Source organism: Pongo abelii, chromosome 14 (assembly GCF_028885655.2).
Source record: "Pongo abelii isolate AG06213 chromosome 14, NHGRI_mPonAbe1-v2.0_pri, whole genome shotgun sequence".
NCBI classification, from domain to species: domain Eukaryota; kingdom Metazoa; phylum Chordata; class Mammalia; order Primates; family Hominidae; genus Pongo; species Pongo abelii.
Genome location: NC_071999.2, coordinates 24,131,749 through 24,203,837, shown reverse-complemented (window position 1 = coordinate 24,203,837; position 72,089 = coordinate 24,131,749). Strand labels below are relative to the sequence as shown.

Here is a 72,089-nt window from a genome sequence, read left to right as displayed (position 1 = left end):
ACCTCCTAAAACCTGGGAGTCCTGTAGGGATGTGGATTCTTCCTCTAGATATTTCCAGGAGAGGCCAGCCCTGGAAATGCATACATTATAATTGCCCACATTTCACTGGTCAGAACTCAGTTACGTGGTCCCAGTTAACCACAATGAGACTAGAAATGTAGTTTGGCTATGTGTCCAGGAAGAAAAGAAAGGATCTGGTGAGCACATGGCTTGGATTTTAGCACTAGTAATTTAATACTGTTCTACGACAAATGAAAAGATTTTCAGTGCTGCTTTTCTAAATAGGTGCTGTTTTTATCAGCTTCTTATGTGTTCATCTACTTGGTGTTCTTTCTAAAACTTAATTAAGCTTAAAAGAAGAATGGAGTTAGTTTATTAGTGCTATATCCATGAGCTTTAAAAGCAAAGGGAAATTACTTTGGAATGTAAAAGTGAGTCACAAAATATTACCTACTGGCCCCCAAAAAGTTGTTTGATATGAAAAAATAATTTGTGTGAGGACTAGTTCTACGCATGTCTCCCCATGTCATTTCAATATCAACATATTCCTGATATTGGAATGCTCCCCTGTAGGGTTAAATTTGCAACTCCTTTCTGGCCACTTTGTGTGTTAATTCAGATTTCTCCTATTTTTTAAATATGCTCACTTACTTTTGTTTCCTAATATAAACAAGTAAGAGCAATATAAAATATTATTTAATAATTTAAAAATACTTAGAAAATTAAACATTTTCATAATAAACTGGCAACTCTGCTTACATATTATTTTAGGCATTACATTTGACACAGTTTGGCTGTGTCCCACCCAAATCTCATCTTGAATTGTAGATCCCATAATTCCCACGTTGTGGGAGGGATCTGTGGGAGATAATTGAATCATGGGGGTGGTTTCCCCCATACTGTTCTTGTGGTAGTGAATAAGTCTCATGAGATCTGATGGTTTTATAAGGGAAAACCCCTTTCACTTGGTTCTCATTATCTCTTGTCTGCCAACATGTAAGATGTGCCTTTCACCTTCTGCCATGATTCTGAGACCTCCCCAGCCACATGGAACTGTGAGTTCATTAAACCTCTTCTTCTTTATAAATTACCTAGTCTCAGGTATGTCTTTATCAGCAGACTAATACAGTAAACTGAAAACAGACTAATACAGTAAATTGGTACCAGTAGGGAAGGGTGCTGCTGTAAAGATACCCAAAAATGTGGAAGTGACTTTGGAACTGGATAACAGGCAGAGGTTGGAACAGTTTGGAGGGCTCTGAAGAAGTCAGGAAAATGTAGGAAACTTTGGAACTTCCTAGAGACCTGTTGAATGGCTTTGACCAAAATGCTGATAATGATATAGACAATGAAATCCAGGCTAAGGTGGTCTCAGATGGAGATGAGGAACTTGTTGAGAACTGGAGTAAAGGTGATACTTGCTGTGTCTTAGCAAAGAGACTGGTGGCATTTTGCCCCCGCCCTAAAGATTTATGGGACTACAGACTTGAGGGAGATGATTTAGGGTATCTGGTGGAAGAAATTTCTAAGCAGCAAAGCACTCAAGAGGTGACTTGGGCACTGTTAAAAGCACTCAGTTTTAAAAGGGAGACACAGCATAAAAATGCAGAAAATTTTCAGCCTGACAATGCAATAGAAAAGAAAAACTCATTTTCTGGTAAGAAATTCAAGCTGGCTGCTGAAATCGGCATAAGTAATGAGGAGCCAAATGTTAATCGCCAAGACAATGGAGAACATGTCTCCAGGGCATGTCAGAGACCTTTGCGGTAGACCCTCCCATAACAGGCCTGGAGGCCTAGGAGGAAAAAATGGTTTCATGGTCCAGGCCCAAGGACCCAGCACTGTGTGCTGCCTAGAAACATGGTGCCCTGTGTCCCAGCCACTCTAGCCATGGCTAAAAGGGGCCAAGGTACAGCTTGGGCCGTGGCTGCAGAGGATGCAAGCCCCAGGCCTTGGCAGCTTCCATATGGTGTTGAGCCTGCGGGTGTACAGAAGTCACGAATTGAGGTTTGGGAACCTCCACCTAGATTTCAGAGGATGTACGGAAACACCTGGATGTTCAGGCAGAAGTTTGCTGCAGGGGTGGGACCCTCATAGAGAACCTCTGCTAGGGCAGTGAAGATGGGAAATGTGGGGGTAGAAACCCTCAAACAGTCCCATTAGGGCACTGCCTAGTGAAGCTGTGAGAAGAGGGTCATCATCCTCCAGACCTCAGAATGGTAGATCCACTGAAAGCTTGCACCATGTGCCTGAGAAAGCTGCATACTCAATGCCACCCCATGAAAGCAGCTGGGAGGGAGGCTGTACCCTGCAAAGCCACAGGGGCGGAGCTGCCCAAGACCATGGGAACCCACCTCTTGCATCAGCATGACCTGGATGCGAGACAAGGAGTCAAAGGAGATCATTTTGAAGCTTTAAGATTCAGCTGCCCAGCTGGATTTGAGACTTGCATGGGCCTGTAGTCCCTTCATTTTGGCCAATTTCTCCCATTTGGAATGGTTGTATTCATCCAATGCCTGTACCCCCATTGTATCTAGGAAGTAACTAACTTGCTTTTGATTTTGTAGGCTTATAGGGGGAAGGGACTTGCTTCTCTCGACTGTAGACTTAACACTGAAATGAGGTAAGAATTTGAGGTACCATTGGGAAGGCATGATTGGTTTTGAAATGTGAGGACATGAGAACTGGGAGCAGCCAGTGGCAGAATGGTATGGTTTAGCTGTGTCCCCACCCAAGTCTCATTTTGAACTGTAGCTCCCATAATTCCCACATGTTGTGGAAAAGACCTGGCAGGACATAATTGAATCATGGGTGCAGTTTGCCCCATACTGTTTTTGTGGTAGTGAATAAGTCTACCACAGATCTGATGGCTTTATAAGAGGAAATCCCTTTAGCTTAGTTCTCATTATCTTTTATCTGCCACCATGTAAGACGTGCCTTTCACCTTCTACCATGATTGTGAGGCCTCCCCAGCCACATGGAACTGTGAGTCCATTAAACATTTTTTTTCTGATAAAGTACCCAGTCTTGGGAATGTATTTATCAGCAGCATGAAAATGGACTAATACAGCATTTATCTCACTTGGATTCAAGAGAGAGATCCTTTTTCTGATGACTGCTTTTGAGATGAGAATATCTGTGTGTATGTGAAAGCCAGACCAAAGACATTCCCTGGAGAAACTACCTTTTTTTTACTGTTCCTCTTCTTTTAAATTTCTTTTTGAGAACTCCTAAATGGTAGAACTTATGCAAGCATAAGTGAAAATGTGACTATTATTTTCTGTATTATTAATTTTCCTTCCTAATTTTCCTACCAAGAAGTGTCAGCATCTTTTGTTTACAAAGTACTTTGTGTGTCATCAATTTTGGTAGTCATCTTCAACAGCTACATATGCTCATACCCAAAAACCTACTTCCAAGTCACATATTTAAAGAGAAGTACAAAAATATTTTCTGGAATTAAAACTGTCTTGTATCCAGTGAATCCTGGTCAAAACAAACAAAAAATGCAAAGATTGCAAACAGATCATATCAAAGAATGAACGGAAGAGATATTATATACCTGTCTATTTAATATAATAGCTATCTTAGGCTATATATTGTCAGCCACTGGCTATTAAATCATCAAAAAAAAGTGCTCTTATTTACAATGCAGGTGTTAAAAAAATCTGGATTTAAACCCAAGAGGTGTCAAAAAGCTTTGTCAAGCAAGGAAGTATTCAGCTGGTTAAAATGAGCAGTTCTAGGCTGCTCTGATGAAATGCCCCAGGGAGCTTTGTGTAGAGAGTGTTTAAAAAGCAAACAGTTTTCCTAATTTTCAGAGCAATGCTATTTGGATTTAAAAGGCACTCTTCCTTGTGGAAAACACACATAAGATATACAAACCTGTTCTGACCACCAATCTGGCAGGACACAACTATGCATTCTGGGAAAGCTTTCATGGATACGTAGGGGGAAAGGGAATTTCCTTCACCCATTTGAATGTTTAATAAATTGACTCTATAAAATCACCCAACAATAGACAGATTAACAGGAGAAAAGGTATACAAGTTTATTATATATGCATGTGTAGATTACACAAAATATGAGACTCAAAGAAGGGCCAGATGACTAAGTTGTATACCATACAGAGAAGAATAAGGACTTGGGGCCCCTGGGGAGGGTGGGGACGGGTTGTGGGAGGGTGGGGGGAGGAAACACATGGAGAGCAAAGGCTGTCTTGTTATGCAGATGAAGTCTCACAGGTAGCAGTCCTCAGAGTGAATAGAAGGCAGCTTGTGATTAACAGTTTCTCTGTCAGAACTTCAAAATGTCAGACTTAAGTCTCCTTTTTCTGTGAGTTCATCTGTCCTAGATCTGGATAAGGTGACCTCAGAGAAAGCCTCTGTTTGTATCTCCTGTTTGCTTTACTAATGTAGATAAACATATATATATATATTTTTTTTTTTTTACAAAGCAATAGGTTTTCAAAGCTATTCAGCTTCTCTGAATAAACAACTTGAAATGTACCAAAAAAGTATATTTTGGAGAGGCATATTTTGGATTCCAACAAATACAATAGCAAGGAAGTATTTTTCTGACCTAGAACTTGTTTTTGTCCTTCTTAGGTCGACCATTCAGAGCGTTGGGGCTCAGAAAACAATACCCCAAAATGAAGACCTCTGCAATACCTTCAGAAGCAAAAGGTTTTTCTCCGACCTCTTCCTGCCCTCCTTTCTCCCCATCTCATTCTTCCCCAAGGCTAGCCATAGAAATGAGAAACACTCTTCTCCAAGGCAGGTCACAGAAACCAGAACTCCTTTTCTCCAAAGACAGCCATAAAACTAAAAATATTAATCTAACCTTCCCTTAGCCCTATCCATGTAAAAATGGCCAGAAAGAAATTCTCTGACCTACCTTGTTTGATGATAGGTTATAAGACTCCCATTCCAGAAAGGTTCCTGCCCCATACCCAGAGGGAAGGAATGCTGCTCAGAGAAGCCAACAGGAATCTAGATGGACACGGCTTGCTGGGTTCCCCCACGCAGACTACTAGCATTAGATCACACACTTTTTGTCCAATCATATTTCTACATGGCTGTCCATACTTGGTTGAACCAAAGCAAAAAATAGACAATTTCCCCTGTGTCTTTGAGTCTTCATTCTGAGGGCTCCTGTGTACACATGTTAAATACATTTGTATGTCTTTTCTTCTATTAATCTGCCTTTTGTGAATTTATTTTTCAGCAAACCTTCAGAGGGCCAGGAGGAAAGCTCTCCTGTGGCCCTTGCAAAGGGAAAAATGGTGATAAGGAGTAAATTTTACTGAATCCTCCTGTTTTATTTTGTTTGGCACCTATCAGATGATTTGCAGGGGGCAAGTAGAGTTTTCATGATAATGGTATGATTTCTCTCCAGAGTTCTTGAAAGTCACTCTTTCCAGCCTAATATGCTGCCTTCACCATCTCAAAATGAATAAAAGAAATGAAACAAAACAAAACAAAACGCAAACATCATGCGCAAAGCTCTGAGCTCCAGCTCCTTTAAAGACCCTACGGGTTTGTACACACAGCAGCAGACCTTTGGAAATCACTTCACGGACTTACTCCAATTAGTTTAAACATGGGAATCAGGACTGTGTTTTTCTCTTTCCTTGAATGTCGCCTTCACTAATAATGTCTACATTATCAGTCAAAGGGAGTTATTCATTACATATTTTTTAGACATGTCTTTTATCTCTCATCACTATTCATGGTCTCTTTTTGACATGCTGATTCTACTCCCTTTTTTTCTGGTTCTTTGGTCTTTCTAAAAACATTTTTTCTCCATTATTTCTTATAAAGAGATCTGGATTTCACCTGATGTTAGAGCAGCTTCTGCTACTCAAACATTTGAATGAACCTAACTCTAACATGAAAAGCTGTATTGGGAATAAGATGGGATTTTGTGAAGAAATCTATGGAGATAGGGGAGGCAGCATATTTTTATATTTTCATCTACTTTATAGATGTTTTCTTGACATTTTTGTGAATAAAAATGAGAAGGATGAAATATAATACCTTCAAGATAAAATTGCACTGAGGTTAACAAGAGCTCATTCTTCTTTTGGCTTTGGCTATAATATTTGAAGTAAGCTGGAATTTTAACAGTGGCTTATCTCATACTATTTCTATTGCGAGACCTCACCAGTGATTTTTCATTTACTAACTAGAAGAAGAATGTAGTCTTTTAAGTATTTATCAGACAGTAACTAGATAAGAAGTTGATATTATTTTCTCAATAGGATTCATTCTACATTAGTTATTTTCTGCTTTAAATAAAGCATTACATGAAAAGATAATTTGTTTTATTTAGACACTTGCAATTTTGATTACATACACACATACACACACACACACAGACAATATAATATGCAATGAGATAGTTATTTGACGTTTCCGAGAAACTAAGGTACAAATATATAAAATTACAGACCAGTTCACAAACTTGCCAAAGTACAAGTCCTATAAATGAAAGAGGAATATTTTTTGAGAGGATTTATTAGAAAAGAGGTATTTTCCTCCTGCAACTTAAATCAAGAGAAAACAGCTTCAGTGGGACCTTGCAGGAAGATTTTCTGTGGTCCTTACAGCTATGAGACAGGGTGATCCCCACCTGGCCCTGACTGGAAACTCCAGATACAAAGAACTAGGTGAACCCAGGTGTAGGCAACAGAGCAGAGCCTGGCCTCAGCTGCACTTGGTTAGGTTGAGAAAAGAACACATTTCCTTGTGGACTGTCTTAAGTCCCTCCCAAAAAACATCTGGAAAAGAGATGTAATCTCAAAAGAAGCTGGAGGTGGACTTCAAGATTCCCAAGATCTTCATGTAAACGAGCCCAGCCAGAAGAAGCACTCGCTGAAATCAGGAGATTGCATACCACAGATCAGGGGTCCTCAAAGAACACATGAGGGAGTCCATGACCTCCTTCAAACTTTGCTGGCTCTGAAGGCACAAAACCAGACACAACAGTTCTAGACAAAGCCAAGACAAGGCAGAGATGCTCCCTATGGACTTCTGCCCCCCATTCCCTAGGAGAGCTGCAAACAGCAGCCAGGCAGGAGAGAAGGAAATGAGAAAGAAAGACAGGCAAAACCAATACTCCTGCCTCAAGGCAGTTTCCCCTAAAGAATGAGAGAATAATCTTAACTTTAAATGGAGTGGTAAGCTTAATTATTATATAAAATATGTAATAATATATGCCCTACATATATATAGATCTTACATGTGATGTACGATTATATAAGACAACGAAGTAGATATTGCGACAATGTGACAATATTACTAACAATATTACCTTAGGAAAGAAAAGAAAAGTCACAGACTAGGGATTGAAGGAGAAGTTCTCTTACCTGATATATTTTTTATCTAATATATTACATAAATGTAATATTTATGGGATACTGTGTAATATTTCAATACAATATGAAATGATGAAATCAGGGTAATTACCACATCCATCACCTCAAACATTTATCATTTCTTTGTGTTAAAAACCATTCAAAATCTCTCTTCCAGCTATTTGAACATATACAATAAATTATTGTAACTGTAGTTACCCTACAGTGCTACACAACCAATCTATTTCCATCTTTTCCTCCCCCTACCCTCTCCCGCCTCTGGTACCTAGTATTCTACTTTCTACTTCTGTGATCAGATTTTATTAGGTGCCACATATGACTGAGAACATGTGGTATTTATCTTTCTGTGTCTGATTTATTTCACTTAATATAACATCCTCTAGGCTTACTCATGTTGCTACAAATGACAGGATTTCATTTTTTAATAGCTGAAAAGTATTCCATTGTGTATATATACCACATTTTCTTTATTCATCCATTGACAGAATAGGCTGATTACATACCTTAGTTATTGTGAATAGTGCTGCAATAAACATAGGACTACAAATATTCCTTTGATATACTGATTTCCTTTTCTGTGGATTTGTATCCAGTAGTGGGATTGCTGAATCATATGATAGTTCTACTTTTGATTTTTTAAGGAAACACCATCCTGTTTTCCACAATGGTTGTACTAATTTATGTCTCCACCAACACTATATAAGAGTTCCTTTTTCTTTGCCTCATTGCCAGCATTTGTTATTTTTTATCATTTTGATAATAGCCCTTCTAACTAGGGTGACATGATATCTCACTGTAGTTTTGATCTGCATTTTCTTGGTGGTCAGCGATGTTGAGCATTTTTTAATATATTTGTTGGCCATTGTGTCTTCTTTTGAAAAATGTCTATTCAGAGCATCTGCACATCTTTTAACTAGATTATTTCTTTTTTTTTCATTTTTGTTGAGTTGCTTGAGGTCCTTGTGTATTCTCAGTATTAATCGCTTGCCAGATAAATAGTTTGAAAATATTTTCTCCCTTTTGTGAGGTGTCTCTTTACTCTGTTGATTTTTTTTCTTTCTTTTGCATTGCTATACAGAAGCTTTTTAGTTTGGTGTAATCCCATTTGTGTATTTTTGCTTTGGTTGCCTAAGCTTCTGAGGTCTTATTCATAAAATCTTTGCCCAGATTAATGTCCTGAAGTGTTTCTCATATATATTCTTCTAGTTGTTTAATAGTTTTAGATTTACATTTAAGTCTTTAACCCATTTTGAGTTGATTTTTGTATACGGCTAGAGATATGAGTTTAGTTTCATTCTTATGCATATGAATATCAATTTTCCTAGCGCTATTTATTGAAGAGGCTTGTCTTTTTCCCAGTTTATGTTCTGGGCATCTTTATCAAAAATCAGTTAGCTGTAAATACAGTAAGTCCTCACAATGTTGTCAATGGGGTCTCAAAAACTGTGACTTTAAGTGAAACAACATACTGCAGGTCCTTGGATAATGTTGTTTGATTCAACGTCATTTTGTTGTAACATTAATGAGAAAAAATGATTTTCTTACACATCATTTTTCTTACAGTCACAGTTTCCAAGAATAAATTATCGATGTTAAGTGAGGACTTATTGTACACAGATTTATTTATGGGTTCTCTATTCTGTTCCACTGGTTTATCTGTCAGTCTTTACGAAAATATCATACTGTTTTAGTTTAGTTTAGTTTAGTTGCTATAGCTTTTGTAGTATAATTTAAAGGTAAGTAATGTGATTCCTCCAGTTCTGTTTTTTTTTTTTTTTTTGGAGGGGGGTTGTTTATGGCTATTTGGGGCCTTCTGTGGTTCCACACAAATTTTAGGATTTTTTTCTATATCTGTAAAGAATGTCATTGGCATTTTGGCAGGATTGTATTGAATCTACACATTGTGGGGGGTAGTACGGTAATTTTAACAATATTTATTCTTCCAAAGCATGAACATAGGGTGTCTTTCCATATTTGTGTGGGTCTACACAATTTCTTTTATCAATATTTTAATAGTTTTCATTATAGAGATTTTTTACCTTCTTTGTTGAATTTATTCCTAGGTGTCTTTTGTAGCTATTGTAAATTGGATTGTTTTCTTTATTTCTTTTTCAGATAGTACAGTATTAGCATATAGAAACACTATTGATTTTTTTTAACTTTTAAATTCAGAGGTACATGTGTAGGTTTGTGATACAGGTAAATTTGTGTCATGGAGATTTTTGTACAGATTATTTCAGCACCCAGGTATTAGGCCTAGTACCTGCTAGTTATTTTTTCTGATGCTCTTCCTCCCACCCCTCCACAGTCCAGTAGGCTCCAGTGTCTGTTGTTCCCTTCTATGTATCCATGTGTTCTCATCTTTTAGCTCCTGCTTATAAATGAGAGCACGTGGTATTTGGTTTTCTGTTCTTGCATTAGTTGACTATGGAAAATGGCCTCCAGCTCCACCCATGTTCCTGCAAAAGACATGATCTTGTTCTTTTTTATGGCTGCATAGTATTCCATGGTATATATGTACCACATTTTCTTTATCCAGTCTACCACTGATGGGCATTTAGCTTGATTCCGTGTCTTTGCTATTGTGAATAGTGTTGCAGTGAACATACATGTGCATGTGTCTTTGTGACAGAACAATTTATATTCCTTTGGGTACATACCCAGTAATGAGATGACTGGTTCAAATGGTATTTCTGTCTTTAGGTCTTTGAGGAACTGCCACACTGTTTCCCACAATGGTTGAACTAATTTACATGCCCAAGTGTGGGAATGTAAATTTCTACAAAACCTCACCAGCTTCTGTTATTTTTTTGACTTTTTAGTAATAGCCATTCTGACTGGTGTGAGATGGTATCTCATTGTAATTTTGATTTGCATTTCTCTAATGATAAGTAATGTTGAGCTTTTTTTCAGCAGCCTGTTGGCCACACACATGTCTTCTTTTGAAAAGTGTCCATTCATGTCTTTTCCCAACTTTTTAATGGGGTTATTTGTATTTTCTTTTAAAATTGTTTAAGTTCCTTACAGATGCTGAATATCAGAACTTTGTCATATGCATAGTTTTCAAAAATTGTCTCCTGTTCTGTAGGATGTCTGTTTACTCTGTTGATAGTTTCTTTTGCTGTGCAGAAGTGCTTTAGTTTAGTTAGATCCCATGTGTCAATTTTTGCTTTTGTTGCAATTGCTTTTGGCATTTTTGTCAGGAAATCTCTGCTCAGTCCTATGTTCAGAATGTAATTGGCTAGGTTGTCCTCTAGAGTTTTCATAGTTTTGGGTTTTACATTTAAGTTTTTAATCCATCTTGAGTTATTTTTTGTATATGGTGTAAGGAAGGTTCAGTTTTAATCTTCTGCATATGGCTAGCTAGTTGTGCCAGCACCATTTATTCTATAGAGACTTATTTCTCTATTGCTTGGTTTGGCAAGCTTTGTGGAAGATCAGATAGTTGTAGATTTGTGGTCTTATTTCTGGGCTCTTTATTCTGTTCCATTGGTCTATGTGTCTGTTTTTGTACCAGTACCATGCTGTTTTGATTACTATAGTTTTGTAGTATAGATTGAAGTTGGGTAGCATGATATCTCCAGCTTTGTTCTTTTTGCTTAGGATTATCATGGCTATTCAGGCTCTTCTTTGGCTCCATATGAATTTTAAAATATTTTTTTCTAGTTTTGTGAAGAATGTCATTGGTAATTTTACAGGAATAACACTGAACCTATTAATTGCTTTGGGCAGTATGACCATTTTAACGATATTGATTCTTCCTATCTAGGAGCATGGAATGCTTTTCCATTTGTTTGTGTCATCTCTGATTTCTTTGAGCAGTATTTTGTAGTTCTCTTTGTAGAGAACTTTTAAACCCCTATTTAGCTGTATTCCTAGGTAATTTATTCTTTTTTGTGGCAATTGTGAATGGGACTGCATTTCTGATTTGGCCCTCAGCATGACTGTTGTTGGTGTATGGTAATGCTAGTGATTTTTGTATGTTGATTTTTTTTTTTATCCTGAGACTTTGCTGAAGTTGTCTATCAGCTTAAGGAGCTTTTGGGCTGAGACTATGGGGTTTTCCAGATAGGATTATGTAATCTGCAAACAGGGATAATTTGACTTCCTCTCTTCCAATTTGAACACCTTTTGTTTCTTTCTCTTGCCTGATTGCTCTGGCCAGGACTTCCAATACTATGTTGAATAACAGTGACAGAGTGCATCCTTGTCTTGTGATAGTTTTCAAGGGGAATGCTTCCAACTTTTGCCCAGTCAGTATGATGGTTTTCTGTGGGTTTGTCATAGATGGCTCCTATTATTTTAACTTACATTCTTTCAATACCTAGTTTATTGAGAGTTTTTAACATGAAAGGGTATGAAATTTTATCAAAGCCTTTTCTGCATCTGTTGAGATAATCATATGGTTTTTGTCTTTAGTTTGGTTAATGTGATGAATCACATTTATTGATTTGCATATGTTGAATCAGCACTGCATCCCAGGAATAAAGTCTACTTGATCATGGTGAATAAGGTTTTGATGTGCAGCTAATTTCAATTTGCCAGTATTTTGTTGATAATTTTTGAATCAATGTTCATCAAGGGTATTAACCTAAAGTTTTCTTTTTTTACTGTGTCTCTGCCAGGTTTTGGTATCAGGAGGATGCAGGCCTCATAGAATGAGTTAAGAAGGAGTCCCTCCTCCTCAATTTTTTGGAGTAGTTTCAGTGGGAATGCTACCAGCTCTTCTTTGTATATCTGGTAGAATTCAACTGTGAATCCGTCTGTTCCTCAGCTTTTTTTGATTGGTAGGCTATTTATTACTGATTGAATTTCAGAGCTCTTTAATGGTCCATTCAGGGATTCAATTTCTTCCTGGATCAGTTCAGGAATTTATCTACCTATATTTAAAGAACGCTAATTCTATTCAATTATTCCAAAAAATCAAGGATAAAGAAATACTTTCAAACTTATTCTACAAGGCTAATGTTATCTTGCTATCAAAACCAGGCAAAGACACACCAAACAAAAAAAAAAAAGAAGAAGAAAGAAAACTACAGGCCAATGTATCTGATGAATACAGATGCAAAAATCCTCAACAACAACAACAAAAAATAGCAAACCAGATTCAACTATACACCAAAAAGATCATTCATCATGGTCAAGATGCAAGTATGGTTCAACATACACAAATCCATAAATGTAATACATCATATCAACAAAATGAAGGACAAAAATCATATCATAACTTCAGTTGATGCTGAAAAAATATTCCATAAAATTTAACATATCTTCATGATAAAAACTCTCTAAAAAACTGTATAGAAGGAACACTCCTCAACACAATAAAAACCATATACAATAAACCCACAGCTAGTATCATACTGAACAGGGAAAACCTGAAGCCTTTTCTCTATGATCTGGAAGAATAAAAGGATGCTCACTTTCATGACTTTTCTTCAACATGTACTGGCCAGAGCAACTAGACAAGAGAAAGAAATAAAGGGCATCCAGATTAGAAAGGAAGAAGCCAAATTATCCTTGTTTGGAGATGATATGGCCTTATATTTTAAAAAACCTAAAGACTCCACTAAAAGACTTTTAAAACTTACAAAGAAATTCAGTAAAGTTGCAGCATACAGAATCAATATACAAAAATCAGTAGCATTTTATATATCAACAGCAAACAATTTGAAGAAAACAAGAAACTAATTCCATTTACAATAGCTACAAATAAAATAAAATACATAGGAATAGACTTAACTAAAGAAATGAAAGATTTCTAAAATGAAAACTCTAAAATGATCTCTAAAATAAAACATTACAGAAAGCAATTGAAGCAACGACAGAAGAATGGAAAGATAGTCCATATTTATTAATGGAAAGAATCAGTATTGTTAAAATGACCATACTGCCCAAAACAATCTACAGATTCAATGCAATCCCTATCAAAATACCCATGACATTTCTCACAAAAACAGAAAAAATAATCGTAAAATTTATATAAAACCAGAAAGAAAACCCAGAATAACCAATGCCATGCTGAACATTTTGAAGAAAACTGGAGAAACCACATTAATTGACTCGAAATTATACTACAGAGCTATAGTAACCAAAACAGCATGATACTGGCATAAAAACAGACAAATAGACCAACTGGACAGAATAGAGAACCCAGAAATAAATCCACACATTTATAGTCAACATATTTTGATGAAGGTGCCAACAACATACGGTAAGAAAAGGACAGTCTCTTCAATAAATGGTACTGGCTGTGGAAACTAGATATCCATATCCAGAAGAACAAAACTAGCTTCCTTTCTCTTATCATATACAAAAATCAAATCAAAATGGATTAAAGACTTAAATCCATGACCTCAATCTATGCAACTACTAGAAAAAAACTGTAAAGAAACATTCTAGTTACATTGGTCTTCGCAATGATTTTTTGAGTAAGATCTCAAAAACACATGCAACCAAAGCAAAAACGGACAAATGGGATAATATCAAACTAAAAAGTTTCTGCGCCACAATGAAAAAAAATCAACAGAGTGAAGAGGCAACCCAAAGAATGGGAGAAAATATTTGCAAACTACTCATCTCACAGGATATTAATAACCAGAATATATAAGGAGCTCAAACAACTCAATGCAGAATTTTGAAAGTAAACACACAAATAATCCAATTAAAAAAGGACAAGTGAGCCGAATAGACCTTTTTCAAAAGAAGACATACAAATGGTCAACAGGTATAAGTAAAACAGATGAACATCACTAATCTTCAGAGAAATGCAAATTAAAACTATGATGAGATACCTTCTCACCTCAGTTAAAATAGTTTTTATCCAAAAGACAGACAATAATGAGTATTAGCTAGGATGTGAAGAAAGGAAACTTGTTCTTTGTTTGTAGGAATATAAGCTAGTAAAGCCACTATGGAGAACAGTATAAAGGTTCCTCAAAAAACAAAAAAATACTATACTACTATATGATCCAGCAATCCCCTTGCTGAGTATATACTCAAATGAAAGGAAATAAGTTTATTGAAGAGATATTTGCATTCCCACATTTATTGCAGCACTATTCATAACAGCAAAGATATGGGATCAACCTATGTGTCTATCAATGAATAAATTGATTTAAAAATGTGACACACACACACACACATATACAGCTGAATATCATTCATCTATAAAAAGAATAAAATCCTGTCATTTGCAACATCATGGATGGAACTGGAGGCCGTTATGTTGAATGAAATAAGCCAGAGACAGAAAGGCAAATATCCCATGTTCTCACTCACACGTGGGAGCTTTAATTTAAAAAGAACTCTTGGAGATAGAGAATGGAATGATGGCTGCCAGAGTGTGGAAATGGCAGCAGGGTGGGGAGTGGGGGAGGTGGGATAAAGTGGGGATGGTTAATGGGTAAAAAGTACAGTTAGACAGAAGGAATTGGTAGCACAATAATGTGACTATAGTTAACAATAATTTATTACATATTTTAAAATAAGTCAAAGTAGAACAGTGAAATTGGGATATTCCAAACACAAAGAAAGAATAAAGGCTTGAAGTGATAATGGGTGCTCCAATTACTCTGACTGGATGCTCCAATTATCTTGATTATTACACATTGTACGCTTGTATCAAAACATCACATGTTCCTCTTAAATATATGCAACCATTATGTACCATAATAAACAACTTTTTTTTTTGAGACGGAGTTTCACTCTTGTTGCCTAGGCTGGAGAGATATGGCATGATCTCAGCTCACCGCAACCTCTACCTCCCGGGTTCAAGCGATTCTCCTGTCTCAGCCTCCCGAGTAGCTGGGATTACAGGCATGTGCCACCATGCCCTGCTAACTTTATATTTTTAGTAGAGACGGGGTTTCTCCATGTTGGTCAGGCTGGTCTGGAACTCCCGACCTCAAGTGATTCGCCTGCCTTGGCCTCCCAAAGTGCTGGGATTACAGGTGTGAGCCACCGCGCCCAGCCAATAAATAAAAATTATTTGAGAAAAAAAGTAAAACTTTTAAAGACAAAAAGTGACATAAAAATGACATTCTTATAGTCATAAACTGGTAAACACCTTGCTCCCTGCACAATATATATAGTCTTTAGCCGGAGAAAATGTGTTTCAAAAATGACTCTGATATCTTAATAAGGCTTAGGGTTTACCATTATTTTACATTTTACAATGTGTTATTCTTTGTATGAAAGAACATAGGCCACTGATGATATCTCTTGTTTTCTCTATCTGAATTGAAATGGTAAAATCTAGATGATCCCAGGTATGCTCAGGAAATGCTTTACCACCAGGGCCTCATGAAATTTAGTAACATATTTAGTCATCATTCAAATATTCAATGAATTATCCAAATTTATCAAAAGTTTACCTTAAAGCTACAGCTCTGATAACCTCAGCCCTAGTGAGGAAAAAATTTACCAAGCTTTTATATCATGTTTTAAAATTATTTTCTACATTTGAAATAAATTATATAACACTTCTATGAAAAGTTAATTTAGGATGCTTAAAGCAGCTATTCTTAATCTTGGCTGCAATGCTCCCACTCCCAGAGATTCTGATGAGTGGATCTGGTGGTAGTTATTTTATGCAGCCAAGGTCAAGAACCATTTATGTAAAAAAGGAACTTAGCAATAATTTTACCTCTTCTTCAGGCAAATGGAATGCCTTGGGAATTAAAGCCAAGCTCTGTCTTCTCTCTAGAATTTTGAAAGTTCTCTTTTTCAATAAATCTATTCTAAAAGTTACATGCAGTGCATTTTTAAAAAATTTTTCCCAAAAGTGGTCACGTGATTATACTTAACAAGACTTCAAACATTATTATATCTACTTTATCTCATTCATCTTAGCTATGTGATACCTACGATTTCTAGAGTCAAACCATACTTTAGGTAAACATTGTTTTTCTCTGACCTATTCCAGAAAACATTTCTTAAATTCTTCTTTAAAATTTATTCTATCAGGAAACAAATCATCACTTTAATTTTTCCAACAACTTTTAGCTTTGGGTTGAGCTACAGCTACCCAAATATTTCTTGGAGTTAGGGGGATATGTCACTAGCCCATTTCAACAGAATAAACTGAAAACTCATATAATTTTTAAAAATATTATTATTCCAAAAGCAGTACTACAAAACAGTATTTTCCCATAGAGCGTTTAAAAAACAAAAAAGGATAAAATCTCCCTACCCACATCCTACAGTTTAAAGACTCTTCCTAATTAATCGAGTTGAGTCACTGTCACACTGGTTCTGCGGTTCAAAGTTTCTGGAACACTCCTGACTCACAGGCCCAATATAGCCACACTTCATCAACAGATACCATTTTCTGTGCTCTTGTTGCCTGCATCCGAAACAAACCACAGTAGTTTCCCCAGCCACCTCCTTTATACAGAAGAAGAGAAAGAACTGACGACGCCCCTTGAGTGCCTTCTTCTCCTGCAGGCCCTTGACTGTTGAGGATACCCAGTTGTTTCAGCTTCAGCAGACACCCTCCTTTACCCCTTCCTGATGGTTATTCTGCCTCAGATATTTTAGAAGAACAAAATTATTAAGCCTGACCCATTAGTTAAAAGGTAATGCTAAAATAACTTCCTAGAATGAAAACTGTATAGGCAGAGAAATGAAGAGATGTTGGTCAAAGGGTGCAAAATACAGGTAAATGATGAATATGTTCTGGGGATCTAATACACAGCATGACTGTAGTTAACAACACTGTATTGTATACTTCAAATTTGCTAAGACAGTAGATCTGGAATGTTCTCACCACACACACAAGTAACTCACACACACAAGTAACTATATGAGGTGATGGATGTGTTAACTAACCTGATAGTGCTAATCATTCCTATATATATATATATACATATGTAATATATATTATATGCATATCAAATACTCATGTTGCACTCCTTAAATATATACAATTTTGTCAACTATACCTCGATAAAGCTAGGGAAGGGGGAAAAAGCAAAGTTGCTTCACTTAAGAAACAAAAAGAAATCTGTATCATCCTCTTGATTAAAAAATTTTCCCTTTTCAGTAGACTGAGAAAACACTTTTCACATTTTTTTTTCTTTTTTTTTTTTTGAGACGGAGTCTCTGTCGCTCAGGCTGGAGTGCAGTAGCACAATCTCAGCTCACTGCAAGCTCCACCTCCCAGGTTCACGCCATTCTCCTGCCTCAGCCTCCCGAGTAGCTGGGACTACAGGCGACTGCGACCACACCCGGCTAATTTTTTTGTATTTTTCATAGAGATGGAGTTTCACCGCGTTAGCCAGAATGGTCTTGATCTGACCTCATAATCTGCCCACCTCATAATCTGCCCACCTCGGTCTCCCAAAGTGCTGGGATTACAGGTGTGAGCCACCACGCCAGGCCCATCACTCTATTATTATTTAATAAATATACAGAAGCTTGCGTTGAAGTAAGTATGATAATATCTACTGCAAAAATCAGGACTCCTTTAAATGGTGGAAGAAATTAGGACTTGTAAATTCATTGTGTTGTAAATTACTTTTCCAGTTTTCCATAAAATGAAGAGAGTATGTTATGGGGCCATGAGAATGAGACTCAATAAGGAAAACTAACGGTATTATTGGATTTCAATTAGTTACATAATCTGAATCTCGTGGTTAATGTATGCCTTTTTTGACAATCCATTTCTTTGTTAAATAGTATTTGCAATTATTAAGTTCCTTCATTTCAATTTTCTAAAAAAATTAATATGTAACAATTTATTAGTTTTATTGTTAATAGGTGCATTCAGAATTTTAACATTTTTTTCAACTTTGTTAAATTTTTTAAGTGGCAGGATAAGAAAATTAACTATTTAAATAGAAAGCATTCACCCTTTGTAACTGTACAGCTTAATAATTTTTTATAAACCTATACAGTCATACCATTATCACAACAATCCAATTTTGGAATTTTTTCATCATCATAAAAAGTTGTCTTGTGTCTACTGCAATCAATTTCTGTTTTTCATACCAGCTCCAAAAAACTTTAGATCTGTTCTCTATATAAATTTGCCTTTCCTAATCTTTCTTATGACTATTACCATATACAATGTTGCCTTTTTCTCTGGTTTCTTTCCCTTAGCACAAAATTTTTGATAATAATCTGTATTGTTTTATGTATGAATAGTTTATTTCTTTTTATCACCAAGTAGTTTTCCATTATACAGAAATATCAGTACGTTTCCATGAACAAACTGATGGACATCTGAACTGTTATTGGTCTTTGACTTTAATAAAAAATGTTATTATAAGCTTTTGTTTACATGTCATTGGGTAGATACATTTTTTCATTTCTCTTGGGTATTCCCTTGACATGAAATTCCTGAATCATATAGTAAATAATGTTTAACTGTCAACGTTTTTTCCAAAATTATAATATTATTATACTTTCCCTTCAGCAATATTACAGAAGGGTACCAGTTCCTCCACATCATTGTCAACATTTGTTATTGTCGGATTTTTAAATTGTAGATATGATGGTGGGTATGTAATGATATAGAATTTTGGTTTTCACTGTTTATAGATGTTAAGCATATTTTCATATTTTATTATCTATTCAAACATAATTATATTGGCTATTTTTTTTTTTTGGTAAAATGCCCAGCTAATTTTTAATTTATTTGTCTTCTTCAGAATGAGTTGCAGGAACTTTTTTATATGTCTGTATAACAAGTCTTTTACGAGATGATTTTTGGAACCATTTTCTTGTAAGCCTCTTCACTTTTCATTTTGTTAATCGTGTCTTTTGGATAAAAAAAGTTTTAAATATTCAGAAGTCTAACTTATTATTTTTAATTGGCTATGCTTTTAGTGTCTTATGTGAAAAAGCATTTTCCTAACATAAGGTTACAAATATGCTTCCAATGTTTAATTTTCAAAGTTTTATAGCTTTAGCACTTAAATATATAATAATGATACATTTTAATAAGTTTTTTTGTTATGGTTTGAAGGGTATAAGTTCATATTTCCACATACAGATTTCCATTTTTTTCAGTAGCATTTGTTGAAAATAGCATGTTTTCTTCATTAAACTAGTCTTGATGTCTTTTAGCAGCCTGTTGACCACAAAATTAAGAGTTTATTTCTGGACTCCCTAAATTGTTCCATGATATAAATATGTAAATATTCACAACTCGTGCCGCAATGTCTCATTACTGTAGCAATATAGTACCTTTAGGAATCAGGTAGTAAAAGTCACTCAACTTTATTCATTTTCAAAAATATTTTGACTCTTCTAGGTCTTTTGCATTTCTATATAAATTTTACAATTGGCTCGTGAATTTTTACAAAATTTCTTGAGATTTTGTGTTGAATCTATGTATCAATTTAGGGAGAAGTCTTATCTAAGTAGTACTGTCTCTTTTAATACATGAACTTGCTATATCTCTCCACTTATATATTTTTTCTTTAATTTCTTTTACTAATATTTTTAGACTTTTTAATGTATAGCTTTTATATTACTTAAGTTAAAATGTATTTATAAGCATTAAAGCTATTGTAAATAGAATTGTATCATTACTATTCTCTGACTCTTTGATGTTAACATATAGAAATAGCATAGATGCTGTGTCTTGCAAATTGCTAAACTTATTTACTAGCTGTAGTAGTTTTTCTGTAGAATCCTCAGGGTTTTCTGTGCACAGAATCATGCAATCTGCAAGCAAAGACAGTTGAACTTCTTCCTTTTGAATCTGTATTCTTAGGCATTTAGTCTTTCAGCATTAAATGTGATGTTAGCTGTAGTTTCTTCATTGCTGCACTTAGCTAGTTTAAGGATGTTACCTCTGTTCCAAGTTTGTTAGGGATTGTTATCATAAATGTTTAATTTCTTCAGTTTTTTTAATGTGTCAGTTGAGATAATCATATGTGGTTTTTTTTGCCTTTTATTCTACTGTCATTTAGTCATAACATATCATCTTGTTTTATGTATTGATAGGCACTTTTTTCTTTTTTGTGAGATGGAATCTCGCTCTGTCGCCCAGGCTGGAGTGCAGTGGCGCAATCTTGGCTCACTGCAAGCTCCACTTACCAGGTTCAAGCCATTCTCCTGCCTCAGCCTCCCGAATAGCTGGGACTACCAGCACCTGCCACCATGCCGGGTAATTTTTTGTATTTTTAGTAGAGGTGGGGTTTCACTGTGTTGGCCAGGATGGTCTCGATCTCCTGACCTCATGATCCACCCGCCTCAGCCTCCCAAAGTGCTAGGATTACAGGCGTTGACAGGCATTTTACTAAAAATTTGCTAAGAATTTTGCAAATAGTTAATGAGGAACATAGAACTGTTATTTTCTTTTCTTATGATGTCTTTGATGTGTTTTTGTTTCAGTATTATACTTGTTTTATCAGGGTTATAGGGTATACTTGTTTTACCAGAGTTCAATGTTAAGTTTAAAAAGTTTTTTCCTCCTCTACTGTCTGAAAGAATTTATGTAGTACTTTATAAATGTGAGAGTGCACAACTGAACCCTCTGAGGCCTGGGCTTGTCTTTGTGGGAAGACTTTAATTATTTATTTTTATTTTTATTTTTTATTATACCTTAATTTTTAAGGTACATGTGCACAATGTGCAAGTTTGTTAAATATGTATACATGTGCCATGTTGGTGTGCTGCACCCATTAACTCGTCATTTAGCATTAGGTATATCTCCTATCCCCCCCTTCCCCCCACCCCACAACAGTCCCCGGTGTGTGATGTTTCCCTCCCTATGCCCATGTATTCTCATTGTTCAGCTCCCACCTATGAGTGAGAACATGCGGTGTTTGGTTTTTTTGTTTTTGTTTTTATTATTATTATACTTTAAGTTTTAGGGTACATGTGCACAACATGCAGGTTTGTTACATATGTATACGTGTGCCATGTTGGTGTGCTGCACCCATTAACTCGTCATTTACATTAGGTATATCTCCTAATGCTATCCCTCCCCCCTCCCCCTACCCCACAACAGGCCCCAGTGTGTGATGTTCCCCTTCCTGTGTCCATGTGTTCTCACTGTTCAATTCCCATCTATGAGTGAGAATATGCAGTGTTTGGTTTTTTGTCCTTGCAATAGTTTGCTGAGAACGATGGTTTCCAGCTTCATCCATGTCCCTACAAAGGACATGAACTCATCCTTTTTTATGGCTGCATAGTATTCCATGGTGTATATGTGCCACATTTTCTTAATCCAGTCTATCATTGTTGGACATTTGGGTTGGTTCCAAGTCTTTGCTATTGTGAATAGTGCCGCAATAAACATACGTGTGCATGTGTCTTTATAAGCAGCATGATTTATAATCCTCTGGGTATATACCCAGTAATGGGATGGCTGGGTCAAATGGTATTTCTAGTTCTAGATCCCTGAGGAATCGCCACACTGACTTCCACAGTGGTTGAACTAGTTTACAGTCCCACCAACAGTGTAAAAGTGTTCCTATTACTCTACATCCTCTCCAGCACCTGTTGTTTCCTGACTTTTTAATGGTTGCCATTCTAACTGGTGTGAGATGGTATCTCATTGTGGTTTTGATTTGCATTTCTCTGATGGCCAGTGATGATGAGCATTTTTTCATGTGTCTGTTGGCTGCATAAACGTCTTCTTTTGAGAAGTGTCTGTTCATATCCTTTCCCCACTTGTTGATGGGGTTGTTTTTTCCTTGTAAATTTGTTTGAGTTCACCGTAGATTCTGGATATTAGTCCTTTCTCAGATGAGTAGATTGCAAAAATTTTCTCCCATTCTGTAGGTTGCCTGTTCACTCTGATGGTTGTTTCTTTTGCTGTGCAGAAGCTCTTTAGTTTAATTAGATCCCATTTGTCAATTTTGGCTTTTGTTGCCATTGCTTTTGGTGTTTTAGACATGAAGTCCTTGCCCATGCCTATGTCCTGAATGGTATTGCCTAGGTTTTCTTCTAGGGTTTTTATGGTTTTAGGTCTAACATGTAAGTCTTTAATCCATCTTGAATTAATTTTTGTATAAGGTGTAAGGAAGGGATCCAGTTTCAGCTTTCTACATATGGCTAGCCAGTTTTCCCAGCACCATTTATGAAACAGGGAATCCTTTCCCCACTGCTTATTTTTGTCAGGTTTGTCAAAGACCTGATAGTTGTAGACATGCGGCATTATTTCTGACGGCTCTGTTCTGTTCCATTGGTCTATATCTCTGTTTTGGTACCAGTACCATGCTGTTTTGGTTACTGTAGCCTTGTAGTATAGTTTGAAGTCAGGTAGCGTGATGCCTCTAGCTTTGTTCTTTTGGCTTAGGATTGACTTGTCAATGAGGGCTCTTTTTTGGTTCCATATGAACTTTAAAGTAGATTTTTCCAATTCTGTGAAGAAAGTCATTGGTAGCTTGATGGGGATGGCATTGAATCTACAAATTACCTTGGGCAGTATGGCCATTTTCACGATATTGATTCTTCCTACCCATGAGCATGGAATGTTCTTCCATTTGTTTGTATTCTCTTTTATTTCATTGAGCAGTGGTTTGTAGTTCTACTTGTAAGAGAACTACGTCCCTTGTAAGTTGGATTCCTAGGTATTTTATTCCCTTTGAAGCAATTGTGAATGGGAGTTCACTCATGATTTTGTTCTCTGTTTGTCTGCTATTGGTGCATAAGAATGCTTGTGATTTTTGCACATTGATTTTGTATCCTGAGACTTGCTGAAGTTGCCTATCAGCTTAAGGAGATTTTGGGCTGAGATGATGGGGTTTTCTAGATATACAATCATGTCATCTGCAAACAGGGACAATTTGACTTCCTCTTTTCCTAACTGAATACCCTTTATTTCCTTCTCCTGCCTGATTACCCTGGCCAGAACTTCCAACACTATGTTGAATAGGAGTGGTGAGAGAGGGCATCCCTGTCTTGTGCCAGTTTTCAAAGGGAATGCTTCCAGTTTTTGCCCATTCAGTATGATATTGGCTGTAGGTTTGTCATAGATAGCTCTTATTATTTTGAGATATGTCCCATCAATACCTAATTTATTGAGAGTTTTCAGCATGAAGGGTTGTTGAATTTTATCAAAGGCCTTTTCTGCATCTATTGAGATAATCTTGTGGTTTTTGTCATTGGTTCTGTTTATATGCTGGATTACATTTATTGATTTGTGTATGTTGAACCAGCCTTGCATCCCAGGGATGAAACCCACTTGATCATGGTGGATAAGCTTTTTGATCTGCTGCTGGATTCAGTTTGCCAGTATTTTATTGAGGATTTTTGCATTGATGTTCATCAGGGATATTGGTCTAAAATTCTCCTTTTTTGTTGTGTCTCTGCCAGGCTTTGGTATCAGGATGATGCTGGCCTCATAAAATGAGTTAGGGAGGATTCCCTCTTTTTCTATTGATTGGAATAGTTTCAGAAGGAAGGGCACCAGCTCCTCCTTGTACCTCTGGTAGAATTTGGCTGTGAATCCATCTGGTCCTGGACTTTTTTTGGTTGGTAAGCTATTAATTATTGCCTCAATTTCAGATCCTATTATTGGTCTATTCAGAGATTCAACTTCTTCCTGTTTTAGTCTTGGGAGGGTGTATGTGTCAAGGAATTTATCCATTTCTTCTAGATTCTCTAGTTTATTTGCATAGAGGTGTTTATAGTATTCTTTGATGGTAGTTTATATCTCTGTGGGATCGGTGGTGATATCCCCTTTGTCATTTTTTATTGTGTCTATTTGATTCTTCTCTTTTTTCTTCTTTATTAGTCTTGCTAGTGGTCTATTAATTTTGTTGATCTTTTCAAAAAACCAGCTCCTGGATTCATTGATTTTTTGAAGGGTTTTTTGTGTCTCTATTTCCTTCAGTTCTGCTCTGATCTTAGTTATTTCTTGCCTTCTGATAGCTTTTGAATGTGTTTGCTCTTGCTTCTCTAGTTCTTTTAATTGTGATGTTAGGGTGTCAATTTTAGATCTTTCCTGCTTTCTCTTGTGGGTATTTAGTGCTATAAATTTCCCTCTACATACTGCTTTGAATGTGTCCCAGAGATTCTGGTATGTTGTGTCTTTGTTCTCATGGGTTTCAAAGAACATCTTTATTTCTGCCTTCATTTCGTTATTTACCCAGTGTCATTCAGGAGCAGGTTGTTCAGTTTCCATGTAGTTGAGTGGTTTTGAGTGAGTTTCTTAATCCTGAGTTCTAGTTTGACTGCACTGTGGTCTGAGAGAGAGTTTGTTATAATTTCTGTTCTTTTACATTTGCTGAGGAGTGCTTTACTTCTAACTATGTGGTCAATTTTGGAATAGGTGTGATGCAGTGCTGACAAGAATGTATATTCTGTTGATTTGGGGTGGAGAGTTCTGTAGATGTCTATTAGGTCCACTTGGTGCAGAACTGAGTTCAATTCCTGGATATCCTTGTTAACTTTCTGTCTCGTTGATCTGTCTAATGTTGACAATGGGGTGTTAAAGTCTCCCATTATTATTGTGTGGGAGTCTAAGTCTCTTTGTAGGTCTCTAAGTAGTTGCTTTATGAATCTGGGTGCTCCTGTATTGGGTGCATATATATTTATGATAGTCAGCTCTTCTTGTTGAATTGATCCCTTTACCATTATGTAATGGCCTTTGTCTCTTTTGATCTTTGTTGGTTTAAATTCTGTTTTATCAGAGACTAGGATTGCAACCCCTGCCTATTTTTGTTTTCCATTTGCTTGGTAGATCTTCCTCCATCCCTTTATTTTGAGCTTATGTGTGTCTCTGCACATGAGATGGGTTTCCTGGATACAGCACACTGATGGGTCTTGACTCTTTATCCAATTTGCCAGTCTGTATCTTTCAATTGGAGCATTTAGCCCATTTGCATTTAAGGTTAATATTGTTATATGTGAATTTGATCCTGTCATTATGATTTTAGCTGGTTATTTTGCTTGTTAGTTGATGCAGTTTCTTCCTAGCCTTGATGGTCTTTACAATTTGGCATGTTTTTGCAGTGGTTGGTACCGGTTGTTCCTTTCCATGTTTAGTGCTTCCTTCAGACAAAATCTCTCAGGATTTGCTTGTCTGTAAAGGATTTTATTTCTCCTTCACTTCTGAAGCTTAGTTTGGCTGGATATGAAATTCTGGGTTGAAAATTCTTTTCTTTAAGAATGTTGAATATTGGCCCCCACTCTCTGCTGGCTTGTAGAGTTTCTGCCGAGAGATCAGCTGTTAGTCTGATGGGCTTCCCTTTGTGGGTAACCCGACCTTTCTCTCTGGCTGCCCTTAACATTTTTTCCTTCATTTCAACCTTGCTGAATCTGATGATTATGCGTCTTGGAGTTGCTCTTCTCGAGGAGTATCTTTGTGGCGTTCTCTGTATTTCCTGAATTTGAATGTTGGCCTGCCTTGTGAGATTGGGGAAGTTCTCCTGGATAATATCCTGCAGAGTGTTTTCCAACTTGGTTCCATTCTCCCTGTGTACACTTTCAGGTACACCAATCAGACGTAGATTTGGTCTTTTCACATAGTCCCATATTTCTTGGAGGCTTTGTTTGTTTCTTTTTATTCTTTTTTCTGTAAACTTCTCTTCTCACTTCATTTCATTCATTTGATCTTCCATTACTGATACCCTTTCTTCCAGTTGATCGAATTGGCTACTGAGGCTTGTGCATTCGTCACGTAGTTCTCGTGCCGTGGTTTTCAGCTCCATCAGGTCTTTTAAGGACTTCTCTGCATTGATTATTCTAGTTAGCCATTCATCTAATTTTTTTTTCAAGGTTTTTAACTTCTTTGCCATGGGTTTGAACTTCCTCCTTTAGCTTGGAGTAGTTTGATCATCTTTGATCATCTGAAGCCTTCTTCTCTCAACTCGTCAAAGTCATTCTCCATCCAGCTTTGTTCCTTTGCTGGTGAGGAGCCGCGTTGCTTTGGAGGAGGAGACGCGCTCTGATTTTTAGAGTTTCCAGTTTTTCTGCTCTGTTTTTTTCCCCATCTTTGTGGTTTTATCTACCTTTGGTCTTTGATGATGGTGACGTACAGATTGGGTTTTGGTGTGGATGTCCTTTCTGTTTGTTAGTTTTCCTTCTAACAGTCAGGACCCTCAGCTGCAGCTCTGTTGGAGTTTGCTGGAGGTCCATCCAGACCCTGTTTGCCTGGGTATCAGCAGCAGAGGCTGCAGAACAGCGGATATTTGTGAACAGTAAATGTTGCTGCCTGATTGTTCCTCTGGAAGTTTTGTCTCAGAGGAGTACCCGGCCGTGTGAAGTGTCAGTCTGCCCCTACTAGGGGGTGCCTCCCAGTTAGGCTACTCAGGGGTAAGGGACCCACTTGAGGAGCCAGTCTGTCCGTTCTCAGATCTCAAGCTGCGTGCTGGGAGAACCACTACTCTCTTCAAAGCTGTCAGACAGGGACATTACTCTCTTCAAAGCTGTCAGACAGCCCTCCTTGAGTTGCAGAGGGCTCCACCCAGTTCGAGCTTCCCGGCTGCTTTTTTTACCTACTCAAGCCTCGGCAATGGCGGGCACCCCTCCCCCAGCCTTGCTACCGTCTTGCAGTTTGATCTCAGACGGCTGTGCTAGCAATGAGCCAGGCTCCGTGGGTGTAGGACCCTCCGAGACAGGCGCGGGATATTATCTCCTGGTGTGCTGTTTGTTAAGGCCGTTGGAAAAGCGCAGTATTAGGGTGGGAGTGACCTGATTTTCCAGGTGCCGTCTGTCACCCCTTACTTTGACTAGGAAAGAGAATTCCCTGACCCCTTGCGCTTCCCGGGTGAGGCGATGCCTTGCCCTGCTTTGGCTCATGCTCGGTGCACTGCATCCGTTGTCCTGCACCCACTGTCTGACACTCCCCAGTGAGATGAACCCGGTACCTCAGTTGGAAATGCAGAAATCGGCTGTCTTCTGCGTCGCTCACACTGGGAGCTGTAGACTGGAGCTGTTCCTATTCGGCCATCTTGGCTCCACTGGCCGATTTTAATTATTAATTTAGTTTATTGAACACAGATTTACTGAGATTTTCCATTCCTTCTTGAATTATTTTAGGTAACTTATGTCTTCCTATAAATTTTTTCCAGTGTTGTCTAATTTATTGGCCTAAGTCATTCGTAGTGTTTCTTTATAATCATTTTCATTCTTGTGAAGTTGTTACAGATGTACCCTCTTCTATTTCTGACTTTGGTAATATATGTTTTTTCACTTTTTTTGGTAAGTCTAGATAAAGCTATATATATTTTTAAATTTTGTAAAGGATTAACTATGATTTTATTGTTTTTCTCCATTATTTTTCCTTCTTTATTTATTTTAATTATTTCATTTCTGATTACTTCCTTCTTGCTATTTACTATGCATATAATTTGCTCTTCTATTATTGAAGTTATAGCTTAGATAATTAATATTAAATCTTTCTTTTTTTCTAAGTGTTTAATGCTCTAAATTTTCTTTTGAGCACTTCTCTAAAAGCCATTCATAGATTTTGATATGCTGTTTTCATTTTTATTAAATTCAAAATATTTTCTTATTTACCTTGTAAATTCTTCTAATTAGTTTTTTAGAGGCATATTGGTTAGTTTGCAAATATTTGAGGAGTCTCAAATTTAATTCAGTTGTTTTATTTTATTCAGAGAACATATTTTTGGCATGATTTTAATGTATTTTAACTTATTAAAATTTGTCATGGAGTTTAGCATATGCTCTACCCAGGAGAATGTTCCAGGCATATTGAAAAGTATGTGTATTCTGCTATTATTTAGCGAAGCATTCTATAAATGACAATTAGATCGAGGTAACTGAAAGTGTTCAAGTCTTTTATACCCTTAATTTGTTCTGCCTAATTCTCCTGTCAACTATGAGAAAGCTGGATTCAAATCTCCATATTGAAGGTTGAGTTGTCAATTTCTCTTTTAATTCTAAAGATTTCTACTTCATGTAATTTGAGGCTCTATTGTTAGGTGCATATGCATAGGTACTTGTTATTAAATCCCTGATACATTAACTCTTTCATCATTGTCAATGTCTCTCTTTTTCTCTAGTAACACTGAAGTTGGCCCAATTTTAAACTTGCATCTTTTCTCAGAAAACTGACCATCAGACCTCCCAGATGATTTCAGGGAGGTAAGGATTTCCGGATCACTGCACCTGGACAATAAGAAGAATCAATTGCCTGTTGATCAATTCCTTTCTCCTCCCTCCCTACTTCTGTCTCTCTGCATGTGGTTACAGTGCTATGCTGGACCACTGCTGCCTGTTGATCAACTCCTCTTCCTTGTCCCTCCTGTTTTCCTTCTTCGCTATATAAAAACCTAACTTTGGTCGGAGAAGGAAGGCGGATTTGAGGTTTTGCTCCCTTCTCTCTGGCTGACATCACCCATAAAATAGTAAAGCCTTCTTCCCCGGTAATACTTGTCCTCTCAGTGATTGGCTTTCTGTGCCACAAGCAATGGGACCTGGACCAAACCTCTGGTAACAACACTTCTCATATTAAAGTCTATTTTGTCTGATAATAATATAGCTGGTCCAGCTCCCATATAGTTATGGTTAGCCTGTTATAACTTTCCATCCTTTTACATCCAAATTTCTGTTACTTCAAACCTAAAGTTTTCTCTTATTGAAAGCATATAATTAAACCTTGATTTACCATCAAGTCTGACACTGCCTCTTAAAATATATACATATTATATAAGATTATATATGTATACACAGTCCAGCCCTTGTGGACACTAGGCCTGCTATAAAAATGTACCTTAGACTGGGTAATTCACAAAAAAATAGAAGTTTACTGCTAACAGTAAACCTGAAAATTTCAAGATCAAGGTGAAGTGCAAGCAAATTCAGTATCTGGTGTGGGCTCACCCCCTGCATCAAGAGGGTACCTTTTTAGCTATGTCCTCACATGACAGAAGAGGGAAAGTGTCTCACTCAGTCTCTTTTATAAGGACATTGATTCCATATACAATGTTGAAGACCTCTTGACTTAATAATTTCTCAAAGGCTTCACTTCTTAATACTATCACATTGTGTACTGGGTCATAGCATATGAATTTGGAAGACACATCAACATTCAGACCATAGAAATACAGTTTTTGATATTTAATAAGAAGTGATACAGAATAAACTATACATATGTAACATGTACAACTTGATAAGTTTGACCCACACACATGAAACTTTGAATCCACCAACACAATCAAGCTAACAAATATAATCCCCACAAGATTCTTTATGGCTACTCTATAATCTCTATTTCCTTCCCCTCCCACAACCACGTCCCTGGGCAACTACTAATCTGTAATTTACTATGCATTGTTTTCTGCTTTCTAGACTTTTATAAAAATAGAGTCATGCAATATATCTTCTTCTCAGTGTATTTTCTGAAGATAATTTTTGAGACTCATATTGTTGTGTGCACAAATAGTTCATTCATTTTGTCTAGCTAAGTAATATTCAATTGTACTTTTATAGCAGAGTTTGTGTACCTGTGGATGGGTATGAGGTTTGTTTTAACATTTTAGCTGTTACAAATAAAGCTGCTTGAATGTTCATGTCTTTGCTACTGCGAATAGTGCTGCAATGAACATACACATGTATGTGTCTTTCTGACAGAACTTTGGGTATATACCCAGTAATAGGATTGCTAGGTCAAATGATAGTTCTGTTTTTAGGTGTTTGAGAAATTGCCACACTGTTTTCCACAATGGCTGAACTAATTTACACTCCCACCAACAGTGTATAAGCATTCCTTTTTCTTCTACAAAAAAATATAAAAATTGTCTGGGCATGGTGGTGCATGCCTGTAGTCCCACCTATTTGGGAGGTTGGGGTGGGAGGATAGCTTGAGCCTGGGAGGCAGAGGTTTCAATGAGCCAAGATGGAGCCACTGCACTCCAGCCTGGGAAATAAAATTAGACCCTGTGTTAAAAATATTTTTAAAAACCCACAACCTGGCCAGCATTTCTTATTTTTTGAGTTTTTAATAATAGCTATTCTGACTGGTGTGAGATGGTATCTCATTGTGGTTTTGATTTGCATTTCCCTAATTATCAGTGATATTGAACTTTTTTTCATAAGCTTGTTGACCATGTGTGTGTCTTCTTTTGACAAGTGTCTGTTCATGTCCTTTGCCCACTTTTTAATGGGGTTGTTTTTCTTGTAAATTTGTTTAAGTTCTTTATAGATGCTGGACATAAGACCTTGTCAGATGCATAGTTAGCAAAAATTCTTTCCTGTTCAATAGGATGTCTGTTTACCCTGTTAGTTTATTTTGCTGTTCCGAACCTCTTCAGTTTAATTACATCCCATTTGTCAATTTTTGCTTTTGTTGCAATTGCTCTTGGCATTTTTGCAATGAAATATTTGCCCCTGCCTGTGCCCTGAATGGTATTAACTAGGTTGTCTTCCAGGGTTTTCATAGTTTTGGGTTTTACATTTAAGTCTTTAATCCATTTTGAGTTAATTTTTGCATATGATGTAGGGAAAGGGTCAAGTTTCAATTTTACACATATGGCTAGCCACTTATCCCAGCACCATTTATAAACAGTGAATCCTTTCCCTGTTGCTTGCTTTTGTCAGGTTTGTCAAAGACCAGAGAGTTATAGGTGTGTGGTCTTATTTCTGATTTCTCTATTCTGTTCCATTGGTCTATGTGTCTGTTCTTGTATCAGTACCATGCTGTCTTGGTTACTGTACCCCTGTAGTATAGTTCAAAGTTGGCTAGCATGATTCCTCCAGCTTTGTTTTTTTTTTTTCCCCTTAGGATTGCCTTGACTATTCAGGCTCCTTTTTGGTTCCACATGAATTTTTAAATACTTTCCTCTACTTCTGTGAAGAATGTGAATGATAGTTTAATGGGACTAGCACTGAATCTATAAATTGCTTTAGGTAGTATGACCATTTTAACAAAATTTATCCTTCCTATCCAGAAGCACGGAATGCTTTTCCATTTGTTTGTGTCATCCTTGATTTATTTGAGCAGTGGTTTGTAGTTCTCCTTGTAGAGACATTTCACCTCCCATGTTAGCCTTATTTCAATCCTTTTGTGGAAATTGTAAATGGGAGTTTGTGATTTGGCCCTCAGCTTGACTGTTGTTGGTGTGCAGGAATGCTATTGAGTTTTGCACATTTATTTTGTATGCTGATACTTTGATGAAGTTGCTTATTAGCTTAAGAAGCTTTGGGGCTGAGACTATGGGGTTTTCTAGATATAAAATCATGTCATCTGCAAACAGGGATAGTTTGACTTCCTCTCTTCCTATCTGAATGCATTTTATTTATCTTGCTTGATTCTCATGGGCAGCACTTCCAATACTATGTTAAATGGGAGTGGTGAGAGAGGACATCCTCATCTTGTGCCGGTTTTCAAGGGGAATGCTTCCAGCTTTGCCCGTTCCATATGATGTTGACTGTGGGTTTGTCATAGATGGCTCTTACTATTTTGAGCTATGTTCCTTCAATAACCAGTTTATCGAGAGTTTTTAACATGAAGGAATGTTGAATTTTATCAAAACCCTTTTCTACATCTACTGAGATAATTATGTGGTTTTTGTATTTAGTTCCATTTATGTGATGAATCACATTTGTTCATTTGCATATGTTGAAACAAACTTGCATCCTGGGGATGAAACTGACTTGATCTTGATGGATAAGCTTCTTTACGTGCTGCTGGATTCTGTTTGCCAGTATTTTGTTGAGGATTTTTGCATCGATGATCATCAGGGATATTGGCCTGAAGTTCTTTTTTTCTTGTATCTCTGCCAGTCTTTGGTATCAGGATGATGCTGGCCTTGCAGAATGAGTTAGCAAGGAGTCTCTCCTTTTCCATGTTTTAGAACAGTTTCGGTAGGAATGGTACCAGCTCTTCTTTGTACATCTGGTAGAATTCAGCTGTGAATTCATCTGTGGACCTGGTGTTTTCTTTACGGAAAAGTTTTTAAGTGAAGTTCCACTCTTTTACACACACATACACATACACACACCCCACAGCTGACTTCATTAAGCTACCTTAAGGGTGAAAGATTTGACGCTCTCTACCTAAAATCAGGAACAACGTAAGGATTCCTGTTCTTACCACATTTATTAATAGTTGAAGAGGAACCTCTGGACAGGGCAACTAGACAAGAAAGATTTTTAAAAAGGCATTCAAATTGGAAAGAAAAAGTAAAATAAATTATCATGATTTGTCTATATCATGATGATGTATATAGAAAATCAAAAGGAATCCACCAAAAGTCTACTAATAAACAATTTCACCAATGTTGCAGGTTACAAGATGAATATATAAATATGAATTGTAGTTCTATACTCCAGTAATGAACAATTGAAAAATGAAATTAAGAATACAGTTATATTTATAATAGTATTAAAAAGAATAAAATACTTAGGGAAAATTTAACAGAATTACTACAAAATTTTCACACTGAAAGCTACAAAACACTCTTGAAAGAACTTAAAGAAAACCTAAATAAATGAAAATATATGTCATGGTCATTAATCAGAAGACTTAATATTGTTAAGATGGTAATACTCCTGTGTTAGTCTGTTCTCACATTGCTATAATGTGAGAACATTACCTGAGACGGTAATTTATAAAGAAAAGACATTTAATTTGCTCACAGTTCTGTGGGCTATACAGAGAGCATGGCTGGGGAGGCCTGAAGAAACTTATAATCATGTGAGAAGGCAAAGGGGAAGCTGGCACATCCTACATGGCTGGATCAGGAGGAAGCAAGAGTGAAGGGGGTGATTACTACAGTTTTAAACAACCAGATCTTGTGAGAACTCTATCTTTAGACAGCACTAGGGAGACAGTACTAAACCATTAGAAACGATCCCCATGATCCAATCACCTCCCACCAGACCCCACCTCAAACACTCGGGATCACAATTCAACATGAGATTTGAGTGGAGACACAAAGCCAAACCATATTATTCTACCCCTGGCCCCTCCCAAATCTCACATCCTTCTCCCATTTAAAAACACAATCATGCCTTCTCAACAGTCCTCTAAGTCTTAACTCATTTGCATTAACTCAAAAGTCCAAGTCCAAAATCTCATCTGAGACAAGGCAAGTCCCTTCCACCTATAAGCCTGTAAAATCAGAAAGAAGTTAGTTACTTCCGAGATACAATGGGGGTACAAGAATTGAGCAAATGCTCCAGTTCCAAAAGAAAAAAAATGCCCACAACAAAGGGGCTACAGGCCCCATGCATGTCTAAAACCCAGCAGGGCAGTCAATAACTCTAAAAGCTCTAAAATAATTTCCTTTGATGTCATGTCTTATATCCAGGCCACACTGATGCAACGGGTGGGATCGCAAGTCTTTGGGCAGCTCTGCCCCATGACTGTTTTCACAGACTGGCATTGAGTGTCTATGGCTTTTCCAGGCACACGGTGCAAGCTGTTTGTGGATCTACCATTCTGGGGTCTGGAGGACTGTGACTCTCTTCTCACAACTCCACGAGGCAGTGCCCCAGTGGGGACTCTGTGTGGGGGCTCCAACCATGTATTTCCCCTCTACACTGCCCTATTAGAGGTTCACCATGAGGGCTCTGCCCCTGGAGCACACTTCTGCCTGAATGTCTAGGCATTTACACACATCTTCTGAAATCTAGGTGGAGGCTCCCAAACCTCAACTTTTGCTCTCTGTGTACCTGCAGGCTTAATACCAGGTGGAGGCTGCCAAGGCTCCCATCCTCTGGGGCAGTGACCTGAGATATATCTGGGGACCTTTTAGCCGTGGCTTCAGTTGGAGTGACTAGAAGAAATGGTGCCGTGTCCCAAAGATGCACAGAACAGCTGGGCCCTGGGCCTGGCACACAAAACCACTCTTCCATTCTAGACGCACAGGCCTGTGATGGGAGGGGCTGCTCTGAAGGTCTCTGAAACACCTTGGAGTTATTTTCCCATTGTCTTGGCTATTAACATTTGGCTCCTCTTTAGTTATGCAAAATTTCTGCAGCTGGCTTGCATTTCTCCAGACAAAATGGGTTTTTCTTTTCTTCTACATGGCCAGGCTACAAATTTTCCAAACTTTTATGTTCTGATTCTCTTTTAAATATAAGTTTCAGTTTCAGGTCATTTCTTTATGCAAATGAGTGTAGGCTTTTAGAAGCAGCCAGACCACATCTTCAATGCTTTGCTGCTTAGACATTTCTTCTGCCAGATAACTGAAATCCTCTCTCTCAAGTTTAGAGTTCCTCTGATCTCTACAGAATGCCTCCAGTCTCTTTGCTAAGCCATAGTAAGAGTGACCTTCAGTCCAGTTCCCAATAAATTCTTCATCTCCATCTGAGACCTCATCAGCCTGGATTTCACTGTCCATATCACTACCAGGATTTTGGTCAAAATCCACTCAACAAGTCTCTAAGGAGTTCCAAACTTTCCCTCATCTTCCTGTCTTCTTCTAAACCCTCCCTCATATTCCTGTCTTCTTTTGAACCCCCAAAACTGTTCCAACCTCTTCCCATTACCCAGTTCCAAAGTCACTTCCACATTTTCAGGTATCTTTATCACAATGCCCCACTCCCAGTACAAAATTTCTGTATTACTCCATTCTTACATTGCTATTAATAACTACCTGAGACTGGGTAATTTATAAAGAAAAGAAGTTTAATTGGCTCACAGTTCCACAGGCCATACAGGAAGCATGGCTAGGGAGGCTTCAGAAAATTTACAATCATGATAGAAGCCTAAGAGGAAGCCAGCACATCCTACATGGCCAGAGCAGGAGAAAGAGTGCGGTGGGTGGGGGTGAGAGGTGCCACATACTTTTAAACAAGTAGATATCATGAGAATTCTACCACAAGAGAGCACTAGGGGGATAATGCTAAACCGTTATAAACCAGCCCCATGATCCAATCACCTCCCACCAGGCCCCACCTCCAAAACCTGGGATCACAATTCAACACGAGATTTGGGCAGGGACACAGAGTCAGAACTCCCTAAATTGATCTTCAAATTCAATGCATTCCCTAACAAAATTTTTTTTTGTTTTTTTTTTTGTTGTTTTTTTTTTAATTTGATAAGTTGAATCTAGAACTTGTATGGAAAAGCAAGTGTCATGTTGTTTTTTCTTTCTAATTTGGTTTTGAAGTCTCTCTCAGGAGACCAGCACTACATTCTAGCCCTGCCCTGATGGGGCTCCAGGGGATCTGGTTATGGATACTTACAGTGTGCCTTTTATGTGATGCCTCTTCATCCTGGCAGATGGCCTGTGTCTAAGTGGCTGACCCATGACCAGGTGTCCCTCTCACAGGAAACTTGCCCACATTGGCAGGCACACTGTGTCTCTTGTCCGACCTGTGTTCAGTTTATTCCTACTCTTTAGGAAAGCCCTTACCAGAGAAAAAATCTATGTTTCAGAATGCCTGTCAGGTGAAACAAAGAGGAGGCAAAGCAACAAAACACATGAAATAACAGAAGCAGATTACTACCTACCGATCCTAGAGAGAAGAGAGCAGCATGCCTCACAGGGCCAATGGGAAGGGGAGAGCTATCTGGGATACACACTCAACCAGAGGATGAGGAGCAAGAAAGAGAGAGGCAGGTACCTCTGGGCCAATGCCTTAATTGCAGTGCAAGGTGTTACATAGGCAGATTTCCCACAAGGATTTCTAATTGGTGGGTTTACAGCAAGCAGGCACAAGTTATGTGGAGTCATACTGTGACTGAGAGGTGATCACTGCAGCATATCTATGCAGTTCATACAGGGGTGGGGGCCAGTGCAGTGAGTAAGTAAATAGTACCTAACTGTTTCCTCCTGTGTAAGACAGATATTTAGATTGGTCACATTGAGGAAGTGAGAGGAGGTGGAGAAGGAAAACTGTGTCAGAGGTGACTATGGTCTGCTTCTGGTATGGGAGTCTAATTTATATTCAAAATGAATGCTAAGGCAAGATAAAATTATAGAAATTCAGCAAAGGACCAAGAATTGTCAAAATAATCTTGAAGAAAAAAAGCAAATTTAGAGGACTCACACTTTCCAATTTTACAACTTATAAAGCTACAATAGTCAGTACAGTGTATATTGTGGTATAGGGATAGAGGTGAACACAAAGATCAATGGAATATGATAAAGCGTCCACTAAAAAACCCTCATATTTATGGTCAATTAATTTTTTTTTTTTTTTGTGGGGGAGGCAGAATCTAGCTCTATCCCCCAGGCTGGAGTGCAGTGGTGTGACCTCAGCTGACTGCAACCTCCACCCCGCTCCCAGGTTCAAGCAATTCTACTGCCTCAGCCTCCTGAGTAGCTGGGATTACAGGCGTCTGCCACCACACCAAGCAAATTTTTGTATTTTTAGTAGAGACTGGGTTTTGCCATGTTGGCCAGGCTGGTCTCAAACTCCTGACCTCAGGTGATCCGCCTGCCTCAGCCTCCCAAAGTCCTGGGATTACAGGTGTGAAGGTGTGAGCCATCACGCCCAGCCTGGTCAATTAATTGTGGACAAATGTGCCAAAAATGATTTAATGATCAGGAATGGTCTCAACAAATGATGTTGGGACAACTGGGTATTCATATGCAAAATAAAAACGAAGTTGGACCCCCACCTCACAACATATGTAAAACAACTCAAAATTCATAATAGACCTAAATGTAAAAGCTGAAACTATAAAATTCTTAGGAAAAAATATAGAAGTAAATCTTTGTGGCCTGGGACCAGGTAATGGCTTCTTTGATGGGAATACAAAAGAAAAATTGTCAACATGATAAAAAATAGATAAATTAGACTCCATTAAAATTTAAAAAATTTGTGATTCAAAGAATACCATCAAGAAAGTGAAGAGACAATCATAAAATGGGATAAAATATTTTCAAATCATATATCTGATAATAGACTTTTACTCAAGATATATAAAGAACTCTCAGGACTCAATAATTAAAAGATAATTTATTTTAAAATGAGGAAAGAATCTGAATAAACATTGTTTTCAAATAAGATATAAAAATGGCCAATAAGCATAAGTAAAGTTGTTCGATGTTTTATCCATTAGGGAATTACAATCAAAATTGCAATATGATACCACTTCACACCCAGTAGGATGGCCAAAATAAAAAAAGGCAGAAAAGAACAAGTTTTGACAAGGATGTGGAGAAACTAGAACCATCATGAATTGCTAGTGGCAATTTAAAATAGTAGCTACTTTGGAAAACAGTATGAAATGTCCTCAAACTGTTAAACATAGAGTTACCATATGACCTAGCAATTCTATTCCTAAGAATATACTCTAGAAAAATCAAAAATATGTAAAAATAAGTGTCCATATCAAAGCTTGTACATGAATATTCATAGTTGCATTATTCATAATAGCCAAAAAGTAGAAAAAAACCAAATTTCCATCAACAAGAGCCACCCAAGACCATATTTTATAATTCCTTATAGAAAAAAGTCCAGAATAAGAAAATCTGTAGAAAAAAGAAGAGTAGATTTGCAGTTGCTTCAGTCTAGGAGTTGGGAGGGAAATGGAAAATGACTGCTAATGAGGTTGGGGTTTATTTCTGAAGTGACAAAAATGTTTTAAAATTAATTATGATTATGCAACTCTATGAATATTCTGGAAAACCTTGATTTTTATACTTAAATAAGCGAATTGTATCGAATATAAATTATATCTCAAGCTATTTAAAAATGACTTTTAAAATATAGGGCAATTCAGTTTATCTATTTTCACTTTAGTGAGCTTTCGTAGTTTGTCTCTTGCAAAAAAAAATTGTCCATCCATTTAATCTAAACATTTAAATTAATTGGCAAAATATAGTTTCTTACATTCTTTTATTTTCCTGTAAGTATCTGTAGAATATGTAGTGACATAAGCACTCTTTTTCCTGATATTGACAATTTGTACCTTGTCTCTCTTTTTTCTCCTTTTATTGTGATAAATTTGGCTGTTAGTTTTTTCATTGTATTGGTCTTCACAAAAAGTGAGTTTTTAAGTTTCATTCATTTATTATTGCTTGTTTACTATTTAGTTAATTTCACTCATTTTTTAATTTCCTTTGTTCTTCATTGTTTGGGATTCATATGATCTAATTCTTCTAGTATCTTAAGGTGATAACTTTAGCCATTTAGCAGACCTATCATAAGGTCTTCTTTTCCAACATAATATTTCAGTACTATGAAAAGTACTGTATGCCCTTTTTGTACCATTTCACAAAATTTTGTACTCTGTTTTCACTTTCATTTGGTTCAAAACAGATTTTTAAGTATCTCTTTTGATTTCTTTTCTGATCCATTGATTATTTATGTTAATAATTTACTTTCAAAATATTTAGGAATTTTCTAGAGGTCTTTGTTGTTGATTTCTAATTTCATTCTATTACATGGTCAGAGAATATATTCTGTTTAAAAATAATTATTTAAAAGTTGTCCAAACTTATTTTGTGACCCAGAATATAGTTCATCTGGTAAATATTTCCTGTTCCTTTGTATATACTGTATATTCTGCTGTTATTAGGTAACACAGTCTATAAATGCTAATAGGTCAAATTTGTTTATAGTGTTTTTATGTTTCTGCTAATTTCTCTTTAATTCTCATATCCATTTTTAGAGAGGGCTATTAAAATACTCAATTGTAGTTGTGGATTTTTCTATTTCTGTTGGCAGTTCTATCAATTTTTAGCCTGATGGGTTTGCACTGTATGCATACAAAGATTCATATTCAGTCAAAGACTAATAGGGACCCTACACAGATTTCTCAGATGCCTTTCTTCTTCTCTCAGGTGGTCTCCTCATATGTTCTACCTGTCTTAGCCTCTCCCAACTCTTCATTCTGTCTCCTGTACTCCAGACATCACTGGGCACTCTGGAATGCCCTTCTCAGGGCTGCAGTCTGAAAACTGCTTCCAGGCAGAAAGCCTGGCAAATTTTAAATTCCTCCCTTATTTGATGTTCTCCTCAGGGGTCATAGTTCTACACTGCCTGTAGGCTGATGCCTGAAAATAGTTTTTTTATTCTTATACTTCATGCAGTTTTCTCATTTTCTTGCTTGTCATAGCAGGAGTTTAGCTACAAGTGGTTGTTACTCTCAATGATCTGAAAAGATTGGTCTTTACTGCTTCTGTGTAATGCCTGTATCTCTCTCTCTCTCTCTATTTATTTGAGATTGAGTCTGGCTCTGTCACCCAGGCTGAAGTGCAGTGGCGCAATCTCAGCTCACTACAACCTCCACCTCCCAAGTTCAAGTGATTCTCCTGTCTCAGTCTCCTGAGTAGCTGGGATTACAGGCATGAGCCACCACGCTTCGCTAATTTTTTATAATTTTAGTAGAGACGGGATTTTACCATGTTGGCCAGGCTGGTCTTGCACTCTTGACCTCAGGTGATGCGCCTGCCTCAGCCTCCCAAAGTGTATCTCTCTCTTTAAACAATGGTGGCTACTTTGAGGTCACCTTGAGGTTGGGGCAACCTTCTTAGTATGATCTATGCTAGTACATTGGTTCCCATTGTTTGGCAAGGAGGCCTCAATATGATGCCCTTGAGAAGAGCCCAGAGCTCAGGGCCAAAATCTTATCTATTGTAAGGAGGCCTTATTACAAAAAGTCAACAACCTGAGCTAATTTCTCGCAGGGAACTTTGCTAAAAATTTTAAGTAGCCACTTATATCTACCAATATGCTTTGATTTTCCAACCAGTTACATGAAATTGAAAGGTATTCTCAACACATTTCATCTCTCCTTCAAGGTGCAATTCTCACCAAATATTTTGCCACAGTAACGTGTGTTTTCTCTGCCTGTATCCAACCATTGAGTTAATCGGTTAGCTGTTAACGCAATATTCCTCTTCCATTACCAAATGTTGATCAAGTTACTATGACAAAGTCCAAGGTAATAAAAGCTTCAAAAACACAGACACTCCTCCCTCATATAAAGGCCAGGATTGATATTGCAGTTCTATACTGTTGGCATTATAGGCTCTACCTTGTTGCTCTGGTTTCTGCAATCCAGGATTTCGTCTCGTAGTATAAAATTGCTGCTCCACTTGTGACAACTGTGTCTGCATCCTCACAATTGAGGACAAGATAAGGAAGAAAAGAAGAGCACATTCCCTTACATTTGAAAACACATGATAAAAAAGTTCTACGTATTATAGTAACTCACGTCCCATTCACCAGAATCTATTACATAGTACATCTAGCTAAAATAATACCTGGGAATTTTCATTTTTAGTTGAGCAACTCTGTAACCAGATAAAATTTCTACAAATGAAGACATTAGAAATAACAGATTCTTGGTGTGGGAGAAAGAGTAGTCAGCTAGCTGTCTTGGCCATCATATCTTACTTTCTTGTTTTGTTCTCTCTAATCCTTGAAGGTATGATAGAAACACCTCAAAGATGGTGTCTAGGGCATGGTGTCTTTTGGAGTGGAGACTTTGATAATTGATTCAATGTTTTAATTGTTGTTGATTTTGTAAGGCTTTGTATTTCTTCTTAAGTTAATGTTAATAAAAATGGTTTTCTGGAAAAATTTTCCATTTTCATTCTTTAATTATTATTGCTAAAAGAATGCCTATATTTTTTTCTTCAAAGCACAGATTTTTGCTGTTTTTCTTTATTGCTTTTAACTATGGTTTGTAAAATTTTTGTTATTACCTGTCTTTTAATCTCTCCTTCACCTTGATCATCATTATTGTTTTGCCTTCTCCAGATTTACTCTATTCTCTTTATATTCTTGAGTCCAAAATTTAACTCATTATGTTCATCCTGATATGTAAAATCAATTAACTTCAAGTTACAACTTTTCTTCTAAAGAGCACTTGATACCTTTCCTGCCTTTGGCTTGCAGCCTGCAGATTGATCTGAACAAATGACTTCAAACAACGTTTGCTTTAAGGATTCCAGTTGAGCTGGCCAATGTCAGGCTTTGGAAGAGACCAGAGGCAGGGCAGGAAGCAGAGTAAGTTCAGGGGATTTACACCACTGGTTTCTTTCTTGCAAGATCCCGTTAGGCTAGTGTGTCTCCCCGCTGAACATATGGACTTCCCAAGGCAGCCTTTTCAATGATTTCTTCTCAACAGAATCTGGAAATTGCTCTCTCCTGCTCCCTTCTGTTCTAGGCATGGTGACAAGTTTACTGATCTTAGCTTGGGGTATGTCCAAGGATTCCTGAAGATTTCACCTAAACCCACCCCTTTCTAAATAGTGCCTTTGTAAATTACCATCCTCAAATCATCCAATTGTATTGACATTTGTTTTCTGTGAGAACTCAAAGCTGTATCCCACAATTTAAAAAATTTTTTGTTCAAACTAAACATATAGAAATAGTCATTGTGATTTCTCCATTAAGCATTAGTAACACATATTAGTTTTCTGATAGACATGCGATGTGTAGATCTGCCAATTTCTCCTGGTAATTCTGCCAACTTTGTATACTAGATGCTTTCTACCAGAATATAAGATCCACAAGGGCAGGAAGTTTTCTCTCTTTTGATTATTTTTATATTCCCAGCCCGGCACATAGCAGCATATAAATATTTGTTAAACAAGTAATTTTTATAACTTATCAGTGATTTGGGCTTTTCTATAATTAGATATTTTACCTTCCCTTTATTTTCAATCTTTCTGGGTAGTTTTTTTTTTCTTTATTGTAAGACTGTCTCTTGTAAACAGCATATACCTGTATTTTATTTTCTCCAATCGCATAATCTAAATCATTTTACTCATATTGGTGTTTTTGATATAATTTATATTATTTTTTCTTTGTCAGTTTATAATAGTCTTCTTCTATTTTTCTCCTTTACTGCTTTTTTATTCCATTATAATTTCTTATCAGATATGAATTTTTGCCCTTTAAAAATCACAGTAAATAATATATCTTATAGAAAATAGTCAACTATAATCTCTTGTTTACCACAGGTTTCATTTGGACCTTCTTCCTCCTGAACTAGTCCTTCATATCTTAAAACAGAAGTTTTTCTCACTGTCAAATGAGTTGTTTTATTCATTCTAATTTGCAGTTTAGCCTCTGTACTTTTCAATTTGATTTTTACTGAATCATCTGTTATTTACCTGATTATTTTTCTTTATAAATAACGTTTATTTTCTGATAACTATTAAGATTTTTCCAAGAACGTCAATATTCTAGGAGTTCACTGTGATGTAACTATGTATTGTGGTATCTTTATCCATTCTACCTGTGAATTGGGATGGGCTTTTGATCTGAGCATTCTTTCTTTCCTCATTTCTGCAAAATACTGAGTTGTTAATCCATTGAATTTTAAATATTTTTCAGTCTTCATTCACACTTTTTCATCACATTGCTTATAGGAATTTTTTCTGCGGCATTAACCATGTCTTCTTCATCATCACTATTATCATGATCACCTTGGATTCAGAATCATTTCAGCTATTTCACCATTAGTTCATGAGTGAATATACAGAATTTCTATTTGGTTATAAAATAATGTTTTAATCCATTCCCTTTGTCTACTATTGTTTCTTAAATAAAATATGCTTGTGTTGTTTTATTGTGCTGAATTTGACTGCAATACTTCACAATCCCTTTCAGTTCATTAACTCTGTTTCCTAAGTATAGATTGAGTATCCCTATCCAAAAAGCTTGGGACCAGAAATGTCTCGGATTTTAGATTTGTTTGAATTTTGGAATATTTGCATATACATAATGAGATATCTAGAGGATAGGACTCAAGTCTAAACATAAAATTATTTATGTGCTGTATACATCTTTTCCATATAGCCTGAAGGAAATGTTGTCTGACATTTTTAATAATTTGGTTTATGAAATAAAGTTGGTACATACTGAACCATCAGAAAGCAAAGATGCCACTATCATACCCATCCATGTGGACAATCTGTGGTTGCTTGGCATCACCATCATTCCTGACTCTGAATGTATATACTAGTGATAAGCAGTCATTTTCTTACATTTATTCACATATTAAGTACTCAACAGTAAAAAATACGACATACTATTAACTGAGTGAAAATATAATGTGTTCAGAATAACTCAACAGCACAGTGGCATCATCAGAATGCCTGTATCAGCTGTTTAAAGGCAGCAACAACACACAACAGCAGACTTTTAGTCTCCACCTACCATGCTGTGTTTTGACAAAAAGATTACTATACACCATATTTTTTTTAGGTGAGAAGAAACATCAGAAGCAGTTGAGAGACTAGGAAGTGGATCTTCTAGGGATGAAGAGACATTCTGCTGGATGACTTTTTAAAAATGTTTTCTCCAGAGTCATCTGTCTTATTAACAATGGTTTTTTGCATTCAACTCCCTTTGATTTTTTAAACTGGCATGTTTTCTTATTCTGTTATCAATAAATGCTGCTCTAGTCTTCCAATAAGCCCATCACACTTTTTCATCACATGGCTTATAGGGATTTTTCTGCGGCGTTAATCATGTCTTCTTCATCATCACTATTATCATGATCACCTTGGATTCAGAATCATTCCAGCTATTTCACCATTAGTTCACGAGTGAACAACTGGAGTCTCATTATCGATGTTAAAAACTGCTTTGATATCCACTTATTCCAGCTTACTCATGAACTCTGAAAGTATATTTTTTGCATATGTAAGGTTGGGCATCATGTTTTTCTCATTTGACATATGAATTCCTTGAAGATCACTGCTTTATTCATTATTACCACTGAACACAGTCACAGGCCAGAGGTTGTGCCAGATGTGCACAGCTGTATCTTTAGTCACTATATTCCAGACACTGGCAACAGCACATATCATGCTAAACTCCTTTTGTAAACTTTCCACACCCATGTCTCTGTTCACTGCTGACAGCATGCTGTTCAAGAAAGTGTTTTTGTATTCAGTCTGCATTGACTAATTATAGGTCAAATGACTGAATTAATACACTGACATTTGAGAGAAAGTTCATGGCATAAAGATGATTTTTGATGAACGCTTCAGGATGAGCAGAATTGTTGTCAAAAAATAACAAAATCTTGCAGTCATCATCCAGTCCAGTTTCTCTGCAGAAAGTGTGAGCCACTGGTACAAAATGTTTGCAAAAACAATCAGAAAACATGTCCCTAGTGATCCATGCCTTTTTGTTAGCATAATAATGAGCTGGTCATAAATTCACTCCTTGAAAGTAGCAAGAACAAAAGCTTTTGCCTGTCACAGCAGAAATAGTCATTGTAATTTGCCTGGTGCATTAGCACAAATCAATACAGTTATCATATCCTGGCATTCTTAATTTTTGTACAGGCGGTCTCATCAGCTATAGCCAGTGTCCTTCTAGTACAACAATGTCAAAATGGTCATGTGCCATCAGTATTAATAGACTTCTTCTGGCATCAGATTTTTATCAGTGATGACCCTGGCAAAATCAACAATGAATTTCTCCCCTGCTTCATGAGCAGCAGATGCTTTATCACTACAAATCTTTAAAAATTTAATGTTGAACCTCTTCTTAAATTTCTGCAACCAGCCTGTTAAATATTCATGGTTCCCTTCAATTTTCAACTCACACTGACATATCTTTACTTGTTTCATGATTAGCATACCATTAATTGGCATGTGTTCACTGCCACTCTGATGGATGCACTCTTTAAATACATAATTAATATCTTCATTTTTAGCTTTTGGGAGTATTTTTCATAAATTTCCGTTCATAACTTTTATCATAGAGTTTCAACAGTTTATTTTTATATTTCTTCAGGTCATATATGGTGGTCATTCCAACATCATAATTTTCTGTTAGACATTGCACACGTAATACCACTGTCTAATTTCTCCTACAGTTTAAGTTTCTGCGCTATAGATAAACATAAATACTTTCTATTTTTATTATCACCATTGACGATACGGGCATCTGCAGGCCTTTTGATATTTTTAATAATATCTTTATATTCCAGAGTAAAGAATAAGCAAAAAAAAAAAGAATAAGTCATGAATGCAGGTCTTGACCCCATGTGGGGCATCCTGGGGAAACTGCCATTGGTGTTACCAGCCTACAAATGTGCCATCATATTACCTTTGTGAAGTGGTTGTGTGGGGAAACCTGGGAATGCGTTAAAATGCTGCAGCTGACCCATTGAGAGGGTCTTTTTTCTCATAGGGATGCTGAATAAACTTGTGTTGTGTGCCTGCATTTTGACTGTGACACAGCACATCAGGTCATGTGTGGAATTTTCTACTTGTGGCACTCAAAATAATATGTTGGCACCAAAAAGTTTCATATTTTGGAGCACTTTGAATTTTGGATTTTCAAATTAGGGGTGCTCAGCCTGTACATAAAAGTATTTTTACTTAAATCTTAAATTTTCCATTTCTAAGGTTTATGATCAGCTTTTTCTCTTAACCAGTTTTTCATGTTTGCCTATATGTTTTTGATCTATTGTTCATCTTGCTGGTATGTCTTCATGTCTTCATTTTTAACATTCCTAAATGTGTCGAATGTAAAGTCTTTATCAGACTTTTCTATAAAATTAATTTCATCTGACATAAATTCCCATTGCAGTTGTTGAGTTTGTTGTATGACTGTTTTTGCATTACATCTATTGATATATTCTGGAATTTGAATTTATAGGCTCATTTAGGTAGAAAGTTATTTTTATTTCGTTGCTTTGCTTCATCCTCCCGCCCCCACTCCCCTAGAACCCTACCACCATTTATCAGTTCTACTGTTTTATTTTGGCTTTAACCTGGCTCCCCAGAAGGAGTTCTGACCATGTTTATGTTGATCTATAATGACACGAGGTATTACCAGTTTAGCCTTGGAAGTAGCTGATGGTTTGTCTCAGTTCCCGGCTTAAGGCTAAATCATTATTTGCCTGCACAGCGATAGCTCCATACAAAGTGATAGCCCCAGAGGGCAAATTGATCCCAACCCCTGGCCTAAAGGAGTAAGCCTGGCTTCCCTCCTCTGCCTCTCATTGAGCACTACTGACTCCAGCAGCCCAGACGTCACAGCCTACCTGACTGCTTCAGGCTTTGGAAGGAGGCTGGCCATAGCTGGGTTCTCACTCATCACTTTGCATTTCAATTGTTCCCTCCCCCTATACCACGCAGCCCATGAAGATCATTTTCATGGAATGTGGCTCTATCTTAATAATCATTTTACTTTTATATGTTATATTTTGGCTCTATCTTATTTATACATGCTTTGAAATGGAAAAGATGTTTTGAAAGTCTACACGTTTATTATACATTTAAAAAATCAATTGCTTTATGTGAACCTTTATTTGATTTTCAGAAATCAATGTAAAATGGAGTAACTACAGACTGCCTCTTTGGTAGGACCCTGCATGACTCTGTCTACTTAATATCTTATATCCACACTTCTTGACTTTTGCCAATACGCTTTTGGGTTACAGGCACAGATGATAATTTCTATTTTTTGTATTATGTATTCCTTCAGAGATGTTGATATATAGATATAGATAAAGATATAGATATACACAAACACATACACTTTTCTTGTTGGTTTGTACTTCTCCTGTTCTTTCAAGGTCCAACTCAAACCTCACCTTCTCCAGATGTTTTCTTTGACCCTCTAGACTGATAAAAATATTCTTGTCATACTTCCTTAAACATAATAACCACACTATATACTGTAAATTTTAATCTATGTAGACCCAAACTAGACAAAATTTCTTATCAAGACTTACTCATCTTAATGATTTTTAGTGCCAGACATAGTCTTGAGAATATAATCAAAATAAAATAACATATTTAAATAAATTAATATTATAAATAAAGCTAATTATTTGAGAAAGTGCAACCTCAGATATAGAGGTAAGATTCTCGATTTGCTCATTATTTACTTTATGACCTTATGCAAATAAATCTCCTGGAGACAGCATTTGGTTTTGTTTGCTTTTAAATCTGTAAAAATGAGGAAGGCATACTCCATAGTGTAGTAATGTCTCTGCCAGATCTAAAACAGCATAGAAGTTGGACAGACTACTTTTAGTAACATGATTCTTATGTAAATATAAAGTACTTGTCAAAAAAATATTTAACTCATTAATAAAGGAATCGTCACAATGCTAAATCTGGTTCACTGGAGAATTAGAAACAATCTGTGTATCTGGAATAATATTGCAAAATTAGACAAAACTGGTGAGTGTACTATAGGGCAACAGGATTATAGCATTTAACTTTATATTTCTTTTGACTAGATGGAAATTATTTACATCTTTTTTGAAATTTACAAGGTAACAACATGTAACTTCACAGAGTCTAGGGTCTAACCAGTAGCTAATAGTAATTCAAAGAAGCATTCTCCGAGACTTAATTATTGGGCAGGCATGTTAAACAATGCTCCAGGACATGTTCTCAATCTTTTATCTTAAATTCAAGTTTTTTGTATTTTTAACTGTATTTTCCTTAGTTCTTTAAAAGGAAAACTCCATCTCAATCCCAGAATGTGTACATGTATCAATTTCCTAGGAATTGAATCAAAAATCATAGATAAAACAATTGCCTTGATCCTTAGAAGTAATATACTTCCAAGATTTTTAAATGACATCAAAATATTGCTATGTAACAAACTTGTAAGTTGTTTCACATATCTAGGTTTTATTTTAACTGCTATGATGTTTCAACATGGATCACTGGTGTGTTTGGCACTGTATATTTCATATTAAACCTTGAGTTAAAACCGGACAGCTCTGAACCCTCATTTAGATATTTTGTTTAAGTGGTAAAAGTTCCATAATATTTAAAGGGCTGTTCAATTAACTAAAATTTAAGCACTTATTGTTGAATATTTCTCATAACCACTTTGGCTCTTATAATGAACCATATAGTGAACCAAATTCATGTAGGTCAGTATTTGAAAAATGCATTTTAAAACAAATATACTGAAATCTGGATTATCAGTATGTCTTGGAAAGATTCTCACAGAAATAGGTTTTCAGAGGTGACATCTGATTCCCTCCGAGATTCTATATTTAGGAAGGTCAATATAGGTAATGTCTTATGCTGGAATGTCATCATATCTCTCGAAATTTGTGACACTTGTTCTGGCCAACATACTAAAAGCTGACATGTTCACAAACTGATTTTTTTTTTTTTTTGAGACGGAGTCTGGCTCTGTAAACTGATTTTTAAAAAAGGGAACAATTGGCTTTATACCAATCTAGTTAAAACTTGAAGTGAATCAATAGAATTGAAAAAATATAGAGGAAACTAGATAGTCACACATCTATTTTTCTGAATGTGCATCTACTTACATTGCTGCAACAAACAGAGACATTCACTGTATTTGTATATTCAGGCATAAAGATTAAGAATGAGCAGTCCATATTAATTCAAAGGCATAACAGCACATGAAATTGTTAATGGTGCACGCAAAAATAACAATTGTCCCAGGAGAGAATGTTGGGGACACTTTAACTCAAGAGAGAATCAAAAGAAACAAATCTGAGGATGGAAATCACAAAGGAGCTAGAGGAATGGGGAGACAATTAAGTTGAGGCTTTAGTGTCAGAAACCATGTTAGAATTTTAGAGGAATGGCTTCTCAATGTGGTTATATTTATAGCATGATGTCACATCTGATAGTAGGAGAGCTAATAGAAGACCATTGGAGACCTCTGATAAGCAGTGAAAGAAACCAGGGTTGTGGTTCAGTGATAAACAAACGTGGAGAGTGGCACCGTGAAAATATGATTTCAAGAAATATGGCAGCCAGTGGGGAGGGGGCAATGGAGGAATGGCTTAAAGAGAAACATAAACAAGAAGACTCCATTTTTAATTTTTAATTGTTTTTCAGAAATAGGAAATACAAATGTTTATTTACCAATGAAGCAATGAAGAAGCCAATGGAGAGAGAGAAGACATTTATCCAAAAAAACAAAAGACATTTGAGAGAAGGCCATGGAAGATATGGGAAGGAAGAATCACTATGTTTTGTGTCTATTATTAAATAATCATGTTTAATCTCTATTTCTATCCCAGGTGGAGAAACGAAGCCTCAAAGAGATCAAGGAGCCAATCGAAGAGAAAGTAACAAGTAGTGGCTCCAGAGTCCACATGCAAGACTAGATGACTCCATGACCAAGCTCTTCCACTACCAATTTCATAGTGGAAGGATTTCCAATGGAAAGGAATAGCACTGCAGCTTCAATTTGAGAATTAGAAAGTAAATAATTAACTATAAATAGAGATATGCATAAAATATAAAATGAAAGGATAAGAATTTAGAGGGTTTTCACCTTTTGTTGAAGTCTGAAAATGAAGCATTATTGGAGAGTGTGTTGAGGAAAGTGTGGGTATGATAGACAGGAACTTCAGGGGAATAATGCAATCTTGCAATGGCCTTGAGAACCATTCAAATTTATCAGCAGTTCTGGAGGAAACCTATAACAACAGTTTACCATTTCAATGATTTTAATTGTACCACAGGCAAAATAAAGTCCCCTAAATATGGACAACTTCTAGGAAAAACTTGTCCAATCTGCACCCTAGGATGGCTTTGAATGCGGCCCAACATAAATTCATAAACTCTCTGAAAACATTGTGAGTTTCTTTGTGATTTTTTTTTAGCCCTTTGGCTACCATTACTGCTAGTGTATTTTATGTGTGCCCCAAGACAATTTTTTTCTTCAAATTTGGCCCAGGGAAGCCATAGGATTGGACACCTCTGTCCTAAAACTCATGTTCAGCCATGAATTTTAAAAGAGTTTCACACTTTTTTAAAATTTTATTTTTGACAGAGTTTCACTCTTGTTGCCCAGGTTGGAGTGCAATGGTGCAATCTTGGCTCACTGCAACCTCCGCCTCCTGGTTTCAAGCAGTTCTCCTGCCTCAGCCTCCCGAGTAGCTGGGATTACAGGCGCTCACCACCACACCCAGCTGATTTTTTGTATTTTTAGTAGAGATGGGGTTTCACCATGTTGGCCAGGCTGGTCTTGAACTCCTGACCTCAGGTGATCCGCCTGCCTTGGCCCCCCAAAGTGCTGGGATTACAGGCATGAGCCACTGTGCCCGGCCGAGTTTCACATTTCTTAATGAAACAATTATGAAATATACATGGCAGGTCTCTCAAGCCTTTAAGGAACCATAACAACTTGCACTATAAAATGTTCATGTACAGGAAAGAAACAATTATTTTTGAAAGTTTTAATGACATTATGAGGAACACAGTTCAAATTACATTTTTCTGTAACACTCACCTTTCTAGAAAAAGACATGTTGGAAGGATATTTTAAGTATTATTGATTTAATCATTCTTAAAGCAGTTGAAGGTAGAGAATTTGTCACCAATTGGCTTCCAATTTTGGTTATAAAACGCCTCAGTGAATAGCTTGAATCTGAGGAGATCATCTACTAAACACTGGATAACATAGAGGAAAAGTAAAGCTGGTCTGATCTTCAACGAAGGCATCAAAAAAAAGCCATCTTTGCTCTGCATCAAGGACTTTGAGTGAGCAGACGTGCAGATGTTACTGATTTAGAGTCCAGTGGTCTAGACCTCTGCTCCTCCGTTCTCACGTGCTGGAGGAGGCCTGCCTTCCGGAGAGTCAGAGCCAGTCTTGCATTTCTGACAAGGGCCACTCACGTGTGAGAATGAGGAAGCAGAAGCCCTGCTTTACACAGCCTGGTGTGAAGCCATCTGGAACACTTTTGGCAGTTCTAATCCCCACTGGATAAAAAGGATATGGGAAAATCTAAAAAATATTCAAGTAGAATTTTAAAAAATGACATAGAGCTTAGAATATTAGAGCTATAAGATGGTTAATATGGAAATTAATAGCATATTGGTAAGGGAACAAATTCTAAAAAATGTTTTCAGGCTCCTGTGCCCTCAAATGGAAAGCAAATGGTGCAAGAAAAGGTAAAGTACCTCCACAACAGCTGGCCTTGAAAATGTCCCCCTTTTAGCCCTGAAGCAATAGCAGATGGTAGTATGTGGTTGTTGTTGCTGGTATTGTTTTTATTGTTATCATGCGTTAATAATTAAATGCTGACAGCACACTTGGAGCTGCTCGAACTTCAAAAGCAAAGCAGGTTCAAATCCCTTGGGCTTATCACCTAAATGAAACAAAACTTTAAAATAATCAAGGAGAAGGAAAGAAATCATGTAAATCAAAGATTATTGCCTATTCTGATTGCATATTTCCTTCAAGTTTTCTTCTCATCCTCCTGACCATGTGCCCTCAGACTGGGAAGTCAGATGTCATAGCTAGTCTACTTGCTGAAGAAAGCTGCCAGAATAAAGCAATTAGAAAGATAGAAGGAGGCTAGTTTGGAGGCTTACAAGGAGAAAAGTAACTTCAGAGCAAAATGGAAAAATAGTCACAAAGGAAGAGTTGAGGATTGGGGCAGATAAAGACCCTGAGGCTAGACCCATCACAACAAAGCATGGTTATAGCTGCCTAGTAAGGGGAAGTAAAGGAAGAGCCAACCAGGTGAGGAGGAGACCTCTGTGAGTGTGAGTCAAATAGAAGCAGAAGAATGTTTGTATTACTGTGACTAAAATAGCCATTGGATTGAGGCATAGTATTTGCAATTCTCTGGAAAGGCAGTATGACACACGGGTTATCAGGATAAGGCAGGGATTATGCTACAAGGGTTCTAGATCTGGAACTTATGCAAAAATTGGATCTTTGACTAGGGACAGGTGAACCATGATATAATTGTTCCCTAATCTGGCTATCAAAGTATCACTGGGGTATGAATCATCCTTATTCCATAATTCTACATGGAGTAGCAGAACAATTAAGGGTGGTTACTTCAGTCCGACCCGAGTCTGGCTCACTAAAAAGCTGACTGACTCAGACTGAGCAATTAGACTTATTGAACTACTTACCTCTTAAGAACTTCATTTTCCTCATCAACAAATATGGTGATACTACTTTGTAAGAGTAAACATTTAATGAAGACATGTGTTAGGCAACTGTGCTACGACTATATTCTCTCATTTATTCTTTCCAAATACACAATAAGGTAGGGAACTACTAAGGTAGATTGAGGCCAAGAAAATAGAAAGTTTTGTAAGCTAGTAGACTTCAGACTTTTTTTCAAGGAACAATAAAGAGCCATTCAAAGTTACTGGTGAGTAAGTTTTTTAAGGTAGGGAAACATAGCATTATTGTGCTAGATATATTAAGAAAGAAATATTAAAGCAGAAATAAGTAGTTAGGAGATTATAATAGCCCAGGCATCAGATAATAAAAGAGATACCACTTGACACTAGGATGGCTATAATTGAGAAAACAGAATAATAAGTGTTTGCAAGGATGTGAAGTTGGAACCCTGTACATTGCTGGTGGGAACGTAAAATGTTGCAGATGCTATGTTGCTTTTTCGCTTGTCAAAAATACTAAGTGAAGAATGTTATACTGCCCAGCAATTCCACTCCTAGGTATATATCCAAAGGAACTGAAAGTAGGGACTTGAACAAATACTGGACACCATGTTCATTGGAGCATTATTCACAATTGCCAAGAGATGGAAACAATCCAAGTTGTCCATCAACAGATAAAGGAATAGACAAAATGTGGTATATGCACACAATGGAATACTCAGCCAAAAAAAGGAATAACATTCTGATACATTCTACAATATGACTGAACCTTGAAAACATTATGCTACATGAAATAAAGTAGACAACAAGGACAAACATTATATGATTCCACTTACATGGGGTACCTAGAATACGTAAGATCATAGAAAGTAGATTATAGGTCAACAGCGTCTGGTGAGAGTGGGGAATGGGGGAGTTACTGCTTAGTAGCCACAGAGTGTCTGTTTGGGATGGTAAAAAACCTGAAAATACATGGCTATGATGGTTGCATGACATAATCAATGTAGCTAATGCCACTGAATCGTACACTTAAAGTGATCAAAATGGCACATTTTATGTTATATGTATTTTGCCACAATTTTGAAAATTAATGATGTGATATACCAAAAACCATTAAACTGTAACATTTAAAATGGGTGAACTGTTAGGTATGTGAAGTATATCTCAATAAAAGCTGTTTAAGAAATGAGATGGAAAGATGCAGGGTATGGGCAGTGGGAAAATAAAAGAAATACTAAATACTTTCCCAGACTATGAGTTGATGACTAATAAAATTTTGGAATAAAATGAATTTACAGATGTTTCCACTCCATACTTCTAGAAACAGAACAGTTAGAAGAAGACACTGGCAGGTCTGGGGAAATAAAGGTGACAGTTTAGGACCCACTGCATTAAGCAGGATGCAGACTCTAGGGAGAGAGGAATGCACGTTTATAGGAGAAGAGGGGAAAATAGGTGATAGAGAGCTGAGGTCATTTAGAGAGGTCCTTGCTAAAGAGAGGAGGATGCAAGTGTGGACACAAAAGGCCCAAATGCAAACCTGTAGTGAACTCATCTTAATTGGAAAGTGGGAGAGGAAAAAGGACTCAGAGATGAAGACAAATAATTGATGTCAGAGTCAGAGAGAGGAAAAGTGAGAGAGAGCTAGGAGTACGTCAAGAAGCGAATGCTTAATCATGTGGATGCTGTGGTGAGAGCGCAGAAGAACTGAAAGGACCTGTCCAACAGTTCAAGGAGGCCTTTTATGACTTTTGTGGGGATGATTTCAATTGTTTCGTAGAGCAGAAGCTAAATTCAAAGAAAAAAAAAAACAGAACAGTAAACTAATTGGAGTCAATAAGAGCCAATTGCTTTGAAAATGTTGGCCGTGCATTGAAAAGGTAAAATGTGACAATACTAGGGGGAAATGTTGCACAAAAAATGACCTTTCCTAAGAGCCATTTTTTGTTTGATTTTGGAATTTATTTGCAAGTTTTGTTTCACAATTTGGAAAACCTTGACAAGCTTATAGTAAAAATCATTTGAAAGGGAGAATGGAAGATTTAATAGTGGTGATGGGGAAAAGATATTTTTTTCTGAAAAAAATTAGAAAAACCAAGATCGGTTTTCAAAATGGAAGTTAAGTATGGCAAAGACAATTGGTATTTTTCCAGAGCACGGCAAAAGGAGAGGTAGGAGGTGCTGTTTTCAGGGAGTGGGCTAATGAAGGAGTTCCTTCCTAGGTGTGTGCTGAAATTCGAGAAGGAACTTGAGAGCAAAATATGTTTCTTGCCATGGAAGAGCCCACAAGAACTCAGGAGAAATAGACAAAAGTATTACTGAGCAATCCAGCTGTGACTAGATATTGGAATAGGATTCCAATCATGGCAGAGTGCATATCTACATTACAGAGCGCTATGGTGGTCACAAGCAATCCCAGAGCTCTAGCCACGTTTGCCCAAAGAACAGGACTCTTAGTCTTGTCAAGTGGGTTCCTGACACCTGTGCCTCTTGACTGTGAGACACCTCCCAGCAGGGGTCAACAGACACGTCATACAAGAGAGCTCTGGCTGGCATCTGGTGGGTGCCCCTCTGGGACGAAGCTTCCAGAGGAAGGAACAGGCAGCAATCTTCGCTGTTCTGCAGCCTCTGCAGGCGATACCCAGGTAAACAGGGTCTGGGGTGGACCTCCAGCAAACACCAGCAGATCTGCAGCAGAGAGGCCTGACTGTTAGAAGGAAAACTAACAAACAGAAAGGAATAGCATCAATATTAACAAAAAGGACATCCACACAAAAACCCCATCTGAAGGTCACCAACATGAAAGACCAAAGGTAGATAAATCCACTAAGATGAGGAAAAATCAGAGCAAAAAGGTTGAAAATTCCAAAAACCAGAACGCTTCTTCTCCCCCAAAGGATCACAACTTCTCACCAGCAAGGAAACAAAACTGGACGGAGAATGAATTTGACAAATTGACAGAAGTAGGCTTCAGAAGGTGGGTAAAAACAAACACTTCTGAGCTAAAGGAGCATGTTCTAATCCAATGCAAGGAAGCTAAGAACCTTGAAAAAAGGGTACAAGAATTGCTAACTAAAATAACCAGTTTAGAGGAGAACATAAATGACCTGATGGAGCTGAAAAACACAGTATGAAAACTTGGTGAAGCATACACAAGTATCAATGGGGGAATTGATCAAGCGGAAAAGGAGGATTTCAGAGATTGAAGATCAACTTAATGAAATAAAGCATGAAGACAAGATTAGAGAAAAAAGAGTGAAAAGGAATGAATAAAACCTCCAAGAAATATGGGACTACGTGAAAAGACCAAACCTACATTTGATTGGTGTACCTGAAAGTGATGGGGACAGTGGAACCAAGTTGGAAAACACTCTTCAAGAAATTATCCAGGAGAAGTTCGCCAACCTAACAAGACAGGCCAATATTCAAATTCAGGAAATACAGAGAACACCACAAAGATACTCCTCGAGAAGAGCAACCCCAAGTCACACAATTGTCAGATTCACCAAGGTTGAAATGAAAAAAAAAATGTTAATGGCAGCCAGAGAGAAAGGTTGGGTTACCCACAAAGGGAAGCCCATCAGACTAACACTGGATCTCTCTGCATAAACCCTACAAGCCAGAAGAGAGCAGGGGACAATACTAACATTCTTAAAGAAAAGAATTTTCAACCCAGAATTACATATCCAGCCAAACTAAGCTTCATAAGCGAAGGAGATATAAAATCCTTTATAGACAAGCAAATGGTGAGAGATTTTGTGACCACCAGGCCTGCCTTAGAAGAGCTCCTGAAGGAAGCACTAAATATGGAAAGAAAAATCCAGTACCAGCCACTGCAAAAACATAACAAATTGTAAAGACCATCGACACTACGAAGAAACTGCATCAACTAACAGGCACAATACCAGCTGGCATCATAATGACAGGATCAAATTCACACATAACATATTAATGTTAAATGCAGATGGGCTAAATGCCCCAATTAAAAGACATAGACTGGCAAATTCAATAAGAGTCAAGACCCATCGGTGTGCTGTATTCAGGAGACCCATCTCATGTGCAAAGACACACATAAGCTCAAAATAAAGGGATGGAGGAATTTTTACCAAACAAATGGAAAGCAAAAAAAAAAAAAAAAAAAAAAAAAAAAGCAGCGGTTGCATCCTAGTCTCCGATAAAACAGACTTTAAACCAACAAAGATCAAAAAAGACAAAGAAGGGCATTACAAAATGGTAAAGGGATGAATGCAACAAGAGCTAACAATCCTAAATATATATGTCCCCAATACAGGAGCATCCAGATTCATAAAGCAAGTTCTTAGGCACCTACAGAGAGATTTAGACTCCCACACAATAATAGTGGGAGACTTTAACATCCCACTGTCAATATCAGACAGATCAACGAGACCGAAAATTAACAAGGATATTCAGGACTTGAACTCAGCTCTGGACCAAGCAGACCTAATAGACATCTACAGAACTCTCCACCACAAGTCAACAGAATGTACATTCTTCTCAGCACCACATCACACTTATTCTAAAATTGACCACATAATTAGAAGGAAAACACTCCTCTGGGAGAAAATTCTTGCAACCTATCCATCTGACAAATGTCTTATGTCCAGAATCTATAAGGAACTTAAACAAATTTACAAGAAAAAAAAACCCCATCAAAAAGTGGGGGAAGGATATGAACAGAGACTTCTCATAAGAAGACATTTATGCAGCCAACAAACATATGAAAAAAAGCTCATCATCACTGGTCATTAGAGAAATGACCACAATGAGATACCATCAAAACCAAAATGAGATACCATCTCATGCCAGTTAGAATGGTGATCATTAAAAAGTCTGGAAACAACAGATGCTGGAGAGGATGTGGAGAAACAGGAACACTTAAAATGTTGGTGGGAGTGTAAATTAGTTCAACCATTGTGGAAGACAGTCTGGCAATTCCTCAAGGATCTAGAACCAGAAATACCATTTGACCCAGCAATCCCATTACTGGGTATATATCCAAAGGATTATAAATCATTCTACTATAAAGACACATGCACACGTACGTTTATTGCAGCTCTATTCACAGTAGCAAAGACCAAGAAACAAACCAAATGCCCATCACTGATAGACTGGATAAAGAAAATGTGGCACATATACACCATGGAACACTATGCAGCCATAAAAAAGGATGAGTTCATGTCCTTTGCAGGGATTTGGATGAAGCTGGAAACCATCAATCTCAGCAAACTAACACAGGAGCAGAAAACCAAACACTGCATGTTCCCACTCGTAAGTGGGAGCTGAACAATGAGAACACCTGGACTCAGGGAGGGGAACATCACATACCAGGGCCTGTCTGCCAGTGGGGGCCTAGGGGAGGGATAGCATTAGGAGAAATACCTAACATAGATGACAGGTTGATGGGTACAGCAAACCACCATGGCACGTGTATACCTATGTAACAAACCTGCACATTCTGCACATGTATCCCAGAATTTAAAGTATAATTTAAAAAAACAAATGAACTCTTAAAAAAAGAATATTCATCTATGATGGTTTAAGAACCTCTTAACTCTATGTCCTCCCAATATCTCTCCCCAGCCGCACTTCAGAGCCATCACTAACTGACTCATGGTAAAAGGAGGAGAAACAGAACATGGAGAAAACAAATAACGAGGAAGAAAGGAAAGGAGGGAGGGAAGGAGAGAGGGAGGAAAGCAACAGGTGAGGAAAGAAAAAGGGAAGGAAGAGAACAGAGGGAGAGGAGGAGAGAGGGAAGGAGAGGAAGAGAAAGGGAGAGAGAGAAAAGAGACAGGGAGCAAGAGAAAGAAAGAGAAAGGGAGAGAGAAAAAACAAGAGAAAGAGAAAAAAGAGAAGAATCACGAAAGAAAAGGAAAGAGAAAGAGAGAAAGAAAAGAAAAGAAAAGAAGAGAGAGAGAGAAAAAGAAGTAAAAATATTGACTCACTTGGATAAAACACCAGAGGTTTGATGAGCAGCATGAGGCATCCCCAGAAACATCAATTACTCATGGAACCAAGACCAAAGAGCAAGGGTGGATTGGTTACACCCACCAACCTGTAACACACAGGCAGGCCTCACAAACAGATGGAAAAATGATTTGTTCACACCGCAGTGAGCTGCACTATGCCAGTGCACGGCTTGTTCCAAAGCTGATGTTTTTCTCTGGTCTGCCTGCCAAGAAAGTGGAGCAGCAAAAGACAGGCCTCTCCCAGTGCCAGCTGAGGCTCAGCCCCAGCCAGAAGCAGCTGGGGACACACATGGTTCCTGTCCTGCAGTGCTCGGCAGGCTGCGAGGTGTGGAGGGGGATGTGCTGAGTCTCAAGCTGCCAACTACAGTACTGTCTCCAACAGGTGAGGGCTCAACAAAGCCAAGAGACCTACAGATTTTCCTGCCTTATCTCCAGCTGTTTCTCATGTTTCTCATACTGGCTGGAGCTGAAGCACTGGCCTCATACTAAGTTTAGTGTTCAGTCTGATAATGGGTCCATAACAAACCTCCTGGGTCCCATATTTCATCTCCTCCACATGTGACAGAATTCATTTGAGTGTAGGATTCCCCTGGCAACTTCAGTTCAATTTCAGTATCAGTCCAACGAATGATAGAGGAAAGTAACTGAGAAGTCTGGACATTTTTTGAAATTTTTAAATGAAAAAGAACTTTCTTTTTCTCACCATCTTCCAGGAGACTGTCTCTCCATATTGCTATTGGGAAAGGCATTGTTTCCTGTAGCTGTACCTGACCTGCAATGTGACAGACTGGCAAGGCCTGAATCTTTGCTCCTTTGGCTTCCTGGGATCTCCCTAGAATTTAACACGGGATGGACTAGAGTCTTGAAATAAAGCTGTGGTCTTAGATTTCCAAGTGTTTGTTTTCTAGCGTTTTTGTAACAAACTAGAACTAATTTGGCAGCCTAAAACAACAGAATTTTATTAACGCACAGTTCTAGAGGCCAAGTCCTAAATCCAGGTGCTAGCAGGGCCATGCACCTTCTGCAGGCTAGGGAAGAATCCTGCCTTTTCTCTTTCAGCTTCTGGTGGCCCCAGGCCTTGCCTGGCTTGTAGACACATAACTCCAATCTCTGCCTCCATCGTCACATGGCTTTCTCCTCTGTGTCTTCTCCTTTTCTGTCTCTTAGAAGGACATTCACCATTGATTTTAGGGACCACCCTAATCCAGAATGATCTCATCTTAGGATATTTACCTTAATAAAATTTGCAAAGCGTCTATTCCAAATAAGGCCATATTCTGAGGTTCTTGGTAGACTTTTTTTTTTTTTCAGGGGAGGGAGACACCACTCAAACTATTAAAATCTTTACAGCAATGTGACCATGGATAAATTATACAATTATAAGTGCTGAGGATTCTTAATAAAAAATACAAGGGTTTGAAATTAAATATTTCAAACATCAAGAAAATAGACACATATGTAACAATAATCCAGACTAAAGAAATGTCAGCATTTGTCATATTTATTACATTTTTTAACTTTTTAAAAAATGAGACATTATAGATAAAACAACTCTCCATCTCATTCTCCTCCTGCCTTCTCCAAATATAGTCACTATTCCTGAAGTATGTTTGCATTCATAGCAATTTGCTTTTATTAATTATTATTTTAGTATTGTATACTTGATGATGCAAGTAAAACTAACTTAATTGCTACATCAGAGACTTTAGAATTGAAATTGACTTCTCTGAGCCTTAGAATCTTTCATAATATTCTTGCCCTAGCCACCCCATAACATTATGATACCCAAAGGAAATGATTGTGTGACTGATCCACATACACTACATAGTTTACATTATTATAAAGTAGGATATTTCTTCTTTCTCCTAAAATGGTCATCCTCTTTGTTGATGTGCTGCAATTCAGTATGCCTATTGCTATTGTTTCTAAATCATGAAGATTTTGTTTTAATAAATTATCATCATACTTTCTTTACTAGCAAAGTAGATATAAATAGCCTTTATTAAAAGCTCTTACATTAATATTGGCATCGTCTTATTTTAACTTAACATGCTACAGAAACTTAGGTAACCCATTCTATCATCATATCCAACTGGCAAAACCAAAGATGTTTCTAATCTTTGACTTTCTTTTACTGGACCGTAGATGGTGGCACAAGCAATTGGCCTTTGTCATGCTATTTCCAAACACAGGTGGCATTTTAGCAAAGCTTCTTCATCTGATCCCATGATACAACAAAACCAATGAAAGGCAGCTAACCCCTTTAAAAACAGCATCATTGTCCAGGATTTCAAAGGTTGCATATTCCATGGATTCTAGTTTACATACAGCATTAATTTCATTTAAACCTTGGTGTATTTTACTGTAATTGTTAAGACTTCTAATACTATCTTGGACTCCTGTTGATAAAGAATAAATGTACTATGCTGCAGCACCACCACCGTTTATTATATATAACCTTGCCTATGTTTAGGTCACTAAATATAAATGTGTAAAAGTAAATAAGATTATATTAATTAGGATAAAATAGAGCCAAGGAAGGGAGTGGAGGTTGAGGTGGGGTATGAAAAGAGTGGAGTTGAGAGAATTTCACCAGAAACATTAAGTTTAAAAATACCACTTCCACTGAGCCCCAAAAATAATTCTAAGCTTCCTGGTAGCAAAAGCAAAGAGGGAATACCCTATATAATTAGTCATCTATTAAATGATAGCCTAATAGTTCTTGACAAGAAAAACTTTTCGTTTCTTGGCACATAAATGCCCAATAAATATGTCTTGAATAAATATGAAGCAACTTGTTATGTAGACTTAGAATCACCTGTGCTTTCAATAACACCAACAAAAAATTGTTCATCTTTATTTTTTATATTGACCTTTAAGAAAAGGCAAGAATTGAATTGTAGTTCTGTAAAAGTTTCCCCATGGAAGTCTAAGGGAATAAACTCCAAGTGACTTTCTAATACTCTAATTGATATAGTGATAGAGATTTTGGAATTTAAAAGAATGAGGAGTTAACATGTCACATGATTTTCTCTTTGAATGTTCATTTTCTTAGTTGGAATTTTAGCAAAGAATAAGAAGCAGAAAGGTGACTGGAGTATAAGTATTTTGTGCTATTGATCAAAATAAAAGCCAAAGCTTGAAATGTCAGGGGTATAGATGTTTGTCCTGCAGTGTTTGGTTCATACTAAAGGAAGAGCACTCACCAAGTGGTACTGTGATTCTTTGATTTACAACAGCTGCTCTTCCAAGCATATTACAGTTGGATGTGCTTTAGGACAGGGCTGTTACTTCTTTATCTTTGCATCTCCACTGCCTAGCAAAGTGCCTGGAATTTATAGTATTCCATAAATATGTATTGACTCACAGGATGAAAGATTTTTTGTTTAAAAAAGAAGTGGAAAATGCTAAAAGCTGATAATACAATGTCTAGACTTCTAACTAGGTTTTTCTGAGAATTTTATGTTAAACAAATCCCAATCCATGTACAAAACTGTCATGTCAATAGGCACTTGCAGAAACTACACGTGGCGTTTTAGAGAAGCAGGAGGTCTAGACTTCAGTCTAGACAAGATTAAGTCTAGACAAGACGCTAGTCGTGAGTCTAAAGTACTCTTAGCTGCCTTTCAGGACATTGTCCAGCTCACAACCAGAGTCATCTTTTAGTCAAAATTTTAGGTCCATTCCTCAATGTTTAACTTGGGCCAAGTGTTTTAACCTCTCTAAATCTCATTATTTAATTAAAAAAAAAAGAATGTGTTGAATCAGATGTTGTCTATAATTCCTTCTAACTCTAAACTTGTGTAATTCTAACTTTCCTTCTTCAATGACTCCTCTCTTTTTATAACTCTTTCAAACTGAACTTATTTGTTCATATCTCCTATAAATTGCTTGAGTAATTTATTTATTGTTTAATCCCATTAGAACAACACTACCTTTAAAATTTAGTCTACTAATAAAATGGCAAAATTATGTTTACATTTACTTTTTTCACACTTTTTAACTTTATTTTCATTATCTTTTATCACCGTGCCATTTTGGAAAAAAAAATCTCTACTTCTGGTGTTTCTTACTTTTATTTCACCATGAAGATCACTGTCATATTTAATGAATTATTCACTTACTCCATTTATATTATTCTCCAAAAACAGTTTTTACCATAATTGATATATAAATGAATTCCACAAGATTACATTACTAAGTGTGATTATATTGATCACAAGGGATAAGATCACTAATTACATATCTTTCAATATAAGAGAATATACTCGGTGTATGTTAGAAAAATGTAAACCTAAATTGAAATGTTAAACTAACATATATCACATTTAAGATAAATCTGTGAAAGGCCATTTAAAAATCAAATTATGAAGTGATATTGACAGAAATGGCAGAGAAATAATTTTGAAAATTCTCTCTTTCATGACATCAAGAGAACCCTAGCAAAAATTATCAGAATCTACTTTTTAAAAACTCTGGAAATAATAGGCTTACAGCAATCCCTGATGTGTATTCAAGAAACATGGGTGCATCTTAGTAGGAACAGCAGACCACAAACAACTTAAACAAGTTTACAAGAAAAAAACAAACAACCCCATCAAAAAGTGGGCAATGGATGTGAGCCCCATCAAAAAGTGGGTGAAGTATAACGAACTTCTCAAAAGAAGACATTTATGCAGCCAACAAACATATGAAAAAGAGCTCATCATAACTAGTCATTACAGAAATGCAAATCAAAGCCACAATGAGATACCATTTCATGCCAATTAGAATGGCGTTCATTAAAAAGTCAGGAAACAACAGATGCTGGAGAGGATGTGGAGAAATAGGAACGCTTTTACAATGCTGGTGGGAGTGTAAATTAGTTCAACCATTGTAGATTATGGTGTGGTGATTCCTCACGGTTCTAGAGCTAGAAATACCATTTGACCCAGCAATCCCATTTTTGGGTATATATCCAAAGGATTATAAATCATTCTACTATAAAGACACATGCACATGTATGTTTACTGCAGCACTGTTCACAATAGCAAAGACTTGGTACCAACCCAAATGCCCATCACTGATAGACTGGGTAAAGAAAATGTGGTACATATATACCATGGAATACTATGCAGCCATAAAGAAGGATGAGTTCATGTCCTTTGCAGGGACATGGATGAAGCTGGAAACCATTATTCTCAGCAAACTAACACAAGAACAGAAAACCAAACACCGCATGTTCTCACTCATAATTGGGAGTTGAACAGTGAGAACACATGGACATGGGGGTGGGGGGCATCACACACTGGGGCCTGTCGGGGTGGGGGGCTGGGAGAGGGATAGCATTGGGAGAAATACCTAACGTAGATGACAGGTTGATGTGTGCAACAAACCACCACGGCATGTGTATACTTATGTAACAAACCTGCACATTCTGCACATGCACTCCAGAACTTAAAGTATAATAAAAAAAGAAATATCATTAAAAATTATATGCCAACAAGTTAGATAAAATAGATGATATGAAAAAATTCTTAGACACAAACTACTGAAATTGATTCAAGATAAAATAGATAATTTGAATACACCTATAGTAACTAAGATATTTAATTAGTAATTTTAAAACATCCCACAAAGAAAAGCTAAGTATGAGATTTCTTCACTGGTGAATTTTTACCAAATATTTGAAGAAAAATATACTAGGTGCATTCATTCCTCCCCTCAATAATTTCTCTTTTTAGAAGCTCAGAATGTGATCTTATTTGGGAAAAGAGGCGGTTCGGTTGTAATTAGTTAAGATGAGGTCATACTGGAGTAGGGTATCCCTTAATCCAATATGACTGGTGTCCTCATAAGAAGAGGAGGAGAGACAACAGACATAGAGGGAAGATGGCCGCAGGCAGAGATTGGAGTTATGCTGCCACAAGTCAAGGAATGCCTGGGACTATCAGAAGCTTAAACAGGCAAGGAAAGAACCTCTTCTAGAGGCTTTGGTGGAAGAATGAACCTGCCATCATGTTTATTTCAGATATCTAAACTCCAGAACTCTGAGAGTATAAATTTATGTTATTAAAGCCACCAATTTTGTGGGCTCAGCTCTTGTGGGCTCACCTTATTAGGGCAGCACTAGGAAACCAATACAAACAACTAACACCAACTCCTTATAAATTCTTATCAAAAAACAGAAGAGGAAACACTTCCCAATTTGTTCTAGAAGAACTGTGTTTCTCTGATACCCAAGCCAGACCAAGACATCTCCCCCACCTCACACATACATAAAACCATAGATCAATATACCTTAGGAAAATAGGCATTAAAAAATCTTTTCAGAAAGACTAGCAAAGTGATTACAGCAACATACAAAGTGAGTATATGCCTTAACAAAGTGATATTTATTCCAAGAACGCAAGGATGGCTCGACATTTAAAATCAATCAATATAATAGATGGAATTAATGAAAGGAAGTAGGAAAACTGCATGATCATCTCAATAGATGCACAAAAAGAACTTGGCAAAATCCAGTAACTTTTCATCCCAACAAACTATGGGTAGAAAGGACATTTCTCAACCAGATAATGGACATCAACAAAAATCTCACGACTAACATCATGCTTAATGAGGAAAGACTGACTGCTTTACCCCAAGAACAGGAACAAGATTAGCATTTCAAACTTACAGCTTCTCTCCGGAATTATACTGGAAATTCTAGTCAAAGCAATCAAGAAAGAAACAGAAATAAATGGTATCCAAATTTGAAAGAAAGAAGTAAAATTATTTTCTGATTACAAGTTCTTATATATGTAGAAACTCCTAAGGAATACACACACACACACACACACACACACACACACTCAACCTGTAAAAGTTAATACATGATTTCAGTAAGTTTGCAGACTACAAGGTTAATATACAAAATTAAGTTGTGTCCTATTGTAACAACAAAATTTGTTTCCTATTAGATCAGATTATAAACAATGACAAGATTTCTATCCCAGTTTTCAATTCTTATTTTAAAATTTGGGTTAAAACTAAATAACAGAAAGCCAAATTAGAGTCTCCTTTAAATGTATAAAAATTACAGTTGCTTTTGTGTAATCTCTTAATGTTGGAGTGATATAGACCTCCATCCTAGGCATTCTTCTCTTTTCTATGTAGAATTCAAGCCAAAGTGATGTCATTCAGTGTCATAGTTTATTACTCTATCTATATCTTAACTCTTAAATTTACACCACCATCTCCAGTCTTTCGTCCAAGAATCATACTTGGATGAACAAATACATATTTCCATCTCCAGCTGTGTTTTAATAGGAGTCTCAAATTTAACATGACTAACATACTCCCCTGACTCAAAATCTAACCTTTTTCTTTTTATCTCTGTTTATGTCAAGATCACATTGTAGCTTAAACCAAAAACTGAGGAGTGTTCCCGGATCGTGGTTTTTAATATTTCTCACCTCTAATGGGAACAACACAGCAGCTACTCTGCCTACAAAGGACCCGTATCAGGCAATCTAACTTAAATGTAATTTCAGTCTTAGAGAAAAGAAAGTTATTAGGATGAAAAAAAAAAGGTTTTTTGTGATAGGGTCACACTCTGTCACCCAGGCTAGCGAGCAGTGGTACAATTATGGCTCAATGCAGCCTCTGTCTCCTGGGCTTAAGCAGTCCTCCCACCTAGCCTCCCAAGGAGCAGACAATACAGGTGCAAGCCACCACAATCAGCTAGATTTTTCCAAAAACATTTTGTAGAGATGAGGATTCACCATGTTGCCCAGGCTGGTCTCAAAGTCCTGGACTCAAGTGATTCACTTGCCTTGGCTTCCCAAAATGCAGGGATTACAGGCATGAGCCACTGCACCCAGCTGAAGAAAAAGTTAGAAGAAACAATTGCCAAAACACTTCCAAATGTGATTAAAAATATACAAACTGATATGGTATGGCTGTGTTCCCACCCAAATCTCATCTTGAACTGTAGTTCCCATAATACCCACATGACATGGGAGGGACCTGGCGGGAGGTAGCTGAATCATGGGGGCAGTTACCTCCATGCTGTTCTTGTGAGAGTGAGTTCTCATGAGATCTGATGGTTTTATAAAGGGCTTTCCCCACCACCGTTTGCTCTGCCCTTCTCCCTACTGCTGCCATGTGAAAAAGGATGTGTTTGCTTCCCCTTCTGCCATGATTGTAAGTTTCCTGAGGCCTCTACAACCCTATGGAACTGTGAGCCAATTAAACCTCTTTCCTTTATAAATTACTCAGTCTTGGGTTATGTCCTTATAGCAGCATGAGAATGGACTGATACCATAAGCTGGTACCAGCAGAGTGGGCTGCTGTTGTAGATACCCAAAAACGTGGAAGCGACTTTGGAGCTGGGTAACAGGCAGGGATTGGAATAGTTGGGAGGACTCAGAAGAAGACAGAAAAATGTGGGAAAGTTTGGAACTTCCTAGAGACTTGTTGAAAGGCTTTGACCAAAATGCTGATAGTGATACGGACAATAAAGTCTAGGGTAAGGTGGTCTCAGATGGAGATGAGGAACTTGGGAACTGGAGTAAAGGTCACTCTTGCTATGCAAAGACACTGGTGGCATTTTGCCCCTGACCTAGATATATGTGGAACTTTGAACTTGAGAGAGATAATTTAGGGTATCTGTCAGAAGAAATTTCTAAGTGGCAGAGTGTTCGAAGGAAGTAGAGCATAAAAGTTTGAAAAATTTGCAGCTTGATGATGCAGTAGAAAAGAAAAACCCATTTTCGGGGGAGAAATTAAAGCCAGCAGCAGAAATTTGCATAAGTAACAAGGAGTCAAAAGCTAATCACCAAGACAAAGGGGTAAAATGTCTCCAGGGCATGTCAGAGACCTTCACAGCAGCCCTTCTCATCACAGGCCCAGAGGCCGAGGAGGGAAAAATGGTTTCCTGGGCTGGGTCCAGGGACCCCCTACTGTGTGCAGCCTCAGGATCTGGTGCCCTGCATCCCAGCTGCTCCAGCCATGGCTAAAAGGGGCCAAGGTACAGCTCAGGCCATGGCTTCAGAGGATGCAAGCCCCAAGCCTTGGCACCTTCCACATGGTGCACAGAAGTCAAGAATTGAGGTTTGGGAACCTCCACCTAGATTTCTGAGGATGTATGGAAACACCCGGATGTCCAGGCAGAACTCTGCTGCAGGGGCAGAGCCCTCATGAGAACCTGTGCTAGGGCAGTGCAGAAGGAAAATGTCAGGTTGGAGCCTCCACACAGAGTCCCCACTGGTGCACTGCCTAGTGGACGTGTGAGAAGAGGGCCTCTGTCCTCCAGATCCCAGAATGGTAGGTCCATCAACAGCTGGCACTGTGCACCTGGAAAAGTTGTGGGCACTTGACACCAGCCTATGAAAGCAGCTCAGAAGGGGGCTGTGCCCTGCAAAGCCACACGTGCAGAGCTGCCCAGGGCTGTGGGAGCCTATCTCTTGCATCACCATGATCTCGATGTAAGACATGGAATCAAAGGAGATCATTTTGGAACTTTAAGGTTTAATGACTGCCCTATCGGATTTGGACTTGGATGGGGCCTGTAGCCCCTTTGTTTTGGTCAATGTCTCCCATTTGGATTGGGTGTATTTACCCAATGTCTGTACCCCCATTGTACCTAGGAAGTAACTAACTTGCTTTTGATTTTACAGGCTCATAGGTGGAAGGGACTTGTCTTGTCTCAGATGACACTTTGGACTTGAACTTTTGAGTTAATGCTGAAATGAGTTAAGACTTTGGAGGAGTGTTGGGAGGGCATGATTGGCTTTGAAATGTGAGGATATAAGATTTGGGAGGGGCCAAGGGTGAAACAATATGATTTGGCTGTGTCTCCACCCAAATCTCACCTTGAACTGTAGTCCCCATAATCCCCACATGCCATAGGGGGTACCCAATGGGAGGTAATTGAATCATAAGGGCGGTTACCTCCATGCTCTTCTTGTAATAGTGAGTGAGTTGTCATAGGATCTGATGGTTTCATAAGGATTTTTCCCCCTTCACTCTGCATTTCTCCTTGCTGCTGCCATGTGAAAAAGGACGTGTTTGCCTCCCCTTCCACCATGATTGTAAGTTTCCTGAGGCTTTCCCAGCCCTGCAGAACTGTGAGTCAATTAAACCTCTTTCTTTTATAAATTACCCAGTCTTGATTGTGTCCTTATAGAAACATGAGAATTGACTAATATACTAACAGATCCAAAAATCTCAACAAGCCCCCAAAATGTATAAAAACAACCACATCAAGAAGCACCATAATAAAATCACTTAGAGAAAATTTTAAAAGCCTTTTTCTAAAACATAAAGACACAATATATACAGGGGATCAAGAAAAACTACTTACTTCTAATCAGAAACAATGCAAACAAGAAGACAATAGTACATATTCAATACATTAAAATAAAAAAAACTTGTCCTAGAAGCCTGTATCCAGTAAAAATATTTTCAAAACCATAAGTAATATAAAGACATTTTAGACAAACAAATCTGAGATAATTTAGGTGCAACAAATTAGCATTATATTAAATATTATAGAAAATGCAGATCTAAATAAAGGAATGCAAGGAATGATAAATGTGTATTAATAAAAAAGTTTTTTTCTCACTTAAAAAATATTTCTTAAAATATAATTAATTGCTCAAAGCAAATATAATAATATTGTAGCAAAGGATATATACCATATGTAAGAGTAAAAAGTAGGACAACAATAGGAACACAAAGGAAGGAAGGAAAAAAGGGTATTGGGCTGGGTGCAATAGCTCATGCCTGTAATCCCAGCACTTTGGGAGGCTGAGGCGGGTGGATCACCTGAAGGCAGGAGTTCAAGACCAGCCTGGACAACATGATGAAATCCTGTCTCTACTAAAACTACAAAAATTAGCTGGGCATGGTGGTGGGTGCCTGTAATCCCAGCTACTCAGGAGGCTCAGGCAGGATAATCCCTCGAACCAGGAGGTGCAGGTTGCAGTGAGCTGAGATCGTGCTGCTGCACTCCAACCTGGGTGACAGAGCGAGACTCCATCTCAAAAAAAAAAAAGTAAGTGTATTGTTGTAAAATTCTCATGTTAAGTGGTTAATAGTATTTGAAGGTAGACTGTTATAACCCAAAGATGAATATTCCTAGGGAAATGACCAAAATAATTGAGGACACTACTATAGCTAATAAGCCAGTAAGCATAATAAAAATAGAATACTAAAAATACTCAATTCAAAAGAGAAAAAGAACAGGGAAACAGATAAAACACACACGGGACAAACAGAAAACAAATAGTAGGATGCTATCCTTAAAATATATAAATAATTACATTAAATGTCAATCAAGTAAATGATCCAATCAAAAGGCAAAGATTATGAGTCTGGATTAAAAAACAAATAAGACCTCGCTGTATGCTGTCTGCAAAAATCACACTTTAAATATAAATACATAGGTTAAAAGTGAAGAAAGGAAAATGATATACATTAATTTTATAAAACATAGAATTGATATATTAACTTAAAACAAAGATTTCAACACTCTAATACCTGAGACAGTACAGTACGTTTCTTAATGAAAAAAGGTTCAGTTCACCAATTAAAAACACAACAAAATGGCACACATCCATCCTTCTTATTATTCTTCATTCTCTTATGTTACTTTATTCTTCTTCACATGGGTTTATCACCATCAGAGCTATATAAACTCTGTTTATTGATAGTCTCTATTAGAACGTAAGCTATTCAAAAGTAGAAACTTGTACTACTTTGCCTATCACTGTGTCCTCACCACCTAAACAGTGCCTGGATTATAGAATAACTCAATAAGTATTTGTTGAATAATTGAAAAAATATCCAATTTAACCTGAAATAGATTAAGGTTATTAGGTGCTTGGAATCAAACCACGGTTACATAATAGATTTTTCTAATACCAAAATAACAAATTTCAATACTTAGAAAGTCTGTAAATATAGATTGTTAGGCATGAGAAATAATTGTTTTTACTCCCTTTTGAATCAAGTTGCTTTTATTGTTTTAAATAGTGTAGATATTTACTGGAAACACAGGATTAAACAAAAGTACTAAACACTTGGCTATTGACTTCGTAAAGCTTGGGATGGATGGGTAAAAAGATGACATAAAATAATGGAACTCAGCTACTGGATTTGACTCCTATATAATCTAGAGCCGTTTAATTGAACTTTCTAGGATTATGGAAAATTCTATATCTGTGTTTTTCAATATGATAGCCATTATCCGTATGTGTCTACTAAGCACACGAAAGTGGCTAGGGAAACTGAGGAAGTGAATGTTTAATTTCATTCCATTTGAATTAATTTAGATATAAAGTTAGATAGCCACATGTGGCTAGCAGCTCCCATTTTGGCATGGCCAGCCCAGATATTCGCATGTGCTGGATTCTCCTCACTGGACCCTTGCTTTCTTTTATGTAGACTTAGACATCCTTTTTTCGTAGCATTTGTCATGACAGAAATAATTTAACATCTCTATTTCCTACCATTGAATGGGGCCAGTGTCTGTCTCCTTCACAGCTTTTATCCATAGCATGATTCTATGATCTGTGCCTCGTTTACAGAAATTGCCCAAAACATATTTGTTGAATGAATGAATCAACAAAAATATATTTCACTGCCATCTCTATGGAAGGAAAGATGGCCCCATTAATTATGTATGTTTATCTGAATGTCACAGGTGGCTGAGTAAAAACTAAACATGGCCCAAATTTTCCCCATTTGTGTAATAAAAATGATGAGTTCAGATAAGAGTTTCCAAATGTTGAGGAGCCTTTGGAGAACCTAATAAGAGAGGTCCTCCAAAAACAACCTTCTTCTTTTGTTCAGACTTCATTTGAAAATAAGGAGAGTCAAATGGAAGCAAAGTTAGGCCATGTATTTCTATGCATGAGACCCAAGTGGTGTCACGTTAACTAAATTCCAGATTAGACAGAATTACTCACTAATTCACTGGCAATTCTACACTGAACTAGTTCTTTCACACAGGTGGGAGGCTACCTAAATAAGACTTAGGAGATAGACATGGAGTGGCTTGTATTCTCTGAAGATAAGTTCCTTTTCAAGTAGAACAAGATGAAAGCTAAGCAGAAAATGCCCAGCTTTTATTCCCAATTAAAGTCCCCAGTTTGTGTATAATTGAGTTAAATAAGTGTTCTCTCACTCATGTGCATTTATCTGACCACAAACAATTGCTAAAATAAATTGCAAATGAGATTACCCAATAACTAGATCTCTCTCAGTGAGTCAGCCATCTTCCCCAGAGGTTTAACATGTCTCCATTAATATCTCTGTAATACACAAAATAAAATGCTTTGATAATTTCATGATACGTAGAGTTGGCCATTTTGTTGAATAAAATATTTTATATTTATGGTACTTTTGAAAACAGGAAAAAATTTAGAATTGAATAAAAATTATGGCAAAGGGGAGGGGTACGTGTCACTAGGGCCTTGAAGTGAAAGTTGAGTAAGATGAGTGAGATGAAGTTGGCATTTGATAACAGAAGTCAGAGGTTAGTCAGAGAGGGAAAAATTGAAAGAAAAGATTTGTTAAAAAAGAGACCCTCCGCAGAACTCAGCAGTTCTCTGGAAAATGGAATGACATCTAAAGCTCCCATCTACCCTCTGATGCCAGCAAGAGAACTCCTCTTTGCTTCTGCCAGCTCTCATAATGAAGACAGGGAGTGCTAGAGGATTCTTTTTAACTGCTTCTTGATTGGAGTAAACCTGTCCAGAGAAGATAGGTATAAAAACCACGAATGACGAGGGAGGAAATATATCAAGGTTACCCAGAATTCAAAGACACAAATGAATTATTCATTAGACTAGGGAACAATTGAAGTGCTTCCTCTAGGCAAGGAGTAGCTCCAGAATACAAGTGGGATCTGGCCAAGAGACAGGATGAAAAAGAGAGAAAAGAAGAATCAAAATGAAAAGAGTAAGTAGTAGTATGCCTGTTACCATAGAGTGAGCCAACTGGGAAAATGATAGGAATGGCAGCCAATGTCTACATCAAAGACATAGTGCCTCAAACTTGTGCAAGAAAACTATTTGAGTGTTTTTTAATAACAATTTTAAAAAACCAAATTAG

The 72,089-nt window shown here is 37.2% G+C and overlaps 1 long non-coding RNA gene across 1 annotated transcript; it reads left to right on the top strand.

Annotated features, from left to right (window-relative positions):
* Positions 1-17,704: 17,704 nt before the first annotated feature.
* LOC129049446 (uncharacterized) lies at positions 17,705-58,898 on the top strand. Its single transcript, XR_008512529.2, has 4 exons — positions 17,705-17,807; positions 28,312-28,393; positions 49,167-49,350; positions 57,619-58,898. It is a non-coding gene; the product is annotated as an uncharacterized LOC129049446 (long non-coding RNA).
* Positions 58,899-72,089: the final 13,191 nt, after the last annotated feature.